The sequence below is a fragment of the Fundulus heteroclitus genome, unplaced genomic scaffold, assembly GCF_011125445.2.
Source record: "Fundulus heteroclitus isolate FHET01 unplaced genomic scaffold, MU-UCD_Fhet_4.1 scaffold_332, whole genome shotgun sequence".
NCBI classification, from domain to species: domain Eukaryota; kingdom Metazoa; phylum Chordata; class Actinopteri; order Cyprinodontiformes; family Fundulidae; genus Fundulus; species Fundulus heteroclitus.
This window is the reverse complement of record NW_023396742.1, coordinates 69866-141954: the sequence shown is the minus strand read 5'-3', so window position 1 is coordinate 141954 and position 72089 is coordinate 69866. Positions and strand designations below refer to the sequence as shown.

Here is a 72089-nt window from a genome sequence, read left to right as displayed (position 1 = left end):
AAGGTAAAAAACAAAGCAACTGGACTTGTTTTCCGTAGTTGAAGACGTTTCGCTTCCTCTCCAGGAAGCTTTCTCAATTCAAAAAGTCTGGAATAATGTGGAGTAACAAGCTTTATACTACTGCCCAAACAAAGGCCTTGTAATGGGTTAGATAACATTCAAATTCAACAGAAACAGGTCCACCCCTTAGTAATGGGCGGTCGTTGAAGCCATTAAGACAGCAGATTGGACCGAAACTGGTCCACTCCTCTGTAACGAGGAGTCGTCAGGGTCGTTATTGGCCTGGCTTAAAGAAACAATGTTTTGATCACCCATATGAGGGTGAGAGTTGAGGTGATGATTGGCCGGAATTAATCCTATAGCTGTGTTGTAAGTTTTTGAGAGTTGAAACCTAAGGCCTCCTCCTCTGTTCAAAGTTGTTTTTTCTCTCTTAAAGTAGATGGCTTCCTTCAGACCCCTTTCAAACCATCTGTCTTCTTTGTCCAAAATGTGAACATTTTGGTCCTCAAAAGAGTGTCCTTTGTCCTTAAGGTGTAGGTGGACAGCAGAGTCTTGTCCTGAGGAGGTAGCTCTCCTGTGTTGAGCCATGTGTCTATGGAGAGGTTGTTTGGTTTCTCCAATATAAAGATCAGAACATTCCTCACTGACTGAACTGCATACACCACTCCGCTCATCTTAGGTTTGGGGGTTTTGTCCTTGGGATGCACCAGCCTCTGTCTGAGGGTCCTGTTTGGTTTGAAATGTACTGGGATTTTGTGTTTGGAGAAAATCCTCTTGAGTTTTTCAGAGACTCCAGCAACATATGGGATGATGATGTTTTTGCGTTTATTCTTCTCACCATTATGTTCTGCAGCGGGTCTTTTGGATTTTCTTGCTGATTTGACAAAAGTCCAGTTAGGTGATTGTCAAATCAGCAAGAAAATCCAAAAGATCCTGGTCCTGTTTTGGTTGAATTTGCATGTTATCTAAGCCATTACAAGGCCTTTGTTTGCCAATTGTATAAAGCTTGCTACTCCACATTACTCCAGACTTTTTGAATTGAGAAAGCTTCCTGGAGAGGAAGCGAAACGTCTTCAACTTCGGAAAACAAGTCCAGTTGCTTTGTTTTTTACCTTTTTTTGGAATGACCATGACCTGGATGACTGAGAATCTTCACCAGCATATGTACACCCATGCTGTTGTGCAAAAAGTTAAGTGAAAGATCAAACCCAATTAAATTTATTTATAAAGCACATTTAAAAGCACACAACAAATGGTTGAACCACAGTGTTGTACACTAAAAGAATAAAATTGTAAAAATCACATAGCAAAATGCTGTTTTATGAATAATTTTGAAGAACTGATCATCAGTAAGTGAGAGAGGGGCTCTCACTTGTGGGATTTACAGCAGTTTACTGAATTCCCACAGTATTTGTGCATTCACAAAGATTTAATCTTGCCCAACTCCCATCTCAATCATCGGGACCAAACCGACAACAGTTAGGCCCAATCAGGTTGCAGTATTATAGTTTAAGGTGGGACATACAGCTGTGAGGAAAGCAACATAAATATGGCGGCGCAGGAGGACGCATATGTAGCTGCTTCTATCACATCTGTTTGGTCAGAATCCACAATTTCTTCTTTCAAAGAGGAACAGGAAGATGTGCCTTGACCAGCGTAAACTTGTGGTTTCTCATTGCAGCTGCTGCTTACGGTCCCGTTTGATTCCATTTGCTCAGGCTACCATTGATCCAGAAAGCCTCTTCTGTGGCATCAGTAAAGTGATATTAGATGTTGTTTAATAGGTCAGGCAAAATATTTTTACCTAAAACAAGTGGTATACAAGCAGCTTCAATCTAGATACATCTGATAAGTTTGACTGTTTTCCAGATAATCAGTCTGGAAATACCACCACTGGGCAGTGGGGTCCTCTAGTGGAGACAACCATAAAATACTAACAGTGTATATGTAATGTACTTTCATCAAATAAATAGTTAAATAATGTTTCTTGAATAAAACTGAAGTTGTGTTCAACATATCTGAAAATTCTATAGTAAAGATCATGTCTAATATGTTCTTCTATACTTTATTGTTAATTATGCAAGACTACCGTGGCATAAATATCGTTGAAGTTCTGTGGCTTCACGCTTTGAGAAGAAAATGGCTGCTAAATGTTTCAACATCAGACATGCTGAAGTTTAAAAAGAACCCAACCAACTGACCAAAACTCAGTCCTGCTCACATTTCCACAGATAAACCAGCTCTGATAAAGACAGAAACCAGCACCTTGCCAACATCAAAACATACTGTATCATCTTTAATGTCAAATTTATTCTAATGGAACCTTGCCTGTGTGATTTATGTATTATTATTGGCCTAATCCTGCTTTGCTACTAAAGGCCCATTTTTACCCCGGTTTAAGATTTGACAATAAATGAGGAATCATTGATCAGAGGTAGAACGGTTTAAATACATATTTAATTCATAGAAATTAAATATGGAGACAGAGTTACGTTACCAATCGAGATCTTTCACCACGCGGTCGAGAAGTCTGTCTGTCTGTCTGAAGTAAGTTTTACCAACACATTCCTTTTATCAACTTTAAACTCCTCCTGCATGGCTCAGTGGGAGGATGACTGACCCCCTCTCCTTCTGACCACCCCCTCAGGACAATAAAACTCCATGTTTATCTTACGCTGGAGCAGGAAGCGACAGACCCCACTCTGCTTTACTCAGTAACCCCAACTAAGATATATTTTTAATTCTCAACAACCCCTCTGTTTTGATCCCTCAAAGATCAAACCAATAACTAGGCTAAACTAAGTCTATGTCTTGAAACCCTTAAACAAATTGTAAATAGTAAGATGTAATATTGTAACCCACTGTCCCCTCTGTTGGCGACTTATGAAATCAAATGAAGTTCAAATGTTCCCCTTAAATGTAAAATAACCCAAGTATAAGCTAAAAAGCTACTAAACCTATCTGAATCTCTAACCTACTAGAATTAAGAAAAGTAAGCACCTTTATCCGAGAGGTGCAAGGCTAAGGTAAATGTGCAACTACCAGAGACTATTATATGATCTAAATATGACTTTAAGAGTCCTAACCTAGATTAACAAATTGCTTCTTAGAAATAAAGATAACCCATGAAAGCACTACACTCAGATCAAACCATAGAATAAAAAACAGATTTTCATGCAATGCAAAACCAAGATTCTAACGATACTAATATTGAACACCTTATGAATATGGAACTTATAAGACATATGCAGTGATTACAAAAACTCTCAATTTCGTTTCTCTCTTTTACACAATGCATTCAATTGTGGTCATGATGTCTTGCATCTCGGAGATGTCTTCTTCTCGCCTTTAAAGAAGATGGTGTAAAGAGCCAGTGTTCCAACCGCGGTCTCCACACAACTGTATGTTAATCTTTATTAAAAATAAAAAACGAAAACAAAATAAAATTCCAGCTGCCCCTTCTGTGGGTGGCTCTGCGAGATAAGTTGTTCCGGTGATCTGTCCTTGAACTTCTGTTTGGCTGGTACACACGGCTCTGGAATCAGATTGGCCCCTGACCTCTGGCCCACCACATCAGTCTGTGACTCCTTCGAGGTTGGGGTTGGTGTACTCCCTCAAGATATCAAATGTTGTGTGCTACCTGTAATTCCGGAGGTTGACTTCGGTCCCGAAAAGCTCCTTTCAGTCATATGGAATCATATCCTGTAATGAAATTAACTGAACACTCCCACAAGAAACACACTTCACATCTCCCATTGTTTCATCTCCATCCTATTTTAGAAATGTAATAGTTAATGAGACATTTTATTGCAATTCCTCTTTCCTCGTCCTTACGCTGTCCTGTAAGAAAATGCAACGACCACACAAATACGTTAATCTCTGGTGAAGATTCCCCTGTCTGTAAAATAAAAAATTAGTTAATGCAGTTGTGAAATCAAAGTATAGTAACGAGACACATGTAGGGCCCGTTTGTGTTGGACCAACCTTTTGTCTAAGTTTCCTTGAGACAATGAGTCTGCTGCCTAACCTTTGACCGTTAAATTTAATCTAGCTTGGTTCCTGGCTTGTTTCCTGGAAGTTAACTAAAACAATGAAAAGCCTCATGTAAGCATTTTTAACAGCGTTATCTGCTCACAAGACTGTCATATGGCCTCGGTGCATCCTGGGATGTACACATGCCCACTGAAGTGTGAAACCAACCTTTGTTCTACATACATCCTCATCTGTTCCGGTCACTGGGTTAAAGTTAACATCTATATCACTTTAAACTACACTATTATATATAAGTGATTATATTTCCACAACACTGTTATCCTGTAAGAATGTCAGAATGTTCTCTGGATTAAAGATTAAAGATTACCATCCATCACACCACTTCACATAAAACCTTTCAGCACGTCACCACACTGTGCTTCTGTACCCTTTACTCAGATGTCTATGCTGTAAAAAAGTTCCTATTTTTAATCTGAGAGGAAAAGCAAACCCTCATTTTGTTCTCATTTTGTTTTATCCAGTTGTTACAAATCCTGATCCAGTTTACTGCAACAGATATACGTGGCTTTGAAACCTTAACTAACCTACCTGACACACCAATGATTTTAAAGTAAACTAAATATGCATTAAGTTACCCTCTGTTTATCTCTGTTTTATCCAGTTTTTTGTAGTTTATGTAGTTTTTCTGTTTAATTTAACATTCACTTTATTGTCCTGCTTAAACTGTTTAAGCCTTTATCCAAGAACCCCCTCATATAATCTATCTGTAGCAGATACGTGGTGTCTGACACTCCGCCCATTAAATCTAATGTATGGTTCCGGTCTGTTTTGGGAGTCAACTGAACAAACATTCCAGAGAGCCATGGGTAAGGTCTTTTGTGGGGGTTTCTTTTTGTTTAAACAACCGTTATCTGATTTACAATGCAGTTACATACCTCTGTGGTGTCCTCCACAAGAATCCTTCATTCAAACTACTTGTGCCAAGGGTTGATATAAAGTTTAAGATCTGTATAGCTTTACAATATAGTGTTATCATATAAATGTTTATGTCATATCCCTCTGCTTGGAACAAAATTAATTTTGTTACAAAGCATTAACAAAGAATAGTATTAGTCATCACAGGGAATCAATTAACTGCAAATAATTATCCGAATTGAAGTATGAAAAACACTGCCTTATATCCTGGATTCAGATCAAAACTTAATGCAATTTCATAATCCCACAGATCTACAAGAAGTCCTCCAAAAGCTGTGTAAGATCAGTGTACCCATTGAAATAATGATTATTCTAATGTGCTCACAGCATGTTGATGGTATGAGAATGCTGACTGTTCCAAGGTACTTACATACTAATAAAATATTGGGTTTTACCTGAATAAAACACCTGGTAACGGCAAAGTCTGGTGAAAATCTGATAAGTTTTAGCATGCAACAGTTATATTGTACAATAGAAAAATCTCAATACTTGAGAGCTATTTAAGAAATAACCTAACAGATCTGTTTAACCTATGTTGTTTAAAAACAGAATGTCCCAAGCAGGACACATCTGTGCTTACCGAGAGGCCCATGTAATAAACCTGTCCCCTCAGGACGTTGCAACCCCCCTTGTGGAATCTTATGACATGCAGTTGTTAACCAGAACTCACAGAAACCTAAGTAGAAGTGGAGCACGTGAAAGTATTCCCACCCCTGTGGATTGTCTGCCCATAGAAGATATGGTAACATACACCAGCTGCTGTTAATCATGAGCAATACGGTGCTGGACATAATAGAATTAAAACTCATGTTTAAAAAGGAACATATCAGTTATATAGTAAAAAGTTTAAGAGACAGTAGTATATTTTTCAAAACCGCAAACCTGTAGTGTTCGTATCTGCCCAATCGGCTGCCTTAAGAAGTTATTACCTGCACCAATCCATTTGCCTAGAAGCTCAAGAGTTGGAGACACAGATAAAATATTAGAAATCACATTCCATTAAATTTGGTCAGAAGAATATTGGTAGAAATAACAGTCTGAATTACCTTAACAAAAAGTCTGTTATCAGTCTGTGGTCCTTGAGATGGACTGGACTGACATGTACAGCAGATCAGGCAGAAAAGAGATTGGAGTTTAGACGTCGCCCTCACAGCTTCCATGTATGGAACTCCACATTTCGTCCCCCACGTGTTGCAGTGATTCGCTGTCGATGCACCTCAGTGACAAAGTTCTGGTCCACGACTCGGAAACTGGATGAGACATTCAACTCCAGTGTATGCAGACAGTCATTTTTCCTTGACAGCTTAGGATCTGTGCTGTTCATAGGCGTTGGCCATTGTTCCAGGGTGAGGAAACATTGTTCATGGGAGCGTTATCCCCTTGCTGGGGCACTGACCTTCTTGAAGGTGAGGTGGTATTAGGACTTCTTGCCAGGATTTAGTGATGTGAAACAGTCCCTGGCCCAGTGTCCAGCGTAAGCAACTGTCCCAGATGTGATGGGTGCCCCACGACACACATATTTGCTGTAAATGCTCAGTTTCATTCTTCCAACCCCAAATCGGCACCGATCTGCGTCTCATGTCAGATGTGTCCATACTCCAGAACGAACAGACCTGTAACAAAATTAAGATAGAAAAAGAAAAACAGGGGGGAGGGAGCTCCCCCACCTTAAATTAAAATAGAGACAGTTCTCGATGGAATCAGCTGCTTACTGTCACTCCTTCCTATATTGTTTTCCAATAACTGTAATTTTATCAACTTTTAGTAATTAACAAACTCAAACATTGTGTATCACCCTTCCCTTGAGTCACAGGCAAATGGTGTATCAAATATTGTCTCAGCGAGCGTATCAAGATTGAAATTCATCAGCTGAGATATTGAAGAGGGCACGTTGTTTTTGTTGTTGTAACACTATTACTCTAAATAATTCCCCTAAATTGGACTGATTTAGTTAGGATCCACACCTGTGTGTTAGATCCAGTCTACTGATTTTTTCAGAAGATATCAAGAGTCCCAGTCAAACTCAGGAACCTTCTGCTAAAGTGTATAAAGAAAATGCTGTGTAACTCCATCTATCAAGGAAAAAAAATATAAAAAACACCAAAGGTACATTTTAAAACAGCTCTAAAATCAGTTATGCGCCTGTTTAGTAAATTTTGAAGTCAAATTCTGCCGGCCACAAACAATCACCAGCAACTGATGTTGAAAAGTTTATTCACCAGAATTTGCACATTACCAAATGAACAAAGAAAAAAGATTCCTCGGGCTCTAAATTACTGTATAACAAGGGCATCTGCATTTTGTGGGACCATGAAAATGTGATTACATATAATGAATAATTTGGGGACCGTCCTGTGATGATCCCGTAATATTTTCTATTTCTAGGTTTTGGCGCTCTGCAATATCAGTATCTATAATAAAATGATACACGCCATTAACATTTGTCACAGATTCCTCAATTTTAGCTGCTTCATTTGAGGATAACTTCAAAACTGACTCATGACTAAATGCAGTGTTAACAAAATCTGTCAAATTACCGCAATATTTGTTTGCACACACTATTAAGGTACAGTTTAACCCAACTTGTAACTCTGTTTAGTCCTGCTTAATGTGGTTTTCCCAGGCCTGCAAGCGAGCAAAAGTTTATAGGGTGGCCATTTTCTGCTCCCTATTAATCAGCTAGATTTAAGTCTGATGAATTATATCTATTTATTTATTTATTATAACTAGGGCTATCAAACAATGAAAACCTTTTAATCACTATTTTATCGCAAATAATATTTTATGTCTTAAAGTATATACATTCATTAGGCATTTTAAAACGCTATTTTGCAATAGATAATGCTAGTTAAAATTACACTCTAACAGAAAGCATTTTCCCTTTTTTGTTTCTTCCCAATTTATAATGCCTCAAACAGATGTTCAATGTTCTGTCAAATTTTTAACAACTGTTCCAAACTTCTAACCACTTTCTAACTTTTAGGCTACAGTTCAAAATAAAAAATTTTCTCCAAAACTCACCAAACTGCAGGCCGTGGTCTCTCTCCAATGCAACTCACCCAATCAGCTTGCTGCTAATACCTCAAATGCTTTACTGCATTGAAACTTGTCCTGCACTTCAACAAACATCATTAATACATCCAGCTTTTTTTTATATATATTTTCCAAATTCCCCTTTAGTTTTTATTTTCACCCATATTTTTACTTATCACTTTTACTTAACAAAATTAAACTGCTCCCCAGTCACTGCTCTTATCTTCAGGCCCATGCACGCGGAGAAATTCACACCCTCATGAAGACACACACACACACATACACACCCCCACTCTCCGCTGAGTTGCAGGGTCCAACCAATCTCTCCTTCTCTCAAAACCATGGATCCCATATTACCGAGACATTCAAAACATCAGACAAGACATAACAAATATAACATTTAAGACAGACAGCCTTGCGCGCGCAGAGGGTCTCCTTTTAATACCCTTCCACTCGACGAAACCAACTATTCATTTTAATACCACCTCGGTCTAATCGTCGTGCAATCAGAATCCCCGTTCTGATGCTAGAGAACAATGTAAATGTTCCCATGGGGCCCCTTTTTTGAATCTCTTATCTTCTATAACAGCTCACTCTTAAGGTCTTGCTGCTCTTAGCCTCACCTTAAAGATGTTACGTATTCTCTGCCGTCCTATCCCTGTGCTGCATTAGGGTGTCCCCTTCCCCAAAGAAAGCACTCCATCTTACTCCTAAATTCACCAGTTTGTCAGAATCCCCGTTCTGATGCTAGAGAACAATGTAAATGTTCCCATGGGGCCCCTTTTTTGAATCTCTTATCTTCTATAACAGCTCACTCTTAAGGTCTTGCTGCTCTTAGCCTCACCTTAAAGATGTTACGTATTCTCTGCCGTCCTATCCCTGTGCTGCATTAGGGTGTCCCCTTCCCCAAAGAAAGCACTCCATCTTAGTCCTAAATTCACCAGTTTGTCAGTCTGGTGCAGAGGTGACCAAATCTCGGGACTCTTTTTATTCTTTGTATTTTATCTTTTTTATTTGATTTTAAATATTTTTTTGCAATCTCAACATTTAAGTTTCTCAATTGTTATTCTTATGTTATTTTATTTATTTTTGTAAAGTCTCAACAGTTAAGTTTCTTGGCTGTTATTTCTAATTTCCTTCTCATACAGCCTCACCATCTAAGATTACTTGCCATTTAATTTTCTATCTAATTTTACGTTTTTCTGACGCAAACAAACACATAAATCCCATTCAATCATTTCTCGGTTTCAACATAAATTCCATTCAAACCTAGTTATACTGTTCAGCCTCTGATATTTTGAGAAGAAAGCTTCTCATTTACAGCAACACTTGATTTAGCCTACATCTAATCTTTAGCCAATAGGAGAATCAAAATCTCCTTACTTTTTTTCGGGTCGACCCTGTTTTGCTGTAAGTGATTACTTCTTCGTGCCCAAATTCAAAATGTTCCTCCACTTTAATGTCAAATCCGGGTCACGGCTGACCAAATTGTGATTTATGTATTATTATTGGCCTAATCCTGCTTTGCTACTAAAGGCCCATTTTTACCCCGGTTTAAGATTTGACAATAAATGAGGAATCATTGATCAGAGGTAGAACGGTTTAAATACATATTTAATTCATAGAAATTAAATTTGGAGACAGAGTTACGTTACCAATCGAGATCTTTCACTGCGCGGTCGAGAAGTCTGTCTGTCTGTCTGAAGTAAGTTTTACCAAGACATTCCTTTTATCAACTTTAAACTCCTCCTGCATGGCTCAGTGGGAGGATGACTGACCCCCTCTCCTTCTGACCACCCCCTAAGGACAATAAAACTCCATGTTTATCTTACGCTGGAGCAGGAAGCGACAGACCCCACTCTGCTTTACTCAGTAACCCCAACTAAGATATATTTTTAATTCTCAACACCTGCAAACTGAATTCTTGCGATATTTGTTCAGTCACAAACACATAAGAATCCATCTTGTCCCGCTCCAGTCCCAACTGTTCCGGCCAATCACGTTAAGGCAGGACATACTGCTGTAACGAATGCAAGAGCTGCTAAGCCCACAGCCAAACCGACGTAAACATGGCAGCAGAGCAAGACGCACATGTAGATGCTGCTATCATGTTTTGCCAGCATGCACAATTTCTTATTTGAAATAAGGACAGCAAAAAGTGCCTTGACCAGCATAACTTGTTCTTCATTGCACCTGCTGCTTCCAACATTTTCATTTGATACCATAATTGGCTAAATCCAAATTTGGGAGTTGCTTCGCCCAATCAGCTCGGAATATTCAACTGAATGTCGCTCCTTTCCCTGAACGGATTTGATGGGAGCAGACCCAGTTTGTATTATAATGTGCAGAACATAGAGTACTACACATCAGTGGTGTCAAAAGTACACACATTTGTTACTTAAGTAGAAGTATAGATACTGCAGTTTAAAAACACTCTGGTAAAAGTTGAAGTATCAACTTGACCTCTTTACTCAAGTAAAAGTGAAAAAGTATGTGCTCCAAAAACTACTTAAAGTATAAAAGTATAAAGCAACCTTTAAAAAAATGCCACTATATGAATTGAAAGCTTAATTTAAACACTGATTAGTTCTAGATGTGGCCCAAGACACAACATCATCATTAACCCATTAGTCAAAGACAAAGTCACTCAAGGAGCATGTTCTCTCTCAAACTTTATTGGAATTCAATTCCAAACAGAGGTAGTATTCAAGCCTGCAGAACTGCCAGAACATAAATGTGTGAGTTCCATCAAATACCTAAGGTAAACTATACCCTTTGGTGCAAAAACATTCTATGTAGTTTGTGTGTGGAGAGAGAGAGAGAGAGAGAGAGAGAGAGAGAGAGAGAGAGAGAGAGAGAATAGCTAAAAAATGAGTGTTTGCGTTATATGACTCATCCAATTACACTAAATATTTATAAATTTTAAACTGAAGCCAAGAGTAACGAGTAACGTTTGTTTTAAAAATGTAAGGAATAGAAAGTACAGATACTTGTGTGGAAATGTAATGAGTAGAAGTAAGAAGTGAGATTAAAGGAGCAGCAGAATGACCTGTCTTTGTATGATCGTCAACCTTGTTGGTAGAAACAAGCCCTTTGTGTTCATGCTGACGTTTTTTATGGAGCTGACCTTTGTACTTTTGTCCCCCTCAGATTAAAGTTGTTTTACCAATCCTGGATTTCTCCCACAAACTCCACAGTGAGTGACTTCTCCTGTAATTTCCTATACTCCACCATCTTTCCACTCAGACTTCCTGCAGCCTGCTCGCTCTCCAGCTCTGTCTACTCACTGCTGAAACTCTGAGAACTCACCTGCTCTGTTCTCCACTGAACTTTCCTGGAACACAACCTCCTCCATCAAGTCCCCTTCATAAACAACCACTGGTGTCTCCACTCCTCCCTCAACATCTTAATGTGATCCTGAAAGTGTAATCCCAGCTCTTTACTCACCATTATTAATATACGCTTCCTGCTGAACTTTTTCACCTGCTTTTATTGCTTCTCTCCCTTCCAGACACCACAGAACCCGGGGCTCCCAGTTGTGCATAATTTGTCATTTACCTTCTAAGTAAACTCCTTTTTATAATGCTCCAAATCAATCTGAAAACCCTAAAATTTACCCAGACACAATGTTTCGTTTTAATGGGTGTATAAAAAAAATTCTAAATCAAGGCGAGCTGCACAGTGGGTAGTACTGTCGTTTGTCCTGGTTGTCTCTGTGTTGCCCTGCATTAGACTGGCGACCTGCCCAGGTTGTACCCTGCCTCTCACCCATTTACAGCTGGAGATAGACACCAGCACCCTTGGCAACCCCACAAGGGATAGACGTGTTAGAAAATGGATGGATGGATAAATCAAGCCCTGACAGACAGGCAGGCAAAACTTTTGTTCAAGTCAGGACTGAGGCTTGGGGTGACTGTGGCTTAATGGGTCAGCCTCCCCCTGCATAAGCATAAACCTTCTGCTGTTAGACTAGTATTTACAGAAAAGTAAATATGGATAATGTTTAACTAATTAAATGCTGATAGGTCAACAAAACCTACATTTTGACCTTCTCTGCTCAATGGCTTAAAAGAAGAAACCACTAAAGTAACAGCTTCTATGTAAAGCTTTGGCTGCTGGATGAAAGTAACAGCTCACTGACGACAGATATAAAAACTGTTGAGTCATAAAGCTGTTCTTAGAGACATTAATTTGTACACAAAAGCAGAAAACTAGAATACAAAAGTAGTTGCATGGAGAGTTTTAATGTGATGACAACAGTTATTAGGCACCCGCCTATGCATTGAAAATGCATGGCGGAGACCTTATACTATGCACCCAATAAGGGGTTTCTTTATTAGGCCCGCCTATGCATTGAAAATGCATGGACAAGGCCTTATACTATGCATCTAATAACGGATTTCTTTATTCCTTTTTAATCATCCGTCACCGTTAATACAGCCCGAACCGTAGGGTCTACCCCCCAAAAACTATATATCAAAACGTGCGTCTTGACACCGTGTCTCCATGCCTGGAGTTCATTGTCTTGAGCTCATTTGTAAGTTTGCTTTTTGCTTCTATATTAAATCCTTCTTTCCATCATGTAACTTACAAAGTCCTGTCTTCATTTGGTCTTACTAAAACCTCACAGTTCGTGACCCAGACCTCTTTATCCTTGTGGTTTGACACATTTAGTGTGAAATGATGCCTGACTGTTTTCACTTCAGTTTAACACGTTGAAGCTTTAATTTTAGATAAAAAAAAAAAAAAATCCAGAACTTTTTACTTCCTTTCCAACCTTTTTCTAAGCTGAGATGCTGACAACCCACATGGGTCACTGCCAGTGTTGTAGTCAAGTCACTATGTCTCGAGTCCGAGTCCAGGTTCGAGTCGCCAGTGTTCAAGTCCGAGTCAAGTCCAAGTCATTAAAAAAAAAAAAAATCTGAGTCGAGTCACTATTGACGTGTGATGTATGACATGAAGCAGTAACATTCCATTGCACTAATAATGGCGTTCCGCGAGCGATCTATTTTTAGAACGTGACGTCATATCACGTGGTACATGTAGGGCAAATATGCGTTTTCCTCCACTCTTTCGCTGTAGTTACCCTTGGTTTTACTCGGTAAAACGACTGCTTTTTCCAAGTCTTAGACGTCTCCTAACCATGGTTTTTAAACATTGTTGTTATGGAATGTGCAACAGCGACTCGAGGTACGCTGATAGGCCGCGATTCCTGGACGGTGACTACAAACAGAAAAAAAAAAACGGCCGATGACGCCGTGAACGCCGGGCAGGAGAAAAACAACGACTTACCTTCCTATCAACTCGGTCCATTTTTCAGTCTAAGCCCTCGACACTCGTTTGAGCTGAAGGTTGGTATGTTGTTCCACAGTTCTACCAGTAAAATGGGTGCCTGGACATCCTCTTGTGAAAGTTTAACAGCAGAAAAGTCGGTCATATAGTTGTATCTGTTGCACGTGTAATGGCTGGTTGCTACGTGCGCTCTCACACTGTTTGCCCAACCTTAGCGGCAAGGGGCGTTGCTCATAAGATGGTGACGTCACGTGCACGGTACAACATTTAGATATTAAAATCATACACCAAATAATATTCTACTGACATATTAAAATTATAGCCTAATGATATAAAAAAAGTCCAGTCTTTCTCAATTTCCGAGTCAGAATGATCTGAATGTAGGAGTCCGAGTCCAAGTTCGAGTCAGTGCTCAAGTCCAAGTCAAGTCACGAGTCTCTAAATTTAGCTAATGACTCGGACTCGAACTCGCAGAAGAAAGACAGCAGACTGAGCTTCGATACAGCTGGCAGTTCTCCGAACCCAGTCAGGTCCTCTGCTCTGCAGTGGGTGATGGGGGTGTGCTCCCCAATGCTGTTCCAATGAAACAGCGTGTAAATTGTCTGTGGGCAGGAAAGCTTTATTCAGTAATCCCCTGCTGTGAGAGGCAGTCCCTGTGTGAACGCAATGGTGTCATGTTTCATGTTGTTTACAACTCAGTCTGATTTTTCCTCATGGCATGATGGCACAACACCATTCACAAATTGACACCTTTGTTGATGGTATAATTTTGTCGTTGCGTTCTGCATTAGACGATGTAGCCTCCTTGAAAAGCAAGGTGATTATTTACAGGAAGCCGGCTCTTTGGATTAATTTAGAGCTGTGTTCTTTAAAGCACAATGTTAGGAAATTGGAGAGAAAATGGCACGCTACACATCTACCTAATCTGAAAAAACAGTGTACTGATGTATAAAAAGACCCTTTGCAGAGTTAGAACAGCATATTTTTCATCATTAATACAGGAGAATAAAAATAATCCTAGATTTCTCTTCAGTACAGTTGCTAAACTTACCCAGAGTCATAGCTCTGTTGATCTATCCATCCCCTCAGCTCTCAACAGTAATGACTTTATAGGATTCTTCATAAATAAAATTGATTCCATTAAAAATAGAATCATTGGCATCCTCAGTACATGAGGCAGCATTAGACGAATCTTTAGAACCTGATCTGTGTTCGAACTGTAGACGCAGTAGAGCTTTAAAGAGCTCTAACATTTTTGCATCATCTAAACCTTCTACTTGTACTTTATACCCAATCCAAACCAAGTTTTTCCCTTTGATAAATGCCCCTATTTTAAACGTGATTAATCTATCCTTAGTAAATAGATATGTACTACAGGTTGTTAAAGTAGCTGTTATTAAACCTTTACTTAACACTTATGAAAGCATTACTTGATGATCAAGATAAGATAATTTCCTATCTAAAATTGAGAAAGTAGTTACTAATCAACTTTGTGAACATTTACAAAGTAATGACCTACTTCAGAAGTTTCAGTCAGGCTTCAGAGCTCATAGCACTGAAACAGCTCTGGTGAAAGTCACTAATGACATACATACAAATTGTGACAAGACAGAAGTTGTAATCTTTGGACCAGAGTCCTCAAAAATAAACTTAGTCACTTAATCTGGATGGCATTAAATTGGCCTCTGGTAAAGTAAAAAATCTTGGTATTGACCAAGACACATCATTTAAATCCCATATTAAACAGGTTTCCTTTTTTCACCTCTGGAATATCGCCAAAATTAGAAATATTCTGTCCAGGGGTGATGCTGAAAAACTAGTCCATGCATTTGTTACTTCAAAGCTAGACTATTGTAATTCTCTATCAAGTCATCCACAAAATGCAATTTAAAGCCTTCAGCTGATCCAAAATGCTCCAAGTTCTGATGAAAAACAAGATTCTCCAATTTTAGCTTCCCTTCATGTCACAGATTACCCTGCATGTTCCTAACAGAGCACTTTGCTTTCAGACTGCATGTCTGCTGGTGGTTCCCAGATTCTATAAAAGAATGGGAGGCAGATCCTTCAGACTCTCCTGTGGAACCAACTCCCACTTTTGGTCTATGAGGCAGACACCGCGTCTACTTTTAAGACTAATCTTAAAACTTTTGACAAAGCTTACAGTTAGAGTGGCTTAGGTTACCCTGAGCTATCTATAGTTATACTGCTATAGGCCATCATGGTCTTTCCCCTCCCTCTGCCGAGTTCTACTTGCATTGCTTGTTATTCCAGTTCTTGTTTATAGTAGGCACATCTGGTCTGGCGCTCTGTTAGTTAAAACACCATCCAGGGGGCAGATCAGCCACTGTTACCCGCTAACATATAAAGGATTCCTAGATCAGTGTGAGCACATCAGCTTTAACCCCCAGTCGGTTGGGGCATGATCATTCACAGAGCCTGGTTCTGCTGGAGGTTTTTCTCCATTGTCACTTGCATGCTTTGTATTGTCAATGGCTTTGCAGCATTCCCTCATACTGACGATTTTCCACTGTTGCGCGACATCCCTTCATGAGTGAAGGCTACTTGTCAAGACAATCTGCTGCATTTCCTTAGATGGGAAACTGTCTAGAGGATTTGACTTTGTAAAACGCTTTAAGATACATGTAAATTTGCACTATATAAATAAAATTGAAGCCCATACTGCATCCATTGTAAAACAGTCAGTCATGGTTCAATAAGGCTTTTACCTTTTCTGCAGAGATGGCTCTCAGACATCTGCTCAAATGAAGACTCACTCAAAAGGTCTAGTTTGAAGACATTTATTAAGTTTAGCAGTGGTAGAGGGCTTTTAGTTTCTTGATGTCCAGACTGCTCAGATGGGTCCTCTGTCCAATGTCCTTGGGGGTATTGGTCACAATAGTTGGACTTCCATCAACACTGAAGTAAGCCCTGTACACACAAACCAAGGGGAAGCTTTAAGGCAAAGCAGAACGGGTAGCACGCATTTCATATCAGTTAACGAGAAGGAGTTACTTACGGTCCATAGTGCATGATGGATTCATAGTCATAGGGCTGGTTTAGTGTGTTCCCACGTTTTACCTTGAAGTTCTCTTTCTTGTCTTCATGGGGGGAAAGAAAAAAAAATGACTCCAAGCGTTTTGATTAAGGTGCAGAAAGTGAATTCTAGATTTAAATAAGTGTTGTGGATTTTGTGCTTCCCCACCCACATTGACCTTTATTGCTGATGGAGCTTAAATGTTACCTAGGTCAAACACTATGCAGTTGACTGTTGACGAGGGGCAACCTGCTTAGATTTGCCAGAACCAATTTCAGGTTGAATCCTTAAGCACTTCCTGTAGCCTGCTATCAAAATGTTCCATTTTAGTTTAATCCATGTTAAGATCCAAGTATCACAGCACCAGCAAGGCAATTCCTAGAGAGCCATTTCTACAGACAAACTTGGGAACATACCGAAGCGTGCATAGTAGCTATAGTCTAAAATTAAATACTGGAAATAGGCCTCTTTGAACAGTAGAAAAAAAAAATCTTTGAATCACTTTACATCTTCAGAATAACCCTCTGGAGAAGTTTGAGCAATGAAATTGATTGAAACTTCAGTCAGTAGATAGGCATTTACCTGGAACAACACTTGGCCAGTTGATCGTGATGTATTGGTCTCTGTCGTCACGCGTGTGCTCATGATACAACCCCAAGGCGTGGATGAGCTCATGCACCAGGTTCCCCACGGAGCAGGACTGTGCAAAGTAGATCGACTGGCTTCCCCCACTCACGCCGACAGGGGATGCACAGCTGGAGTCAAGAAAGCAAGGACATTTTAGACCTGAAAATCCAGTGGCATCTTTATCTGAATTTAGACTGCAGTTACTGAATGTCCGACACAAGTACTGATTAATAGGGCCATTTTATCCACTGGGAACGCCTTGGGATTCCTCCTGAGGAGCTGGCCCAAGTGGCTGGGGAGAGGGACGTCTGGGCCTCCCTACTGAAGCTGCTACCCCCACGACCCGACCCCGGATAAGCGGAAGACAACGGACGGACGGACATTTTATCCACCAGACACCTCACCCTTTGCCATCTCTAATACTGATGTAGTTCAGCTCATTTGTGTGTTCAACAAAGCGAATACAAGTAGGTGCCGAGATCATCTTGAAGGCTTCCTGGATTTCAGCCACTCGAGAACCTGTTAGAACAAAATCATCTTAAGTTGGCTTTGACTTTAAATATGCAGTTTAGCTTAAGCTACAGCAACCTACCAACATTTGGATTGATTTCATAAGGGACAATCGCATTGGACCACACCACGTTAACAGCATTCCGGTCTTCCTAAAAGTTTGAGGACAAGTTAAAGGAATTGCTGCTTTTTCAAGCAGGATGTTTTTAATGGCTCAAACTGAATGTTAAACCTGTAAATGTCTGATTTGTAAAAGATAAGCTATTCAAGTCAGCTGCCCCAGGGGAAATTGCAGTTCTGCTATACCTTAACAGGTTTTGAAGTGTCAACCCAGGGGTCACAAAAAGTTATACTCACCCTCGCAATGATGTCTCCTTCCTCAATCAGGTTCTCCTCCTCGTCTAAATCACAAGGAGATGGAAGTCAATTTTTTCACCTTAATGACAAAACTTCCTGCGTTTAAACTGTTCTATGTTTTACCTTCCAAAGTCTCCGCTGAGGGTGTAGAGCTGGTCCAGTGTTGGGACCAGCTCTACACCCTCAGCAGGATTCTTGAGGGGGCATGGGAGTTTGCCCAACCAGTCTACATGTGCTTTGTGGATCTGGAGAAGGCATTCGACCGTGTCCCCCGGGGGATCCTGTGGGGGGTACTCCGGGAGTATGGAGTACCGGACCCTTTAATAAGGGCTGTCAGGTCTCTGTACGACCGGTGTCAGAGTCTGGTCCGCATTGCCGGCAGTAAGTCGGACTCGTTTCCGGTGAGAGTTGGACTCCGCCAAGGCTGCCCTTTGTCACCGATTCTGTTCATAACTTTTATGGACAGAATTTCTAGGCGCAGCCAAGGTGTTGAGGGGATCCGCTTTGGTGGCCTTAGGATTGCGTCTCTGCTATTCGCGGATGACGTGGTCCTATTGGCTTCATCAGGGCGTGATCTACAGCTCTCACTGGAGCGGTTCGCAGCCGAGTGCGAAGCGGCCGGGATGAGGATCAGTGCCTCCAAGTCCGAGACCATGGTCTTGAACCGGAAAAGGGTAGAGTGCCTTCTCCGGGTTGGGGAGGATGTCCTGCCCCTAGTGGAGGAGTTCAAGTATCTTGGGGTCTTGTTCACGAATGAGGGGAAGATGGAGCGGGAGATCGACAGGCGGATTGGTGCAGCGTCTGCTGTGAAGCGGGCGCTGTACCGATCCGTTGTGGTGAAGAGAGAGCTGAGCCAAAAGGCGAAGCTCTCGATTTACCGGTCGATCTACGTTCCTACCCTCATCTATGGTCACGAGCTTTGGGTCGTGACCGAAAGAACGAGATCCCGGATACAAGCGGCTGAAATGAGTTTTCTCCGTAGTGTGTCTGGGCTCTCCCTTAGAGATAGGGTGAGGAGCTCAGTCATCCGGGGAGGACTCAGAGTAGAGCCGCTGCTCCTCCACGTCGAGAGGAGCCAGTTGAGGTGGCTCGGGCATCTGGTCAGGATGCCTCCTGGACGCCTCCCTGGAGAGGTGTTCCGGGCACGTCCCACCGGGAGGAGACCCAGGGGAAGACCCAGGACACGCTGGAGAGACTATGTCTCCCGGCTGGCCTGGGAACGCCTTGGGATTCCTCCTGAGGAGCTGGCCCAAGTGGCTGGGGAGAGGGACGTCTGGGCCTCCCTGCTGAAGCTGCTACCCCCGCGACCCGACCCCGGATAAGCGGAAGACAACGGACGGACGGACGGACGGAGTCTCCGCACTTGCATTGGCGCTCACGTTGTGCGATGGCACGTGGTCCCAGGCCTCGCCGCTCACGTTGTGCGACGGCACGTGGTCCCAGGCCTCGCCGCTCACGTTGTGCGACGGCACGTGGTCCCAGGCCTCGCCGCTCACGTTGTGCGACGGCACGTGGTCCCAGGCCTCGCCGCTCACGTTGTGCGACGGCACGTGGTCCCAGGCCTCGCCGCTCACGTTGTGAGACGGCACGTGGTCCCAGGCCTCGCCGCTCACGTTGTGAGACGGCACGTGGTCCCAGGCCTCGCCGCTCACGTTGTGAGACGGCACGTGGTCCCAGGCCTCGCCGCTCACGTTGTGCGGAGGGAGCAGAGCTGAAGCTGCTACAACAGAAAGTTGCACATGTCAAGTCAAATCTTCCAAAATTACACATCAAGAACCATCACAAAAAGTTGAACAGCAGTATTGTTAAAACTCTAAAGCTACAATCTGTTTGACTTGAGGCAGGGTGAGTCACATTTCCATAAAGAAACAATGCACTCACTAGAAAAACAGAAGTTGACTTTATTAGCATAATAAAGCTTTAAAGTATATACCTGTTGACCAGCAGCCGAGCTCCAGCAGCACTATCAACCAAGGAATCTGCTTCATTTTGTGACAGAGAAGACAACCTGTGCTCCTGCTGCCTCTGCTGCTCTGACTTAAATATTAAAACCTAGTTTGCCTCAATCAACTCACCTGGGATCAGCTCAGCTGGGATCACTTCCACTGATTATCATTCCTAAACCAAACGTCAGGGGCGCTGTGTTATTTCTACTTGGAGGCAAAGTGATGGGTAGTATTTACAAGATGTGCAGTGATCTTCTAGATCATTTTTCTCCTATCTGATTCTGCATATTTCACCACATATATTTGGGTTTTTATGCACAAGAACAGCTTTGTGTCTTACATTGTTTATTTGTTTCTTTTCTCACTTTAAAAAGGCAAATACGGCTTATAGTTCAGATGAAATGATTTAGGGATTCTTTAAGGGATGTTTAGACTAATCATTATCAGACATAAAAACACAACATGAGACAATAATATGCAGATATAATTGTAGCATTATCATTTTGGTCAGGTTTTTTTTTTCTCCCGAAGTACAAGATGACCGCTAGGTGGCGCCAGATGACTCAAACAGTTCTGGACTAGGGCTGGGTATCATCTAGGATGAGCCGATTCGATACGATTCTCGATACATAGCTCACGATACGATACGATTCTCGATACATAGCTCAGCTTGATTTGATTCCAATATCGATATTTATTACTTTGAATTAATGCTCAGTGATTCAATCACCAAAATCAGCCAAATATTATGTTTATGTTCTATTTATTGATCACAGACATATTAACAGGAAAATAAAGTGCATTTGCTTCAATGCATTTAACGTGTCACAGAAACCAAAAATGTGCCCAAACATCTGATTTTAGGGTCAAAGGAGCTTCTAAAATCCTGTCGGCCGTTCCACAAATTCGTCTCACTCGCTCTCCTTCGCTGTGAACTGTAATGGTTGCGCTGTAATAACGCCCCCTAGGGTCTTCGGTTCTCCACAATCACTATCAAGCTATTTCTGGATAATGTTCACCTAAACTAGTGCACTTTCACATCTCCCACAGGTGCTGGGTCCCAGGTATTAAGTGTTCACTTATATTCAGTAATCTTGTAATTTATTTATTTATTTATTTATGTTCTTTCACTTTCTTTTTTCAAATATCACATTACACATGTCAGCTTACATAATAATATATATGATTTAGCAATGGCATCTAGGTGTTATTCGAGTGTATCTGTTGCTTTATGTCTGTTGGTTGTGCTGTTTTTTTTGTGTCTCTTTCCAGGTGATGGAGCAGACAAAGAAGGTTTTATCATTCTCTCCCTTTTATCTCCTCTTTCTTTCACCTCTACTCTTTTTTTTCTTTTCTTTCACTTTTTGTTCTTCCTTTACTCTCCCATTGTCATGTCCATATAATTTGAAATTCTCCTTGCAGGAATCATAATAAAGCTATTTACAAGCATAAATCAAGTGGAGCACTATGGCGAAAGCCGTTTGCTCCACTTGTAAAAGCAAAATCTGTCGAGCTCTATCTGGCATTGAGACATCAATTCCTATTGCCATATTGCTAGACAGGACACTGGGAAAAAAAAAAAAAAAAAAAAAAAAAAAAAAAAAAAAAAAAAAACGCCCCCTAGAGGTTGGGAGGTATATCGATATTGAAAGCCAGAATATCGATATTAAATCGTTTTTAAAAATATCGATATTAATCTTTATATCGATTTTTATGCACAGCCCTATTCTGGACATCCCAGACTGTTTATTTATCAGAAGTCCAGCAGTTATGATTATAATTCCTCTAAAATCAACAAACTCTGTTCTAGTCTCAGTCATGCTGCGTTCAGGAACTACAGGCAATGGCAAAGACAAACCATGTGATAAATTGACTAAATCTGAGCTTTTTATACATTTCCTTTCATTCAATTTTAATGTCAACCGACTTCAAAGTTACCCTCTGATTTCTAACATGCTTTCTACGGAGAAGCCCGAACAGTTTAGAACATATTCAGTTTCCAGAAGTCATTCTTCTGCGGTGCATTCATTTGGTTAAAGGAATTTTTTCATTTTGTAACAAAATAAATCTATATACAACCACAGTAAGTAGAAAGTCCTTTCTCAGTTACAGAGTTTTACTTCTAAAGAGAAGATTGTCAATAACTATGTACACCCATTCCAAAAAAAGGTAAAAAACAAAGCAACTGGACTTGTTTTCCGTAGTTGAAGACATTTCGCTTCCTCTCCAGGAAGCTTTCTCAATTCAAAAAGTGTGGAATAATGTGGAGTAACAAGCTTTATACTACTGCCCAAACAAAGGCCTTGTAATGGGTTAGATAACATTCAAATTCAACAGAAACAGGTCCACCCCTTAGTAATGGGCGGTCGTTGAAGCCATTAAGACAGCAGATTGGACCGAAACTGGTCCACTCCTCTGTAACGAGGAGTCGTCAGGGTCGTTATTGGCTTGGCTTAAAGAAACAATGTTTTGATCACCCATATGAGGGTGAGAGTTAAGGTGATGGTTGGCCGGAATTAATCATAGCTGTGTTGTAAGTTTTTGAGAGTTGAAACCTAAGGCCTCCTCCTCTGTTCAAAGTTGTTTTTTCTCTCTTAAAGTAGATGGCTTCCTTCAGACCCCTTTCAAACCATCTGTCTTCTTTGTCCAAAATGTGAACATTTTGGTCCTCAAAAGAGTGTCCTTTGTCCTTAAGGTGTAGGTGGACAGCAGAGTCTTGTCCTGAGGAGGTAGCTCTCCTGTGTTGAGCCATGTGTCTATGGAGAGGTTGTTTGGTTTCTCCAATATAAAGATCAGAACATTCCTCACTGACTGAACTGCATACACCACTCCGCTCATCTTAGGTCTGGGGGTTTTGTCCTTGGGATGCACCAGCCTCTGTCTGAGGGTCCTGTTTGGTTTGAAATGTACTGGGATTTTGTGTTTGGAGAAAATCCTCTTGAGTTTTTCAGAGACTCCAGCAACATATGGGATGATGATGTTTTTGCGTTTATTCTTCTCACCATTATGTTCTGCAGCGGGTCTTTTGGATTTTCTTGCTGATTTGACAAAAGTCCAGTTAGGTGATTGTCAAATCAGCAAGAAAATCCAAAAGATCCTGGTCCTGTTTTGGTTGAATTTGCATGTTATCTAAGCCATTACAAGGCCTTTGTTTGCCAATTGTATAAAGCTTGCTACTCCACATTACTCCAGACTTTTTGAATTGAGAAAGCTTCCTGGAGAGGAAGCGAAACGTCTTTAACTTCGGAAAACAAGTCCAGTTGCTTTGTTTTTTACCGTATTTTGGAATGACCATGACCTGGATGACTGAGAATCTTCACCAGCATATGTACACCCATGCTGTTGTGCAAAAAGTTAAGTGAAAGATCAAACCCAATTCAATTTATTTATAAAGCACATTTAAAAGCACACAACAAATGGTTGAACCATAGTGTTGTACACTAAAAGAATAAAATTGTAAAAATCACATAGCAAAATGCTGTTTTATGAATAATTTTGAAGAACTGATCAGTGAGTGAGAGAGGGGCTCTCACTTGTGGGATTTACAGCAGTTTACTGAATTCCCACAGTATTTGTGCATTCACAAAGATTTAATCTTGCCCAACTCCCATCTCAATCATCGGGACCAAACCGACAACAGTTAGGCCCAATCAGGTTGCAGTATTATAGTTTAAGGTGGGACATACAGCTGTGAGGAAAGCAACATAAATATGGCGGCGCAGGAGGAAGCATATGTAGCTGCTGCTATCACATCTGTTTGGTCAGAATCCACAATTTCTTCTTTCAAAGAGGAACAGGAAGATGTGCCTTGACCAGAGTAAACTTGTGGTTTCCCATTGCAGCTGCTGCTTACGGTCCCGTTTGATTCCATTTGCTCAGGCTACCATTGATCCAGAAAGCCTCCTCTGTGGCATCAGTAAAGTGATATTAGATGTTGTTTAATAGGTCAGGCAAAATATTTTTACCTAAAACAAGCGGTATACAAGCAGCTTCAATCTAGATACATCTGATAAGTTTGACTGTTTTCCAGATAATCAGTCTGGAAATACCACCACTGGGCAGTGGGGTCCTCTAGTGGAGACAACCATAAAATACTAACAGTGTATATGTAATGTACTTTCATCAAATAAATAGTTAAATAATGTTTCTTGAATAAAACTGAAGTTGTGTTCAACATATCTGAAAATTCTATAGTAAAGATCATGTCTAATATGTTCTTCTATACTTTATTGTTAATTATGCAAGACTACCGTGGCATAAATATCGTTGAAGTTCTGTGGCTTCACGCTTTGAGAAGAAAATGGCTGCTAAATGTTTCAACATCAGACATGCTGAAGTTTAAAAAGAACCCAACCAACTGACCAAAACTCAGTCCTCCTCACATTTCCACAGATAAACCAGCTCTGATAAAGACAGAAACCAGCACCTTGCCAACATCAAAACATACTGTATCATCTTTAATGTCAAATTTATTCTAATGGAACCTTGCCTGCAAGCTGAACTCTTGCGATATTTGTACACTCACAAACACATAAGAATCCATCTTGTCCCGCTCCAGTCCCAACTGTTCCGGCCAATCATGTTAAGGCAGGACATACTGCTGTGACGAATGCAAGAGCTGCTAAGCCCACAGCCAAACCGACGTAAACATGGCAGCAGAGCAAGACGCACATGTAGATGCTGCTATCATGTTTTGCCAGCATGCACAATTTCTTATTTGAAATAAGGACAGCAAAAAGTGCCTTGACCAGCATAACTTGTTCTTCATTGCACCTGCTGCTTCCAACATTTTCATTTGATACCATAATTGGCTAAATCCAAATTTGGGAGTTGCTTCGCCCAATCAGCTCGGAATATTCAACTGAATGTCGCTCCTTTCCCTGAACGGATTTGATGGGAGCAGACCCAGTTTGTATTATAATGTGCAGAACATAGAGTGCTACACATCAGTGGTGTCAAAAGTACACACATTTGTTACTTAAGTAGAAGTATAGATACTGCAGTTTAAAAACACTCTGGTAAAAGTTGAAGTATCAACTTGACCTCTTTACTCAAGTAAAAGTGAAAAAGTATGTGCTCCAAAAACTACTTAAAGTATAAAAGTATAAAGTAACCTTTAAAAAAATGCCACTATATGAATTGAAAGCTTAATTTAAACACTGATTAGTTCTAGATGTGGCCCAAGACACAACATCATCATTAACCCATTAGTCAAAGACAAAGTCACTCAAGGAGCATGTTCTCTCTCAAACTTTATTGGAATTCAATTCCAAACAGAGGTAGTATTCAAGCCTGCAGAACTGCCAGAACATAAATGTGTGAGTTCCATCAAATACCTAAGGTAAACTATACCCTTTGGTGCAAAAACATTCTATGTAGTTTGTGTGTGGAGAGAGAGAGAGAGAGAGAGAGAATAGCTAAAAAATGAGTGTTTGCGTTATATGACTCATCCAATTACACTAAATATTTATAAATTTTAAACTGAAGCCAAGAGTAACGAGTAACGTTTGTTTTAAAAATGTAAGGAATAGAAAGTACAGATGCTTGTGTGGAAATGTAATGAGTAGAAGTAAGAAGTGAGATTAAAGGAGCAGCAGAATGACCTGTGTTTGTATGATCGTCAACCTTGTTGGTAGAAACAAGCCCTTTGTTTTCATGCTGACGTTTTTTATGGAGCTGACCTTTGTACTTTTGTCCCCCTCAGATTAAAGTTGTTTTACCAATCCTGGATTTCTCCCACAAACTCCACAGTGAGTGACTTCTCCTGTAATTTCCTATACTCCTCCATCTTTCCACTCAGACTTCCTGCAGCCTGCTCGCTCGCCAGCTCTCTGTCTACTCACTGCTGAAACTCTGAGAACTCACCTGCTCTGTTCTCCACTGAACTTTCCTGGAACACAACCTCCTCCATCAAGTCCCCTTCATAAACAACCACTGGTGTCTCCACTCCTCCCTCAACATCTTAATGTGATCCTGAAAGTGTAATCCCAGCTCTTTACTCACCATTATTAATATACGCTTCCTGCTGAACTTTTTCACCTGCTTTTATTGCTTCTCTCCCTTCCAGACACCACAGAACCCGGGGCTCCCAGTTGTGCATAATTTGTCATTTACCTTCTAAGTAAACTCCTTTTTATAATGCTCCAAATCAATCTGAAAACCCTAAAATTTACCCAGACACAATGTTTCGTTTTAATGGGTATATAAAAAAAAATCTAAATCAAGGCGAGCTGCACATAGGCACAGTGGGTAGTACTGTTGTTTGTCCTGGTTGTCTCTGTGTTGCCCTGCATTAGACTGGCGACCTGCCCAGGTTGTACCCTGCCTCTCACCCATTTACAGCTGGAGATAGACACCAGCACCCTTGGCGACCCCACAAGGGATAGACGTGTTAGAAAATGGATGGATGGATAAATCAAGCCCTGACAGACAGGCAGGCAAAACTTTTGTTCAAGTCAGGACTAAGGCTTGGGGTGACTGTGGCTTAATGGGTCAGCCTCCCCCTGCATAAGCATAAACCTTCTGCTGTTAGACTAGTATTTACAGAAAAGTAAATATGGATAATGTTTAACTAATTAAATGCTGATAGGTCAACAAAACCTACATTTTGACCTTCTCTGCTCAATGGCTTAAAAGAAGAAACCACTAAAGTAACAGCTTCTATGTAAAGCTTTGGCTGCTGGATGAAAGTAACAGCTCACTGACGACAGATATAAAAACTGTTGAGTCATAAAGCTGTTCTTAGAGACATTAATTTGTACACAAAAGCAGAAAACTAGAATACAAAAGTAGTTGCATGGAGAGTTTTAATGTGATGACAACAGTTATTAGGCACCCGCCTATGCATTGAAAATGCATGGCGGAGACCTTATACTATGCACCCAATAAGGGGTTTCTTTATTAGGCCCGCCTATGCATTGAAAATGCATGAACAAGGCCTTATACTATGCATCTAATAACGGATTTCTTTATTCCTTTTTAATCATCCGTCACCGTTAATACAGCCCGAACCGTAGGGTCTACCCCCCAAAAACTATATATCCAAACGTGCGTCTTGACACCGTGTCTCCATGCCTGGAGTTCATTGTCTTGAGCTCATTTGTAAGTTTGCTTTTTGCTTCTATATTAAATCCTTCTTTCCATCATGTAACTTACAAAGTCCTGTCTTCATTTGGTCTTACTAAAACCTCACAGTTCGTGACCCAGACCTCTTTATCCTTGTGGTTTGACACATTTAGTGTGAAATGATGCCTGACTGTTTTCACTTCAGTTTAACACGTTGAAGCTTTAATTTTAGATAAAAAAAAAATCCAGTTTTTTACTTCCTTTCCAACCTTTTTCTAAGCTGAGATGCTGACAACCCACATGGGTCACTGCCAGTGTTGTAGTCAAGTCACTATGCCTCGAGTCCGAGTCCAGGTTCGAGTCTCCAGTGTTCAAGTCCGAGTCAAGTCCAAGTCATTAAAAAAAAAAATCCGAGTCGAGTCACTATTGACGTGTGATGTATGACATGAAGCAGTAACATTCCATTGCACTAATAATGGCGTTCCGCGAGCGATCTATTTTTAGAACGTGACGTCATATCACGTGGTACATGTAGGGCAAATATGCGTTTTCCTCCACTCTTTCGCTTTAGTTACCCTTGGTTTTACTCGGTAAAACGACTGCTTTTTCCAAGTCTTAGACGTCTCCTAACCATGGTTTTTAAACATTGTTGTTATGGAACGTGCAACAGCGACTCGAGGTACGCTGATAGGCCGCATATGAAGGACAAGCAAGCGGTGTCGATCGGCCCTCGCAGCCAAGCGTACTCCGGCCTATTGGCCAGATCGGTCGATGCAGCGAGGAGATACAGCCGTTGGATAATGATAATGCATTTGGCCACCGGACCGGACGAAATTGTTCGGCGGGCCGGAAAATTTATACCGATTCCTGGACGGTGACTACAAACAGAAAAAAAACGGCCGATGACGCCGTGAACGCCGGGCAGGAGAAAAACGACTTACCTTCCTATCAACTCGGTCCATTTTTCAGTCTTTCTAAGCCCTCGACACTCAAGCCATCGTTTGAGCTGAAGGTTGGTATGTTGTTCCACAGTTCTACCAGTAAAATGGGTGCCTGGACATCCTCTTGTGAAAGTTTAACAGCTGTAAAGTCGGTCATATAGTTGTATCTGTTGCACGTGTAATGGCTGGTTGCTACGTGCGCTCTCACACCGTTTGCCCAACCTTAGCGGCAAGGGGCGTTGCTCATAAGATGGTGACGTCACGTGCACGGTACAACATTTAGATATTAAAATCATACACCAAATAATATTCTAATGACATTAAAATTATAGCCTAATGATATAAAAAAAGTTGAGTCTTTTTCTCAATTTCCGAGTCAGAATGATCTGAATGTAGGAGTCCGAGTCCAAGTTCGAGTCATCAGTGCTCAAGTCCAAGTCAAGTCACGAGTCTCTAAATTTAGCTAATGACTCGGACTCGAGTTTGAGTCTCGGACTCGAACTCGCAGAAGAAAGACAGCAGACTGAGCTTCGATACAGCTGGCAGTTCTCCAAACCCAGTCAGGTCCTCTGCTCTGCAGTGGGTGATGGGGGTGTGCTCCCCAATGCTGTTCCAATGAAACAGCGTGTAAATTGTCTGTGGGCAGGAAAGCTTTATTCAGTAATCCCCTGCTGTGAGAGGCAGTCCCTGTGTGAATGCAATGGTGTCATGTTTCATGTTGTTTACAACTCAGTCTGATTTTTCCTCATGGCATGATGGCACAACACCATTCACAAATTGACACCTTTGTTGATGGTATAATTTTCTCGTTGCGTTCTGCATTAGACGATGTAGCCTCCTTGAAAAGCAAGGTGATTATTTACAGGAAGCCGGCTCTTTGGATTAATTTAGAACTGTTCTTTAAAGCACAATGTTAGGAAATTGGAGAGAAAATGGCACGCTACACATCTACCTAATCTGAAAAAACAGTGTACTGATGTATAAAAAGACCCTTTGCAGAGTTAGAACAGCATATTTTTCATCATTAATACAGGAGAATAAAAATAATCCTAGATTTCTCTTCAGTACAGTTGCTAAACTTACCCAGAGTCATAGCTCTGTTGATCTATCCATCCCCTCAGCTCTCAACAGTAATGACTATAGGATTCTTCATAAATAAAATTGATTCCATTAAAAATAGAATTGGCATCCTCAGTACATGAGGCAGCATTAGATGAATCTTTAGAACCTGATCTGTGTTCGAACTGTAGACGCAGTAGAGCTTTAAAATTTTTGCATCATCTAAACCTTCTACTTGTACGTTATACCCAATCCAAACCAAGTTTTTCCCTTTGATAAATGCCCCCATTTTAAACGTGATTAATCTTTCCTTAGTAAATAGATATGTACTACAGGTTGTTAAAGTAGCTGTTATTAAACCTTTACTTAAGAAACACTTATGAAAGCATTACTTGATCAAGATAAGATAATCATTTCATATCTAAAATTGAGAAAGTAGTTACTAATCAACTTTGTGAACATTTACAAAGTAATGACCTACTTCAGGAGTTTCAGTCAGGCTTCAGAGCTCATAGCACTGAAACAGCTCTGGTGAAAGTCACTAATGATATTCTCATGGCCTCAGGTAATGGACTTCTTCTAGAAAGACTTGAACATACTGTAGGGATTAAGGGGAAAGCATTACGCAGGTTTAAATCTTATGTCTGACAGATTCTAGTTTGTTCATGTTAAATCTTCCTCAAACTCTAGGGTCACTTGTGGATTACCACAGGGTTCACATACATACGATTGGCAAAATGATCAGACAGCATGGGATTAATTTCCACTGTTATGCTGATGACACTCAGCTATATTTATCCATAAATCCAGAGGAATCCAATCAATTACTTTGACTACAGTCATGTCTTGATATCAAAAGTAGGATGACTTTAAATATCCTGCTTTTAAATTGTGACAAGACAGAAGTTGTAATCTTTGGACCAGAGTCCTCAAAAATAAACTTAGTCACTTAATCTGGATGGCATTAAATTGGCCTCTGGTAAAGTAAAAAAATCTTAGTATTGACCAAGACACGTCATTTAAATCCCATATTAAACAGGTTTCCTTTTTTCACCTCTGGAATATCGCCAAAATTAGAAATATTCTGTCCAGGGGTTATGCTGAAAAACTAGTCCATGCATTTGTTACTTCAAAGCTAGACTATTGTAATTCTCTATCAAGTCATCCACAAAATGCAATGTAAAGCCTTCAGCTGATCCAAAATGCTCCAAGTTCTGATGAAAAACAAGATTCTCTAATTTTAGCTTCCCTTCATATCACAGATTACCCTGCATGTTCCTAACAGAGCACTTTGCTCTCAGACTGCATGTCTGCTGGTGGTTCCCAGATTCTATAAAAGAATGGGAGGCAGATCCTTCAGACTCTCCTGTGGAACCAACTCCCACTTTTGGTCTATGAGGCAGACACCGCGTCTACTTTTAAGACTAATCTTAAAACTTTTGACAAAGCTTACAGTTAGAGTGGCTTAGGTTACCCTGAGCTATCTATAGTTATACTGCTATAGGCCATCATGGTCTTTCCCCTCCCTCTGCCGAGTTCTACTTGCATTGCTTGTTATTCTAGTTCTTGTTTATAGTAGGCACATCTGGTCTGGCGCTCTGTTAGTTAAAACACCATCCAGGGGGCAGATCAGCCACTGTTACCCGCTAACATATAAAGGATTCCTAGATTAGTGTGAGCACATCAGCTTTAACCCCCAGTCGGTTGGGGCATGATCATTCACAGAGCCTGGTTCTGCTGGAGGTTTTTCTCCATTGTCACTTGCATGCTTTGTATTGTCAATGGCTTTGCAGCAATCCCTCATACCGACGATTTTCCACTGTTGCGTGACATCCCTTCATGAGTGAAGACTACTTGTCAAGACAATCTGCTGCATTTCCTTAGATGGGAAACCGTCTAGAGGATTTGACTTTGTAAAACGCTTTAAGATGCATGTAAATTTGCACTATATAAATAAAATTGAAGCCCATACTGCATCCATTGTAAAACAGTCAGTCATGGTTCAATAAGGCTTTTACCTTTTCTGCAGAGATGGCTCTCAGACATCTGCTCAAATGAAGACTCACTCAAAAGGTCTAGTTTGAAGACATTTATTAAGTTTAGCAGTGGTAGAGGGCTTTTAGTTTCTTGATGTCCAGACTGCTCAGATGGGTCCTCTGTCCAATGTCCTTGGGGGTATTGGTCACAATAGTTGGACTTCCATCAACACTGAAGTAAGCCCTGTACACACAAACCAAGGGGAAGCTTTAAGGCAAAGCAGAACGGGTAGCACACATTTTATATCAGTTAACCAGAAGGAGTTACTTACGGTCCATAGTGCATGATGGATTCATAGTCGTAGGGCTGGTTTAGTGTGTTCCCACGTTTTACCTTGAAGTTTCCTTTCTTGTCTTCATGGGGGGAAAGAAAAAAAAATGACTCCAAGCATTTTGATTAAGGTGCAGAAAGTGAATTCTAGATTTAAATAAGTGTTGTGGATTTTGTGCTTCCCCACCCACATTGACCTTTATTGCTGATGGAGCTTAAATGTTACCTAGATCAAACACTATGAAGTTGACTGTTGGCAAGGGGCAACCTGCTTAGATTTGCCAGAACCAATTTCAGGTTGAATCCTTAAGCACTTCCTGTAGCCTGCTATCAAAATGTTCCATTTTAGTTTAATCCATGTTAAGATCCAAGTATCACAGCACCAGCAAGGCAATTCCTAGAGAGCCATTTCTACAGACAAACTTGGGAACATACCAAAGCGTGCATAGCAGCTATAGTCTAAAATTAAATACTGGAAATAGGCCTCTTTGAACAGTAGAAAAAAAAATCTTTGTGAATCACTTTACATCTTCAGAATAACCCTCTGGAGAAGTTTGAGCAATGAAATTGATTGAAACTTCAGTCAGTAGATAGGCATTTACCTGGAACAACACTTGGCCAGTTGATCGTGATGTATTGGTCTCTGTCGTCACGCGTGTGCTCATGATACAGCCCCAAGGCGTGGATGAGCTCATGCACCAGGTTCCCCACAGAGCAGGACTGTGCAAAGTAGATCGACTGGCTTCCCCCACTCACGCCGACAGGGGATGCACAGCTGGAGTAAAGACAAACAGCAAGGACATTTTAGACCTGAAAATCCAGTGGCATCTTTATCTGAATTTAGACTGGAGTTACTGAATGTCCGACACAAGTACTGATTAATAGGGCCATTTTATCCACCAGACACCTCACCCTTTGCCATCTCTAATACTGATGTAGTTCAGCTCATTTGTGTGTTCAACAAAGCGAATACAAGTAGGTGCCGAGATCATCCTGAAGGCTTCCTGGATTTCAGCCACTCGAGAACCTGTTAGAACAAAATCATCTTAAGTTGGCTTTGACTTTAAATATGCAGTTTAGCTTAAGCTACAGCAACCTACCAACATTTGGATTGATTTCATAAGGGACAATCGCATTGGACCACACCACGTTAACAGCATTCCGGTCTTCCTAAAAGTTTGAGGACAAGTTAAAGGAATTGCTGCTTTTTCAAGCAGGATGTTTCTAATGGCTCAAACTGAATGTTAAACCTGTAAATGTCTGATTTGTAAAAGATAAGCTATTCAAGTCAGCTGCCCCAGGGGAAATTGTAATTCTGCTATACCTTAAGAGGTTTTGAAGTGTCAACCCAGGGGTCACAAAAAGTTCAACTCACCCTCGCAATGATGTCTCCTTCCTCAATCAGGTTCTCCTCCTCATCTAAATCACAAGGAGATGGAAGTCAATTTTTTCACCTTAATGACAAGACTTCCTGCGTTTAAACTGTTCTATGTTTTACCTTCCAAAGTCTCCGCACTTGCATTGCCGCTCACGTTGTGCGACGTCACGTGGTCCCAGGCCTCGCCGCTCACGTTGTGCGACGTCACGTGGTCCCAGGCCTCGCCGCTCACGTTGTGAGACGGCACGTGGTCCCAGGCCTCGCCGCTCACGTTGTGAGACGGCACGTGGTCCCAGGCCTCGCCGCTCACGTTGTGAGACGGCACGTGGTCCCAGGCCTCGCCGCTCACGTTGTGAGACGGCACGTGGTCCCAGGCCTCGCCGCTCACGTTGTGCGACGCCACGTGGTCCCAGGCCTCGCCGCTCACGTTGTGAGACGCCACGTGGTCCCAGGCCTCGCCGCTCACGTTGTGAGACGCCACGTGGTCCCAGGCCTCGCCGCTCACGTTGTGAGACACCACGTGGTCCCAGGCCTCGCCGCTCACGTTGTGTGGAGGGAGCAGAGCTGAAGCTGCTACAACAGAAAGTTGCACATGTCAAGTCAAATCTTCCAAAATTACACATCAAGAAACATTACAAAAAGTTGAACAGCAGTATTGTTAAAACTCTAAAGCTACAATCTGTTTGACTTGAGGCAGGGTGAGTCACATTTCCATAAAGAAACAATGCACTCACTAGAAAAATAGAAGTTTACTTTATTAGCATTATAAAGGTTTAAAGTATATACCTGTTGACCAGCAGCCAAGCCCCAGCAGCACTATCAACCAAAGAATCTGCTTCATTTTGTGACAGAGAAGACAACCTGTGCTCCCACTGCCTCTGCTGCTCTGACTTAAATATGAAAACCTAGTTTGCCTCAATCAACTCACCTGGGATCAGCTCAGCTGGGATCACTTCTCCTGATTATCATTCCTAAACCAAACGTCAGGGGCGCTGTGTTATTTCTACTTTGAGGCAAAGTGATGGGTAGTATTTACAAGATGTGCAGTGATCTTCTAGATCATTTTTCTCCTTTTTGATTCTGCATATTTCACCACATATATTTGGGTTTTTATGCACAAGAACAGCTTTGTGTCCTACATTGTTTATTTGTTTCTTTTCTCACTTTAAAAAGGCAAATACGGCTTATAGTTCAGATGAAATGATTTAGGGATTCTTTAAGGGATGTTTAGACTAATCATTATCAGACATAAAAACACAACATGAGACAATAATATGCAGATATAATTGTAGCATTATCATTTTTAAATGGTTAAAATTAAATAAAGCAATGTTGTTCCATTCCACAATCCACATCTGTTCTAGTCTCAGTCATGCTGCGTTCAGGAACTACAGGCAATGGCAAAGACAAACCATGTGATAAATTGACTATAAATAAATCGACTTTTTATACATTTCCTTTCATTCAATTTTAATGTCAACCAACTTCAAAGTTACCCTCTGATTTCTAACATGCTTTCTACGTAGAAGTCCGAACAGTTTAGAACATATTCAGTTTCCAGAAGTCATTCTTCTGCGGTGGATTAATTTGGTTAAAGGAATTTTGTCATTTTGTAACAAAATAAATCTATATTTAGCCACAGTAAGTAGAAAGTCCTTTCTCAGTTAAAATCTTATATGGAAACATGCCATATAAGATTAGTCCATATACCATTTAAGGACGGTTTAGAGCTGACAGACAAACAGATTTAAAGGGCTTGACAAGGTTCGTGATCATTTTGTATAGCAGCAGGCTATACAAAGTCACTTTTACTGAACCATATAAGAAATATTCAACTGAAATGTGTGTTACATAATCTTTAAAATCAAAATAATGTGATTTGTGTATTTAGGGTGATGGTTTGGGTCTTTCTTATGTAAATAACCTTTAAATGACATTTAGGAATTGTTGCAATTGTTGTTGTTGCACAGTGTTGCTCGAAAATTTGAAAGAATATTATTTACCTCTTGTGAAATGATAGTGAACAATATAAATGAATATGTAAAGCGATAGAAAAGGAACATATTTGCAAAATATTGATTGGTCACTTCCAAACATCACAGTGAGAATCAGACCCCAGTAAAAGGACGAATGTATCTAAACCAAAATAATTTAAACTCTGTGGAAAACAGAAAAATAAAATGGATTAACAAGACAGACGGAGGATGTTTATCCATCCATCCATCTATTTTCCAACACGATTATCCCTTGTGGGATTGCGAGGGGTGCTGGTGCCTATCTCCAGCTGTCAATGGGCGAGAGGCGGGGTACACCCTAGACAGGTCGCCAGTGATGTTTATTCAGTTAAATTAAAATATCTTTACGCTAGATTTTGTGGGTTTTTTAATAATATTTAGTGTAATTACTTTATAAGGGTTCCTAACTCCTGTGGAATTAATTCTTAACACTCCATTGTGGATCAATGTACAGGGAAATGTTTGGTCATATTTAAGTCACACATGCAAAACATTACATGTGTTTCCTCTATGGAAGCAATTTTATATAGCAAGTAGAGGAAGCCAAGCTCTTTTAAAGGAGCTGAAACGAGTGGGACTCTGATTGGTTGACCATGTGTAGATGTTCAAAGTAATGTTCAAATAACCTAAACTTAGTATATAGCCACATGGCATGCTTGCTTTATTTCTCATTACTGATAAGTAACAGATAACACAATTATTTATGTAAAAGATTCCTTTTTTCTGTTACATCTCTGGAAGGATAATGTGATAGGCCAATTTGGATTGAGAAGGCGGGGTGTTAAAATGTGTATATAGGTGGATTTCAGGGTTTAGACAGGTTAGATGGATGGGTTGCCATTTTGGAAGATGCTACTTTGTGTAACAACTACACTGTATTCCCCAACAGTGCTATAAACTCAATACAATTGCAGAGCTGTCCAAACAGTTGGTGGCGGTAATGCACCAAGTTGGTATGCCAACTGCCATTAAATTTAAAGAAGAAGAAGAACATCAGCCTGCAAACCGTTCCGTAGCCTCAGACTCTGCACAAAAGGTAAGAACGCGCTTGTAGGCTACTTTGTTTATTTATTTGTTTATTGTCTTCCAGCGGCCAGACCTCAGCTAAAGCGTAAGCTATGTGACAGAGACCTTTTGCGGGATATGTTTTTGCGAGTTAACTAAAGTTCGTTGTCTCAGCTGTCAGCCAGCTAGCCTTTTGCGCTACTTTAGTGCAAAACAGGACAGACAAATCGTATGGTTTTAGCACTACCAAATATCTTTTATCGTCCGTTTCTGGCGTTAAGTCTACTACTATGGCCGCGAAAGTTATAGCCAGCCAGACACCGAAGCAATGTTTTATAACTTGGGCCTATGATAGGAAGCCAAGTTGTATCCAAACTTGCTGACAATAGCCTAGCCTAGCATGATCACTGTCAATGTCTGACTCTGATAGGCATGCCTATGGAAGAGTCTGACTTTAAAGGGAAATAATAGTGATCATAATAATTCCCCACTTAGGACCAGATGGCTCTGTGACATGGTTTCAGTTCTGTGCAAGGAACCCCTATCACGCCGTGGTAAGTGATACTTTACTTGTCCTCCATTATAGTGTCACAATGTGTAGCCTAGCCCATATTAATATAATTTATAGTGATCTTTTGTAACCATTTATTTACCAATGAGAATAGCCTACAATATAGCCTAATCATACCCCTTTGCATCTCTCCACAGGAATATACAAGGCTAGGGTTGAGTGATGTTTTTATTTCAAATAAGGGATGACACTTTAGACTTAGTTTATGTGGCATTTTCAAAATGGGTTGGCTATGCAGATTATGTGACGCCTCTTCCAAGACACAGGCTCAGTTACTTTGCCATTATCGGTTACATCACAGTCAGTTTTCGAGCGTCAGCCCATTACCATGCATACACCACTCCTGCATTTGCACATTCCAGTGTATTAATGCACTGAAAATTCATCTCTCACGATTTTATAGAAAGACAGAGCAGGAGGTTGCATATCAGGAGCGTGAAGGAGTTAATCTTGTGTTTACATGTCGCCTATGTAATTTAAAAAAAACTTTTTCAGAGAGAACATTATTTGCCCATTTAAGAGGCCATTTGAGAACCAATGAAATGGTAACATGTCCTTACAAAGGCTGTGGTTATAGGACTAATGTGTATTCTTCATTCAATGCACACAAGAGTAGAGCACATTGGCATGAGGTTAATGTACAGTTTGATGATGTGGCCCATGCAGATGATGAGAGTTCTCAGGGTCAACATGGTGCAGAGCCAGTTGATGAGGGCCCTTCCCAATCTGATTTGGATGTTGACGATAGTCAGTGTGATAGTAGACAGTTGAAAGATCAGCTGCATAATAATTTAACCACTGTATTTTTGAAAATGCAAGCTATACTGCATGTGTCAGAGATGGCCACACAGGAAATAGTGGACCAATTTCGGAGAGATTTTTTTCTTATCCAGACCTCTTCTCAGGCAGGTAATTGGAGATGTACTGCAAAGACATAGCAGTAATGTAAGTGATTCTGCTCTTGAAGAAGTAGTGAAGGTTGTCATGGACAATAATGTGTTTGTCAGTGCTTCAGCTAAAGGAGCACAATTGTCTTCTTCTAAGCGGAGGAAAAGTTGTTTTGAGAATAACTACCCCGTTGTTATGCCTCAACAGTATATCATACAACCTGATCATACAGCTGTGTATGTTCCTGTGCTTCATATGATGCAGGCTCTGTTTAAACACACTGATGTTCTGGACAAAATTCAAGAAGCAAATAGCTCTAGCTGTGATCATTACAGCAGCCATAGAGATGGGTCTTACTTTCAAGAGAACACCTTTCTATCAATGCCAGGGGACCTTAAAATACCTGTCTTGCTATACATTGATGACTTAGAAATCGCCAACCCACTAGGTACTTCTAGGAAAATTCACAAACTTTGTGCAGTTTACTGGGTTTTTGCCGATCTACCAGCCAAATATCGATCAGCTCTACATGTGATACAGCTTGCAGTCCTGTGCAAAGTATCTGATGTCGAGAGTTATGGCTATGATCGAGTACTTGGTCCGCTAATTAAAGATATTTGGATATTAGAAGAGGATGGTGTGTTCATAGAGGCTCTTGGGAAATGTGTTAAAGGCACTGTTCTCTGTGTTGCTGCTGATAACCTGGCTGCACATGCACTTGCAGGCTTTGTCAAGTCCTTCAAAGCGGGGCATGTATGTAGGTGGTGTGTGGCCACAACAAATCTGATTCAGAGTCATGAGGTGGCAGATGGGACTTTCAATATAAGAACCATGACTAGCCATGACTTGAATGTCCAAAATGTGTTGTGTGGTGACGGCACACCTGAGTGTGGGGTGAAGGCAGATTGTGTCTTTCGACAAAGACTTAGACATTTTCACCCCATCACAGGTTTCCCACCAGACATTCTTCATGACCTCCTTGAGGGCATTGTGCCAGTGGAGTTGGCATTATGCTTGCAGGAGATGATTCGCCTCAAGTATTTTACACTTGACTTTTTAAACACAAAAATACGCACATTCCCGTACAAAGGCACTGACAAGTCTGACAAACCAAAACCGATACCAAAGACTTTCATGGCAAAAAAGACTATCGGTGGCAATGCACATGAAAATGCTGCTTTGATTCGCCTTCTGCCCTTCCTTATTGGAAGTCTAGTACCAGAGGGTGATTATGCCTGGGAGGTGTTAATGGATTTGAAAGACATTGTAGAATTGTCCCTGTCCCCTACATTCACAGAAGGAACTATTTGCTACTTACAGAGCAAAATCACTGATCACAGACAGGTTCTCAGTGAGGTCTTTCCACAGTTTACTCTCAAGCCCAAGCACCATTACATTGAACACTATCCTGAACTCATCAGACGTTTCGGACCACTTGTCAACCTGTGGACAATGAGATTTGAGGGAAAACATCGCTTTTTTAAGCGGGTTGTTCATGATGCTCAAAACTTTAAAAATGTTCTCTTGACACTCGCAAGGAGACATCAGTACATGATGGCCTACCACCTCAGTTCTCCATCCTTTTTCAAACCATATCAACACACTTCAGTCTTTTCCACTGTATTGGTTTCTCAATTACCTGAAGTTGCCAAGCAGTTTGTGACTGAAAGGACTGACAGGCCTACAGTTGACAGCACACAACAGATCATAATTGATGGCACTGCTTTCTGCACTGGGTCATATGTTTCAGTTGGCTTTGAAGCAGGACTGCCTCAGTTTTGTAAGATTGACACAATTATTTTGATCCACAGTGATGTTGTCTTCATTTGCAGGCAGCAGAAGTCAGATTATGTTGAACACTTAAGGGCATATGAGTTATGGCCAGGTAACATCTCTGTGCACACTGTCAATGATTTCAATGACTCACATACTCTTTCTGCATACAATATTTCAGGAAGATTGTTCTTGACACCGAGGAGATTTATCTTGCGTTGACAGACACGCCTAAGCACACCTAAGCAAGAGCAAAGGTACTGCATTTTGCACATAACATAATACTCATGTTTTGGTAATTGAGAATTACAAATTAATTTTACTTTTTATTTTATTTTTTTAGATGGCACAACCCCCTGGTTTGTTGCTAAGGGTCTATATTAATGCAGACACAGCTCACAAGGTCATCTTACCAACCAGACCATCCACATTAGATGAACTGATATCATTTATGCAAGAGAGGTTTCACTTAGAAGGCCATTTTACTCTTCAATATGAAGACCCTGACTTTGATGGAGAACTCTGCGTCTTGACAGAGATGTCAGAGTTGCCCTCAAAGGCCGTGGTCAGGATAATAAGACCAGACTCAAATTCAAATGACTCCCCTCCCACAGAATTCACTACCCAGACCCAGGAACGCACTCAGAGACGGCCCAATGAGTTCCCAGTTCCAACATTTTCTTATGATGTGGAACACATACTTGAGGCAGGTAACACTGCATATAATGCCACACAAACACCCATAAAACTCACAAAAGGGCAGAAACATAATGTTTTAGAAAAAATGGCTGAGGTCATTTTTAGTTTCAATGCCTATGCCGGTGAACACGAATTGGCAAAAGCTGCAGAGGCATTAGTGCGCAAACACCCTTGCCTAAAACAGCGTGGGAGTGATTGTGGTTGGTTGGCTTGGCAGACCAGCTTATTTTTTAAAATGGGTAACTACCGTCACAAGTTGAGTAGAGCTGGGTGTCTAGAGGTAGCAGTTAACTCAGGCAAAAGAAGCCAGTCTAACCCTGATGGAGCAGCATCCCATGCAAACATAAAAAAAGCTTGCAGAGCTGAGCTAAATTACTTGCCAAACTTCCCCAAAGGAGAAAATGCCACTAGTTCTGAACAGTTCAGACTGCAGCTTCTTGAAGAAATTTCAAGGGCCGAGACAGATCCAGTTTTAATTGATAGGCTTATGAACACTACCTTTGCACTGCGCAGAAAGCACATTATTGTGGACAACCCGTCACAACCTGTGAGTGAAGTCCTGGAAAATTGGCCTTCTCTTCGAATGGAGTCACAAGTAATTTGAAGTTATTTACATATTATATGTGGTTTGCTTAATTGGGGGCCTAGCAGCAAAGCTGGGAATACACTCACTGTGTTTTTATGTATTCTACTTCTTATTATTATTCATCTCTTCACTGCACTTGAAGTCTGTGGTAATTCATATGACCATATAGTTAGACAACCGTAAGTTGCACTCTAATGGGGAGCTACCTTAACTATCACATTTTCACCAATCATATGACTGACCCCACTGATGGGTCAGTCATATGATTAATTTCACCAAATTGCCTTTTTGCCACTGAAGGGCTTTAGTGCCCCAATAGGTAAAATTTGGCTTTTCACCCATGCGCTATCTTTTTAACCGAGTATCAAATCTTAACGGTTGTATCAGCGATTGCAGGCCCAAAAAATAATCACATTTATCTAATCTTCCTCACGATCCGCTAGCTGCCCCATAAGCAAGCCATCAAAAAAACGCTTCTCTATAGGCAGCCTAGGCTCCCAGATCTGTACGCAAAAACAATTGGTGCTACCAACCGCTCAAAACCCAAATAAATAGTGTTCCAACCAATCACCGAAAGGGAGTGGGTGTTGTGTGGTTTAGCGCTCATATGCATGGCTGCACGCAAAGTCTGAACTGAAGGAGGGCAGCGTTTTTTCATGATGCACGAAACACGTAAAAGAGGGAAGAGCTAGCTTGGTTTGTTTGCAATCTCGCTTCAAACACCCAACAGAAGTGACTTCACCCACAATCGCTGATACAACCTTTAAAAAACGAGACACTGTTGGGATTATTGACCCCCTATTTTTGCCATAATGGATTGAAAGTGAAACAAATGTTTCAGCATTTGCATAATGTTTCTGTTGTTAAAGCAACACTAAAGAGTTTTTTGTAACTTAAAATAATGTTTCCAAAATAATTTCAGTGGTTCATCAACTCATAACAGGGTGAACGGCACTTCTGCATTTGCTTTGCGGCCCTCTATCGGCTATAACCGCACTATGTAAATTTACCAGATTGGGTAGATCTGTAGTTCGAGGGAATGAGCTATAAGAAACTACTAATTTGATTATTTGCTTCGATGTCACAATACATCATACTTTCATAAAATCATGTAACATACTCTACCCTATCTGTGGACATTGTTATTTGCAAAGTAGGTGCTGGATAAACAAATAAAAGTGCTTTAATGTTGCTTTAAAGAAACAGACTTATCCTCACTAAAGATACCTGTAGCAGTTTCCGTCATCAAAATCGGACATGCTCTACAGCCAATAATATTTAGCAGTGTAGTCACCCCTCAGGAAGTGGTCTAACACACACCCAGTTGTGAGGAAGTACAACGATTTTAGCATAATTTGACCTATGGGTAATGATGCCATGCTGCAGCAATATATAACTTAATGTCATTGTGACCAATTCTTTTTTGCATTTTCAGATTTGTGCAGAATTCCATCGAATAACAAATATAAATTTAAAGAGTACATTTTATTCTGCATTTGATAAGTACATGCCACGGCTAATGACGATGTACCGTGAGAAAGCGGCCCGCACTGGCAAAACTTCTGAATTGCTAAGAAACATCTTCAAGACCTATGATCTCCTCGTCTGTAACATTTCCTACCTCATGACAATTTGTACTATAGTATTATTTAATATATGCATATGATTAATATTCTGCTTATTCTGCAATTTTGTCTTCCCATTACCCACAATCCCTCTGTCTTCTAGGAAGACGTCGATGTTAACAGCAGACGCACAATTGCACTGCAGGCACTTCCCATCTTCCTGCGTGAAGATGCTGCTGGATTTTTTAAGACCTGGAATGTAAGTTTATGATTCAACTGTGTGTACTCTTTTACTCTTTCTTGTTCTTACTTTGTGTTCTCTATATTTTATTTCATATCTCTCTTTTTCTATTTAACTCTCTCTTACTTTGTGTTCTCTATATATCTCTCTTTTTCTATTTAACTCTCTCTTACTTTGTGTTCTCTATATATCTCTCTTTTTCTATTTAACCCTCTGTCTGAAAAGACAACAACCACAACCATCTTCCTAGCCACCAGAAAAGCTATTAAATCATACTGTACTACAGTAATTCTCCAAGAATGTCATATTTGGGAATTTTACCTGAACTTTTCATTCACTGGTATTTCATATTAAATACACATGTAGTGTTTTTCATTGACTGCTCTACTCATTAACTAATTACTGTCATGTTCTTCAGGCAGAAGACATTGACCTGCCAGACCTCTCGGATACAACTCTAGGTGTTCTCACTGTCTCGAATGATACAGTCTCCCTTGTGAAGTTTGGTCCTGCAATACATTCTATAGTTCTTGAGGGAGATATTGTGGTACGTGATATAGCACAGTTGACAGAGGCATTCATTTTGCTTTTTGGCTTGATTTATGCACTACATCTACAGTATCCAAAGAAATTGACATATACATTCAATTTTATTCAGAAAGTTGTAATGAGTTTGGATGACCTGAAGCGGTTACCTCCAAGACTGCTTAGCCTTAAAAATGATCTGATGATGGATGAGTAAGCAGTGTGCTTAAAATATGTCGTTGTTACTACCAGCATGGTGATACTCAAGCAACCATTTTGTTTTTGTTTTTTGTTTTTGCTTTTTTATTTATGTTGGCCTATTATTGTTGGCCTATTATTTTTGGATCGGCCTATTATGTTGGCCTGTTTTTTGTTTTTGAGTATTAATACCTTTATTGAAAATGTGGTTGTTATTTATTTTATTTTCTGTATTAACCCCATTGCTGGGGACATTGTTCTGAATTCTAATGGAATTCATAAATAAATGGAATCTGCAGTAAAATTGTCTTTTGAATAGTTTTTTATTTGAATCATACAAATAAAATATATTTGATTTTGAGAAAAATAGCTAACATACAGTCAATAAAATGTGTTTCAATACAGTTAAATCAACTTAAAAATATAAGAGGCTGAATTGACAATGTTTAGGTCTGAGAAACTGAATGAGTCATGGTGATAACATGAATATACTAGAAACGTTCAACTTCTGAAGAAGTTGAAGAAGGCGCCCGCCTGGTGGTGCACGTAACCGTCAAAGGCAAAGCTTCCGAGTTCCTTGGTCGTAGGCTTTTATCACTTGGGGATGTTAAATCAAATCTTATGAGTGTGAAAAGGATTTGTCTTCGTCAAAACCAGCCGACAGGGGAAGGTCTGCATCCAAGCAGCATGGAAAATTAGTGTTATTAAAACATGATTAAATACTTCAGTGTAGCATGAAAAAATGAAATATGTGAATAAAAATGTTAAAGGCATTACAAACTACTAAAGGAAGTACAAACTCTGTGAAGCAGAAGTTGGTGAGACCTTCCTAGAGCTACTTCCGGTTAGCAACATGCTAAGCGTTAGCCGCTAACATGGTTGTGTCCAGTATCACCGGGTGATTGTACTCTGTTAGTTTGGTCCAAATCCTGTACTGGGAAGTTCCTCAAAAAGGGTGCCAATACTTAATGTCACCAAAGCTCACTAAAGGCCATGTGTCAGATCGGCCTCCTTTAGCAACTAAGCCTCACCAAATCTGGGCCCAGAACTCAACATTTGACAAAAATGGTGTGTAGTGCCATTTCCCACAGGTGGGTGGTGCTGTATTGGCCGGGGGGTAGTTCTTGCTGTTGCAATTTTTTCATCATTCATTCATTTATATCAGTTGTTCACATTGTTTATTTGTTACTTGTAAAAAATAAATAAAAAATATTGGGTACCCCTAGCGGGTTGCGAACCTGCGACCTTTGGTGCGCCAGTCCAACACCTAAACCACTGTACCAAAAAAAAGTGCCATGCTGAGGTCTGCATTTTTGCGAGGTCAACTGTGTCTAGGAAGTGGTTTTGAGAAGTGGTTTTTGGTTAATTTTGTCACCACGGTAACTTTAAATGGCGTCAAGTACAAAAAGCCCGCTTCACGGCGTCAAGACGAACGTTTTGATGTATAGTATATGGGGGTAGACCCTACGGTTCGGCCTGTATTAACGGTGATGGACCCTTATTAGGTGCATAACATAATAATTAGGGGTGATGATAACTTAAAAAAATCAACTCTGTTTCCAGTGTCAATTTTTTTAGTTTTAACATTAGTTTCAAAATGATCAGGTTCATTAAACTTATTAAAAATTTAAGTAGTGATTACTTAAAATGTTTGTTTGTAAAATTATTATGTTTCAGTTCATCAACTTCCTCAAAATAAATGAGTGTGAATAACTTTTCTAGTTTAGAGTAGTAATTACTTAAAATGTTTGTTTGTTGAAATTATTTGTTTTAATATTGTTCATTTGCTCAAAGATTTTAAGTGTAAAGAGCTTGTCTAACTAATGTAGTAATTACTTAAAATATCTTTTTCTCACATTATTCTTTTTAATTTTATCCTTGTCCTCAAAGATTTTGAGCACTAACAAAAGTCTCATTTTAAGTAGAAATTACTTAAAATATTCTTTAACATAGCTAAATATTTTGAGGTAATCAGTTTCATCAAATATTTTGAGTTCATTGAACCTGTTGGGGTTTACAGTGTAGAAGAAAATAGACCTTTTTTCTCAGTCCAGTCAGAGTGGTGTCTCCACTATTCCAAACCACACCTCTATGTAAAATGTAGCCCTGCCAGATACAAGCTAAAGATGGTGTTCAGAAAATCCAAACTCTGATCTGTAGCTGCTAAGAGAAATTAGACATAATTATTAATGTTGGACATCCAATGCTTGTATAGGATTAGACCTGTGCTAATGGGGTGTTTGCTTAGTCTCTGAAGTGTTCAAGGTACTGTATCTAGAAGACATTAAAACATATACTTATTTGTGTGCTCTTCTACTTAAATGTTTTTGTTTTGTTTTTTGCAAGGGGGGCTAATAAAACAAATGTATAAAGGTTTTTTCAACTGTCCTTGTTTCCTTTTAATCTTTTTAAACTGCTGAGAAATAGCTGCATCAGCAAATCAATGATAGATGGGGAAAACCAAAAACTTTTCTAACAACCAGCCCAGTGTTAGCGGTGCAATGCTGTGGTAACGTTCAGTTTTGGTTATTCCTAAGAATTTCTATCAAATTGACAGTAAACCTTTTGCTCTTATACTAGTGTTTAAAAAAAAGTAAATATGGACAATGTTTAACTAATTAAATGCTGATAGGTCAACCAAACCTACAGAAGAAAATCACAAATGTGTTGTTTCATATCACATTTTGACCTTCTCTGCTCAAATGATTAGAAGAAAAAACCATCAGAGCAACAGCTTCTATCCAAATCTTTGACTGCTGGATGAAACTAACAGCTCACTGACTACAGATATAAAAACTGTTGAGTCATAAAGTTGTTCTTAGAGACATTAAATTAATTTGTACGCAAAAGCAGAAAACTAGAAAACAAAAGTAGTTGCATGGATAGTTTTAATGTAATGACAGCAGTTACTTTTTAATGTTTTTTTTTTTTTTTTGGGACAGAGAGTGAAGTCATGATGAGGAGGTAACACCTCTCAAACCACACAGCCCCTCATATATTCATCTGTTTCCTCTTTAGACTCTGAATCATTTGTGAACTTGTCAGCCAGAGAGACGGAGAGGAACAATGATCACTGCTAGAAAGAGACAAACATCTTTATTTCTGATACTGATGTTTCACCTAACAGGTAAGAACATTCTAACAATTTTAGCAAAGATGAGAAGCTATTTCTTTATTAGCTGAAACTAAATGTGTTTCCTCATCAGAAAGTCCTGTTTATAGTGACTTGAGGGCAGTTGCTTAGACACAAATATGCAATGCTTTTAAAAGATTTAATTCGGTTTATTTATTAAGATGAGATAAGACTTTATTAATCTCACAATGGAGAAATTCATCCATTACATCAGCTCATGTAACACATAGTTAGGAAACAGAGAAAAACACAAAAACTAAGTTAAAAACTAACTGAAACTAAATGTTTTCTTGATACAGTCATGTTTCTTGTGACTTGACAGCAGGTGAATTTTTAAAATGATCATCACACTAAGTGAACAGAGAAGTCAATATAGTTATTTTAATTTGTCTTTCCTCTTTCTTTCTCTCAGCACCAGTAGCTGGAATAAATCTGTACTTGACAGTCAGAGTTGGTGATGAAGTCACGTTGCCTTGTGGAAATGTGAATTATACCAGGAATAACAGTGACAGCATCACATGGATGTTCAGTTATAACAGCAGAGTAGCAGCTTCAACACTGTTTGAAACTGGACAGATTCACAAAGATGCAGCAGCTAAATCAGACAGACTGAGTGTTACAGCAGACTGTTCTCTGGTTATAAAGAAGGTCTCAGTGGAGGATGCTGGTCATTACATCTGCAAACAGTTTATAAACGGACAACATCAAGGACCAGGCTCTTACATGTATCTGTCTGTTGTTAACAGTGAGTATTTATATCATCACACTGGTCAGAACCAACCATATAACAGTAAACTGAGAAATGATCAGAAACATAAAAACAATATAACTAACTATCTTTTCCTGCTTTTGTCTCATATCTCCATCTTCATCAGTGATTAAACAAAACCAGAAAGATAAAATCCTCTTAATCTGCTCTGTGATGGAACTTGGCTACTGTAGACACACAGTGGAGTGGCTGAAGGAGGGAACAGAGGAAAAGTTTTCAGACCAGGAGAAATCAGGACAGTCCTGCTCTGCTACTGTGACGTTTCCAGCATCTGTCCATAACTCAGAGTCAAACCTTCCTCCAGTCCTAAAGTGTAAAGTGACACATAGTTACACTAATGAAGTTCAGATGTTTGACTTCAGGCTTCAGTCCTCTGGTGGGAGAACAGGTGAGAACATTTTCATGAACTCTCACTATAACACCAGTCTGTTTCCTTTTCTAATGCTAAACAGTTGAGAAACATGTTGACTGTTTTATTTTTGTTTTAATTTCTCTAAGATTCAACAGCTAAACAGGCGACAACAAAGATCGTCACCACTACACAACCATCAACAACAGCAGAACCATCAATCAAATGGACCTCCATGAGAATAAATCCATCTATAAACGTTAACAACTTATCAAAATTGTATGGTGAGGCTTTTATCTCTTGAAGCTCACAGCCTTAATAATAGACTCTCTATTGGAGGTTTGGTTTGGCTTTTTTTTAATTAATGATTGTGTGCACTTAATATTTCTTCTCTCAGGTTGGTTTTGGTCGTTCATCATTCGTCCCGTTTGTTTGGCAGTGATGATAATAACTGTTCTGGTGATCAGCAGATGCAAGAAAACAAAAGGTGAAATCATCTTTTCTTCAGTGTAAATTTGTCTTACTGGTGAAATATTTTAAGTTAAAGATTATGATTAAGAAAACAATTACATGAATCAGTGTGTTAAGACAGTTATATATACAAATGTCTACACTGGTCATTATTCCTGTAATTTATGATCATTAGAAAACAGACAGAAATGAAGTTTTTAAAGCATAAAAAATGAACTTTAATCTACTGCTTTTTTTCAGGAACTAAATTAACAGTAGAAGAAGAAAGTCAAGTGAGTGGATCGCTGAATCATTACATGGTTATTTCAATAAAAACAATCTGAGTATAGTTAATAAAGTGTAAGATAAGTCCCTGAAAATAAAGGTTTGTGTTTGAGAGAAAGCCCTATTATCTATTAATGTAAGTTTTATAGTCATCTACTCTTCCTGGCACCCTTGGTACAGACCTGTAAAAAAATGTCAAAAAGAATCTATTGCTGTAGGACCCTAAACTCTGATGATGTTAGAAAATTCCAGCTTTAATGAGTGAACATTTATTCAGTAAGTAAACAACTCCATCCGTTTTCTATAACTGCCTATCCTTGCAGGGTCATGGGGGGCTGGCGTCTATCTCCAGGGGTCAATGTGAGAGAGGCGGGACCACTGTGGACAGGTCAGCAGTCCATCAATTCAATTCAATTCAATTTTATTTACATAGCGCCAGTTCATGAAACATGTCATCTCAAGGCACTTTACAAAGTCAAATTCAATCATATTATACAGATTGGCCAAAAATGTCCTATATAAGGGAACCACTTGATTGCATCATAGTCCCGACAAGCAGCATTCACTCCTTAAGAAGCGTAGAGCCACAGGAAGAGTCGTCTGCATTGTCCATGGCTTTGCAGCAATCCTTCATGCTGAGCACGCATAAAGCGACATCACAGGGCAACACTGAGACATACAGGACAAACAAGCATGCATGCACACACCTGAGGGCAATTTAGAGCAACCAGTTAACAAGTGAAAAAAATCCACTTTTAGAAGTAATTATTTTCAGTAATACTATAGATGATGCAAATAGTGAAGCTCTAACATTTCTTATGAAATAAATCCAGCAGATCAGCAAACAGGCTTAAATGGAGGCAACCGGCCTTTCATGCAGTTCTTCCTCAAGACGTTTCTACACCTATTCAGGAGTCATTGTCGATTCTGGCAGCTCACACTGAGCAACCAGCAGGTGGAGCGCTGCTGTTTTTAAGGACATGGAGGCTCATCCTCCTAGGCACATTCTAAGTCAGATGTAGATCTATGACCAACCAGTCACTGTTCTTGGTCATTAGAAGCTATTGCTTAGTGTGGGTTGGAGACCTGAGTGAAGTTGGCCCCCCCACCCTCTTCAAATCAGACGGAATTGGTGTCAAACGTTTGTGCTACGTTTGTGCTGGTTTGTGCAGCAAAAATTTTCGTTTGTGCCGCTATCATTTTAAAGATATAAACAAATGTTTTTAGAGGTCATCAAAGGTCAACCAGCCCCCCCACCTTCTTCAAATCAGACGAAATGGGTGTCAATTAACTCGACTCCATTTGTGCTGGTTTGTACAGCAAAATTTTTTGTTTGTGCCGCTTTCATTTTAAAGGAGAAGTCTGGTCAACGAGGAAAAATCAGGGGATCATTAGCTATACCTAAAATTAAACGTTTGTGGTGATTTAATGAATTTAGGGTTAATCAATAAGAAAATAAAAGCATAAATTGTCGTCTCAATCACTGTATATGGGCAATAATGGCGGAGTGATACGACACACTCTGAAAGGATGCTCACTGTTGTGAAGCCCTCTTATTTTATGTGACTTTGGTCTAATTTTTTTACAGTCGCTTGTAAATTTCATGAGTCGCGGGTGACAGGTTTTTTTGGGCCTGTTTCTGAAAATGAAGTTGCTTGTTTTGGCTCTAAACTAAGTGACGTTGAAATATCCCTCCGCCTCATAACACGCTGCAGCTCATCCTGACAGGAGCAGAGTGAACTCAGAAGGAGCCGATCTGGCCGTATTTTCTGCAGTTTACGGTTGCAATAACTGATGATAACTGCTGAAAGTAGATTAGGTGGTGCAGATCACCATTTTGAGCAGAGATTGGTTCTAAAGATGAGTTTTTACTCCCTGATAACATTGCAGAACCCAACCCGTAAACCGTATTTAATGCTTATTTGTTGTCTTTTTATGTCTTTAAAATGTAAATTTAGTATTAATTTAAATTGAAATGCTTAATATGTCTATCTTTATATAAGGGGTTAAAAAATAGTTTGGCATGAAAATGGATATTTACTTACAAGGGGACAGATAGGGCATTGGGACTTGCTCTACAGCCGATACCGCGACCTGACGTCACAAACTGGGAGGAGGAAGTACTGTTCTTCACCAAGGTGGCTGCCCCCATAAAAGGACCGTAAAATGAAAATGACTCTTAATTAAAAAGCTTATCATTTATTGAACAGTATGTAATATTCTTATATTTACAGTACTTTCAGCAGTTTGAATTCTGATTTTGACCGGCGGGGAAGAGCAGACCAAGGGGGGTTTAAGTAGAGGTGTTGGCAGGTGTACTGAGTCCTGGATAATTAGAAACGGCAGGTGGAACTAACGAGGAGGTGGAGTGAGAGCTGGGCTGCATGAGAGGGGAAAGTTCTAAAAAGTTCATGGGGAGACAAGGAGGTCATAAACTGCCTCATGTCAAGTACTCAGCACTATTATCATTTTAATGATATTAATAAGTTGTAGAGGTCATCAAAGGTCAGTAAACATCTGTTCATGCTGAAAATGTGAATTTCATACAAATTATAAGTTGCTAACCTATGAATAACAATCATTTAATTTTAACCTGGAAAAAAACGATAGCGGCACAAACGAAAATTTTTGCTGTACAAACCAGCACAAATGGAGTCGAGTTAATTGACACCCATTTCGTCTGATTTGCAGAAGGTGGGGGGGCTGGTTGACCTTTTGACCTTTACCTTTTCATTATTATCTTCAAAACGAAAGCAGCACAAACGAAACATTTTGCTGCACAAACCAGCACAAACGGAGTCGAGTTGATTGACATCAATTTCGTCTAATTTGAAGAAGGTGGGGGGGCTGGTTGACCTTTGATGACCTCTAAAAACATTTGTTTATATCTTTAAAATGATAGCGGCACAAACAAAAATTTTTGCTGCACAAACCAGCACAAACGTTTGACACCAATTTCGTCTGATTTGAAGAGGGTGGGGGGGCCAACTTCACTCAGGTGTAAAACACTGTGGAGCTGGACTCCCCAGTGTTTACACTTGGTCCTGACAATACTGTGTGAATCCGTGATTAGGAATATATGGAGCAATCAGATCTCTGATGTATGGTTAACTTAATTACTAAAGGCTTGATATGTAAGGAGGAGGTAAAAAAAACTGACCTTTTACATTTTTAAGCATTGAATTATAGCAGTATTTCAGTTTATTGAACTAACAGTACAGTTGCAAAGAATGTTTATCTGAGACAGTATGTTTCAGAATTCTGACAAACAGTGACTTTTATTTTAAAGATAATGAAACTTTTTTGTTTCTTTCAATGTCTCTTTTTAGGTCCCCGACACTGTGACATACAACACAGTGAAGAATGCAGCTTCAGCTCAGGCTACCTTTGATCCAAACAGCTTCTACTGAAGCATCAGTAAATAAGTGACATTAAATGTTTTATAAGTCAGGTGAATTATTTGCATCTAAATCAAGCAGTATAAAAATGGCTTTAATGTAGATAAATCTGACAGGTTACAGATTATTTTCCAGAGAATCAGTCTGGAAATAACCCCACTGAGGAGTGGGGCCTTTAGCATAAAGCATAAATACAGACCCTGTACGTATGTGCTGTACTTTCATTAAATAAAGTTTTTCCTAAATATATTTATTAAATATTTGGATCACTGCTTTTTAAATAAAGTTTAATGTTTTGCACAATATTTAAAAATTTATTTTAACAAATAATGTCCAATGTCTATGTTCTTCTATGGTTTATTGTTAATTCTGGATGTCCAGAAGGTAATAAATATCTTTGAACTTTTGTGGTTTCACACATTGAGAACAAAACGGCTACTGAGTTTTTCCACAACGTCAGACATGTTGAAGTTCAAAAGTTAAAATAGAAATGAACCAACAGACCAAAACCCAGAGCTGCTCATGTTCCCACAGTTAAACCAGCTCTGATATAGACAGAAACTATCACCTCGCCAACCACAGAACCTGCTTCATCTCATGATCTTCAATGTTAAATTTATCCTAATGTTCATGCGGCAAACAAAACCTGTCAGTTGTGTATAGTCACACAGGGAGTTTTCTATACTCTACAGACATGTTTCCTTTATTCCTTTATTTTCTTTACATATATTGACATAGGATTAACTAAACAGATGTGGTATTAAACTGTTTTTGTAACCTGTAGTAAAAAGCTTGTCAGATTAAAAAAAGAACAAAGGGTAGACTGATAAAATAACAGATTTGAGAGACATTATAGCTCCAGTTGTCATGATCCTGGTGTGTTGGCTTGGTTTTAGTGCCTGAAGTCTGAAGGATCCCTGCTGGAGGGCGTGGCCGACCTGCAGCAGACAACACATTTATATCTGATGATAGTTTTGGCCTCTTTCCCTTGTAAAGGGCCTTGGAATTAAATTTTTTGGTCATTGTTGATAAATACGTTTTATAGTATATATAGGTGGATAAAATCCAAACTTTTATCTTTAGCTGTTTAGAGAAAGCATGAATGCTGGATGTTCCTTAATTTTTTTAGATAGCTGTGCTAATAAGGTGTTTGCTTAATCTCTGCAGCCTATTGTATGATTCAGAACAAAGCTGGTGTCCTGCAGGTTTTAGATTTTCTCCGTCTCCAGAATGACCACCTCAGTTTGCCATCTAGTTCTGCAGATGGATTTTTTTTATTATTATTTATTGCCACTAGGATTGGAAGCTGTCAAAAGGAAATGAAGAGATGCTGCTTTGAACTTTCCGCTGTTTCTAGAAATGGAAGCTGTCTGGCTGCACTCGTATAAAAATCAAAGGATATATAAAATATATATATAAAATATATATGCTCATGTTTTCTGTGAAGATGTGTTTGCCAATAACTAGTTTACAGTACTTTAGATAAGGCATCAAGCATAAACATATAACTCTTATAGGTTTCGTCATAGGGGATTTTCTTCTTTTTGTTGGTTTACATTATATCTTATAGTAAATATATAAAATAAATTTTTTACCATATACTTATTTGTACATTCTTTTCATTACATGTTTTGTTTTAAACAGTTTAAAACCGTTTAACTTTCACTGTGATTCTTCTCTTTTAATCTTGTTAATCTGCGAAGAAAAAGCTGCATCAGTGAAGAAATGACAAAACAAACCCTTTTCCAAAAACTAGCCTAGTCTTAGTGGTACCATGCTGTGGTAATGTTCATTTTTGTGTGTTTTTTTTTTTTGAGAAGTTTGTCACATCAAAAGTAAACTTTCTGCTGTTATACTAGTGCTTAAAGAAAAGTAATGAGGGATAAGCCAGTCAGAAAATGGACGGATGGAAATTTGGATTATGTTGGATTATTACCAATTAAATGCTGAAGGGTCAACAAAATCTCCAGAACAAACAAACAGCTCACTGACCACGGATGTAAAGTTGTTCTTAGAGACATTAAATGTATATGTTTGCAAAAGCAGAAAACTAGAAAACAAAAGTAGTTGAATGGAAAGTCTCAATGTAATGAAAAAAGAAATGGATGTGATACAGAGTGAAGTCGTGATGAGGAGGTAACACCTGTCAAACCACACAGCCCCTCATATATTCATCTGTTTCCTCTTTAGACTCTGAATCATTTGTGAACTTGTCAGCCAGAGAGACGGAGAGGAACAATGATCACTGCTAGAAAGAGACAAACATCTTTATTTCTCATACTGATGTTTCAGCTAACAGGTAAGATCATTCTAACGATTTTAGCAAAGATGTGAAATTGTTTATTTATTAAGATGAGATAAGACTTTATTAATCTCACAATGGAGAAATTCATCCATTGCATCAGCTCATGTAACAAATAGTTAGGAAACAGAGAACAACACAAAATGTTTAAAATGATCAGACAAGTCAATATAGTTATTTTAATTTTTCTTTCCCTTTTCTTTCTCTCAGCAGCAGCAGCTGGAACAAAACTGTACTTGAGAGTCAATGATGGTGATGAAGTCACTTTGTCTTGTGGAAATGTGAAATATACCAGGAATAACTGTGAAAGCATCACCTGGATGTTCATTTATAACAGCCGAGTAGCAGCTTCAACACTGTTTGAAACTGGACAGATTCACAAAGATGCAGCAGCTAAATCAGACAGACTGAGTGTTACAGCAGACTGTTCTCTGGTTATAAAGAAGGTCTCAGTGGAGGATGTTGGTATTTACACCTGCAGACAGTTTATAAACGGACAACAACAAGGATCAGACTCTTACATTTATCTGTCCATTGTTAACAGTGAGTATTTATATCATCACACTGGTCAGAACCAACCATCTAACAATAAACTGAGATATGATCTGAAACATAAAAAACAATATAACTAACTTCTTTCTCCTGCTTTTGTCTCATATCTCCATCTTCATCAGTGGTTCAACAAAACCAGAAAGATAAAATCCTCTTAATCTGCTCTGTGATGGAATATGGTCTACTGTAGACACACAGTGGAGTGGCTGAAGGAGAGAACAGAGGAAAAGTTTTCAGACCAGGAGAAATCAGGACAGTCCTGCTCTGCTACTGTGACGTTTCCAGCATCTGTCCGTAACTCAGAGTCAAACCTTCCTCCAGTCCTAAAGTGTAAAGTGACACATAGTTACACTAACAAAGAGCAGCTGTTTGACTTCAGGCTTCGGTCCTCTGGTGGGAGAACAGGTGAGAAGATTTTCATGAACTGTGGTTGAAAATCTCATACAAACTTAGACGAACACTAGTCTGTTTCCTTATGCTCAACAGTTAACATTGTTTTATTTATTTTTTATTATTATTTTAAATTCAAATATTCAGCAGCAACTGCTAAAGGTGCCACAATAAATACAATCACCACCACACAATCACCTACAACTACAACAACAACAAGGTCGACAACAAAGACAACAACACCACAACCAACAACACAATCAAACAAATGGACCTCCATGAGAATAAATCGATCTACAGACATCAACCATTCCTCAAAATCCCAAGGTAGAGACTGAATCTATCGGTCCTAAAGTTTCGAGCTGTGATCTTGCTGATATGTTCCAGCCTTGCTGTTACTCAGAGATTGTTCATAAATAATATTTCCTCTCTCAGGTTGGTCTTGGTTGTACATCATTGTTTCAGCAGTGATCATAGTGACTGTTGTGGTGATCATTGGATGGAGGAAAGCTAGAGGTGAGGAAACCTATCACAACTTTAAGTAAACTTTAACATTTTAAATTAAGTAAAACAAATGAGCTGAGATGTATACATTTACTGACAGACGTGTAAATTTACACAATCTGTAAATACATGGTGACCATTAGAAAACAGACAGAAATTAAATTGTCTGAAGGTTAAAATGAACCAAACTCCTGTTTTGTTTTTGTTTTTACAGGAAATAAAATAAAAAAGAAAGAAGAAAGTAAAGTGAGTGAACGACGGAATCTATACATTATTTCAACACAGAAGTGGAAATTTTAGAATTATTTATCGTCACGTTTCTAATGTTTGTAGGTGGACCAAAGTACAGTCAAGGGCTTTAAAGCCGCATAGAGAAATAAATGAATTTATTATTAACAAAGTGGCAAGATCTTACAGACAGGGCAGTCGAGAAAAGGACCAGGAAGCAAACCAGAACAGGGGAGCATAATGGAGGATATGCTGGAAGGAAGAAGAGCCAGTGGCTTGAAAATGGAGGGAAGGAACAGAGAGGAAAGCAGGAGAGCAGGTGGAAGCAATTAGGGAGACAACAGGTGATTGAAATGAAGGTGATAAGCTTAAGGAGAGGGAGTGCAATGAAAGAGATGAGGAGGAACCACCTAACAAGAATACAAATAGTAAATGGCTTGTACTTGTATAGCGCTTTATCTAGTCTGATGACTCCAAAGTGCTTTATGCTACAGTCAGTCATTCACGCATTAATGGACACATTCACACAGGTGAAATGTTTTGCCCAAGGGAACAACAACTGAGACGGTCAGAGCGAGGGATCGAACCGGCAACCGGTTACAGGACAAACTCCCTAACTCCTGTGCCACTGTCGCTCAAAAACCACAAAAAATAAACTGACTCTAAAAATTAACTACTAACTGAAGTAATGACGGGCAGGAAAACAAAAACACGAACAAAAACAGGAATAAAATAATGAAATCCATAATGAACGGGATACTATCTAACCCCTAAAATATACAAACACCTGGGGATTGTGGTATTTATTAACAATAAAACACATTCCTGAAAAACAAAAGGAACTGTTTCTTCGGGTCAAAACCTAGTTTTTGAAGAAATGCATTTTGAAAATATAAATTAAAGGGAATGGCAGTCTCCTCTACCATTACTGGTGAACCTGGTAGGAAAAGACAAAAACGATAAAGAAAACGATAAATATCTAAAAAGTTTTAATAGCAATATCTTGGAAATTTAGTTTAAAAAATTCCACCTTGAGTGTAAGTAAATGAATGCATTAATTTATTTATTGTCATTGCACAACTATATATCAACATTAAATTTGTTTATTAAGTAAGTAAAATAAATTCACTTCAGGAAACTATTCAGTGGTTGGCACACTTACAATTTTAATAAAATGCATTTAACGGAAGCATTTATTTTTATTTATACTTGTTGCTTAATAGCTATAAGAAAATAACTTCTCATCTAAATTTTGTATAAAGTCATGGCAATAAATTAAAAGAATACAAAAACTGGAACTGTGACAGACCAGTCCAGAGGAGCACCAACTCAGAGTTAACTTAGGTCTTAGGACTTTTTCCAGGTCTGCCTTCAGACCTGGAAAAAGTCATATTGCTACAGAGAGTTATATCATCCCAAAAAGCTGCAAGGAAACCGTATATATATATATATATATATATATATATATATATATATATATATATATATATATATATATATATATATATATATATACAGTCTAAAGTCACATACATTTAAGAAAAAGGTTGGGACGAACTAGAATAATTGTTGCACGTAATGTCCTGTAGGTAAAGAAGTGAGCTTCACAAAGTAAATCTAGAGCTAAACTAAATTAAATGCATGTGTAGGATGGTGGGTATCAGCCCAAGTATGTTAGAGCAGTTATTTTTGTTGTATTCTGTGTGCAGACTGACCCTGAGGACGAGGTCCCCTATACCTCCATCAGCCACACCAAACAGGCCAGAAAGACCAAGAAAAAACCCAGAGTGAGTTTACTAATCTTCTATGTTGGTTATGTTAAAAAAAAATTGCCTTTAAATTTCATGTTAATATGTGTTATAGAGTAGCATGCAATAGTTTATGCAATAATGACAATTATTTACTAAAATATGTAAACATTAAAGTGGAATAAAGCTAAAGGTTAAACCTGTAATTTATATAAAATATTCATTTTGTGAAAAACAAATGTTAAAAAGACCTTGCTATGAGACAGGATGTGTTAAAATTCTGGCAAATATTGAATCTTATATTAAACATAAAGCATCTGTATTTTTGTTGTTTCTTTTTTAGGTCCCTGACACTGTGACATACAGCACTGTGAATACAGCTTCTGCTCAGGCTACCTTTGATCCAGACAGCCTCTACTGTACCATCAATAAATAAGTGACCTTAGATGTTGTTTAATAGTCAGGTTAAATAATTTCAGCTTGATTAAGCAGTACAAAATGGCTCCAGTGGACAAAACCATGAAATAAAGACCCTGTAAATATGTGACATTCTGTTTCATTAAATTGTTTTTTAATAATCTTTTTTACATAAAATTGAAGGCCTGTGAACCAAAAATGGTTTACTAGAGATAGTGTCCAATATCTGTCCTTCAATGTTTTATTGTTAATTATGCATAACCACAATGGTATAAATATCTTTAAACCTTTGTGGTTTCACACTTTGAGAAGAGAACGGCTGCTGAATATTTCCATAACGTCAGACATGTTGAAGTTTAAATCTTTAAAAAGAACCCAACCAACAGACCAAAAACCCACTGTTCTTCACGTTCCCACAGTTAAACCAGCTCTAATTCAGACAGGAAGCACCTCACCAACCACAGAACGTGCTGCATCTCATGATCTAATGTTCATGTGAAAAACAAAACCTGCCAGTAATGTACAATCACATGGATCTCTATACCCACCAACCCTCACCACCTTTTCTGCCCCATTTTCCATTTGTTTTCTATATTTCTAAATGTTTTGTTCCAAAATACCTTGCTGAAAAGTTAATGACTTGATGCAGTTGGTTGGGCTTCCTTAGGCGATTCTACCAGTTGGCTTTACCCAAAGTATTTTATTGTATTGTTCTATAACCAGGATTGAACTGGAATGTATGTAAGCAAATTTGTCTATAAAATCTCTTTCTATAATATGTCTTTCTCATCGTTATTTTAAGTTGATGGGTAATAGTATAAATAAATTTAATTAACAAGAAGAAAGAGCCTGAATGTTTGTTTTCAGATTAATTCAATATTTGCACCTGGTGCTGATTTTTATTTAGCCGTGTCAGATCCATGCAACAAACTTGTGTTCAGAACGTTTTACTGCTGATCTGCAGCTGCTCAGAGAAATTATGATTATACTTGATGATAAATGTTGGGACGTCCCTAATTTTATGCGATAAGAGTCCAGTGCGGAGGAGGGGATTGTTTGGTCTCTGAAGGCTTGAACACTTCCTGATTTAACATCTCAATCCAAAGCACCGGTCGATTCATCAAAATGGAAACTCATTATCAACTTGATGACTGAAAGAAAAACCATTTAATTTGCATTAAGTTAAGCGGTAATAACACGATGGTTACTTTGTCACTAAACAGCGTGCTTGATATGCTACAGTAAAAAAAAAAAACGTTGACTAAATGGGCTTGTAATGCTATAGCTTTGTCAAATGCTCAAACATGATTCAGAGGCGTAATAAACGGTGTCCTTAAAAAGGTATGAAGCAAACATAGCTGTTCTTAGTATAGATCACACACACACACACACACACACACACACACACACACACACACACACACACACACACACACACACACACACACACACACCCTGTGACTACAGGAAGAGTGGGAGAGAGACACCTCTGCAGGACGAAACAGGAAGCTTGAATAAAGCAGCACAAATTATGTTAACTTCTGTGTCTGAGGATTTTTGACAACAAAACAATAAAATAAAATTAAAACCAGTATCTGGAAAGCAGTGGGTATGGATGTCCATCTCCAATTTGTCCTAATTTAAAAAATTATGTTTTTCTTTGCAGTTAAATATGCTTATCTATTTCTTTCAAGCAATTATAGCTCTGTTCTGTTTTAATTTTACAAAAGGCACAGCTGGACCATCATAACCAGCAGCAGACGACCAAGTGGCAAAATTGGAAAAAAACATTTAAATACAGATGGCCATATGGTGCTATTTAATGTATATGTACATTTTTATAGTCACCCCGACATACTTATTCATGTGTTTTCATCTGCCACTTTGTCTTAATGCACTGTAGGCCGTAAATAGACTTCCTGTCTGTTCTCTCTTCCACCATCTTCTTGGATTCAGGGTGCAGAAAGTTCAAGTTAGCCCTTGAATGATCCATGACACCCCCACATGTAATAACTGGAGCTGAGGACCTAGAATTCAGCCAGACAAGATTGGATATAGTTAAGAAAATAGTTTGAGATGAAAAACTGCTGCAGGTCAAGGGTAAATCACATGTGTCTAAGAGAGAAACAACTACTACTCAATCCAGAGACCAACAGGGAGAGTGAGTGTAGACTAATGCAGGCAGGAGATGTCGGTGGTGAAGCCCAAGGTGATTCAGAGTCCGATCAGAGCAGCTTTCAGGGTTTTACTCCTGGGACTGGCAGGATGTTGGTGGTCCAGAAACTAGCACATGGTCAGAACCATGATGGCAGAGTCAGACAGGATGATCAGGGGGAATAATCAGAGTCCGTAATCAGAAATCCAGAGACAGTCCAAAGCAGAATCCGAGGTCAGAATCGGGGCACAAAAACAGGTCAGAAACCCAGACAGCACAATAATCAGTTCTGCTGGGCTTGGCAGACTCAGAAGGCAGAAACAGGTCAGGAAACAGTCTGGCACTAGTGACTGGTCTGAGAGCTGGTTATATAGTCAGAGGTCCAGGTGGATCTGGTGAAGGCTAATGAGAACGGGGCGGAGCTGCAGAGGTGTGTCAGATGGAGAATCAGACCAGCACTAGTGCCAAGATCATAACACTACATGGATAGCCACTCACATCCTTAGACTCCCTATATCTCACCTCGCATGGTATCAGGTGTAATTGAAGAACCTGGATCTGGGAAGCCTCTGTTCGCCAGACAGAGAACTGACCTCTGAACTTGTGCTTCCTTTCCACTGCAACATTTTGTGCATTCTTGTGAATCTTGTCTTTCACCACTGAAACCTCCAACAGAAAGCTGATGTTAGAGGCTTCTTTAAAATTTCCACATGTTGGAATGAATAACCATTATAATTAAACTTATTCCTTTTTTTCTTTTGCATCTCTCGATGAAGGATATGATATGGCTTTGGAGGCGGGGTCTTTAAAGGAGCTATAAGATATTTATTGTAAAATGTACCTAAATCACTCTCATGTGTCACTTGGGTAGAAAGTAACACTCCCTATAAACAATCGATCCTCTCCATCAACAATGTCTGAGTCACGTTTTTCTCCTTTCAAACCGTCGTAAAGTTGTTCTTAGAGACGTTAAATCAATTTGAATACAAAACTAGCTGCATGTCGAATTTCAATGGGATGATGTTATGTTTGTCGTGTTTTTGAACAAATAATAAATGGCAGATGAGATACAGAGTGAAGTCATGATGAGGAGGTAACACCTCTCAAACCACACAGCCCCTCATATATTCATCTGTTTCCTCTTTAGACTCTGAATCATTTGTGAACTTGTCAGCCAGAGAGACGAAGAGGAACAATGATCCCTGCTAGAAAGAGACAAACATCTTTATTTCTGATACTGATGTTTCACCTAACAGGTAAGATCATTCTAACGATTTTAGCAAAGATGTGATGTTCTTTAATTATTAACTAAGACTAAATATATTTTCTTATCTGAGACAGTCATGTTTCTAGAGACTGCAAGTCTAAATTGATGCTCACACCAAGTAAACAGAGAAGTCATTATTTTATTTATTTTTTATATTTTTCTGTCCTCTTTCTCTCAGCAGCAGCAGCTTGGCAAAATCTGCACTTGACAGTCAGAGTTAATGATGAAGTCACTTTGTCTTGTGGAAATGTGATTTATACCAGGAATTACTGTGAAAGCATCGGCTGGGTGTTCAGTTCTAACAGCCGACCAATAACACTGTTTGAAACTGGACAGATTCACAAAGATGCAGCAGCTAAATCAGACAGACTGAGTGTTACAGCAGACTGTTCTCTGGTTATAAAGAACGTCTCAGTGGAGGATATTGGTACTTACAGCTGCAGACAGTTTATAAACGGACAACAAGAATCAGACTCTTACATTTATTTGTCTGTTGTTAACAGTGAGTATTTATATCATCACACTGGTCAGAACCATCCATCCAACAATAAACTGAGACATGATCAGAAACATAAAAACAATATAACTAATTTTCTTTTTCTGCTTTTGTCTCATATCTCGATCTTCATCAGTGGTTAAACAAAACCAGAAAGATAAAATCCTCTTAATCTGCTTTGTGATGGAATATGATCACTGTAAACACACAGTGGAGTGGCTGAAGGAGGGAACAGAGGAAAAGTTTTCAGACCAGGAGAAATCAGGACAGTCCTGCTCTGCTACTGTGACGTTTCCAGCATCTGTCCGTAACTGGAAGTCAGTCCTAAAGTGTAAAGTGACAAATCGTTACACTAACAGAGTGCAGATGTTTGACTTCAGGCTTCAGTCCTCTGGTGGGAGAAAAGGTGAGAAAAAATTTTTATGAACTCTTTCTAAAACACCAGTTTTTAAAAACTGGTGTTAAAACATCATTTTATTTTTTGTTTTGTTGAATTCTCTCAAATATTCAGTAATAACAGCTAAACCAGCTACTATAAAGACAATCATCATCACAGAACGACCTACGACTAAATCAACAAGAAGGTCAAAAATAAAACAAACAACACAACCAGCATCAACTGCAACAACAACAGCAGCAGAACCATCAAACAAATGGACCTCTGTGGAAATAAATCCATCTACAAATATCAACAACTTATCAGAATTTCATGGTGAGGCCGTTATGTCTTGAAGCTTGAGCCTTAATATTAAATTATTCATTGCTGGTTTGGTTTGGCCTTTTTGTTGATCAATGATTGTGTGGATCTAATAAGTATTTTTCTATCAGGTTGGTGTTGGTCGTTCATCATTCGTCCCGTTTGTTTGGCAGTGATGATAATAACTGTTCTGGTGATCAGCAGATGGAAGAAAACACAAGGTGAAAAAATGTTTTGTTCACTGTAAATTCATCTTGCTGATGTAATTTTTTTAATTTTAAGATTATACAAAAAACAAGGAATTATTATATTAAGACAATTAACGTACACACACCAACACAGATCATTAATCTTGTGAATGATGATCATTAGAAAACAGACAGGAATTAAGTTTTCACAGCATAAAACTGAGCCTAAATCTGCTTATTTTTCAGGAAATAAATCAACAGAGGAAGAATAAAGTCAAGTGAGTGGATCCCTGAATAAGTATATAGTTGTTTCAACTGGAAAGTCAGAGTTGAGTTGATATTGTTTTTTTTTTTCACTGGCGTAAACTTTGAAGTCACGTGATCTGGTTGCAAGCCAATGTAACTTAATCAGTCGAATAAAACGTGGGACTGTGTTTTGGGAAATAATGATAACTGATTCCCCAGTTACTTATTAAATAAAATTAAACGGTGAATTGATCAAGTTCCCTCATCTGCCCTGACTCTCACTCTGATTCTGACTGACTCCCAGCTATCGCACCTTGCTAAACCAGGCTGCAGTTTAGCCATGAGTCTTAACAAAAAAAACAACTCACAGTGAAAACATTTCCAATTCTGCACAGTAAATATGCAAACAATGACCCAGAAGAAGGAGGCATCTAGGGGAGACTGGAGCAGATGAGCAGACCTTTGTGTCTCTGCTCACACACCCTAGGTGAGAAGTGACTTCTAGGAGCCAAGCTGTATTTTTCCTAACCTGACCCTAGCCAGCTGAATTTCGTTCTGCCTAGCTCCACTCACATCCATCTGGGACATCTCCCATTGAAAGTGATTTCTTCAACCAATTTTATTGTCTAGCCAATCAGGACGCAGGGCTGGAGTTTCATAAATGTGACGTAGTGGAGAAGCGACAGTGACGTGAGACTGTTTTGATTTAGACAACAATGGCGGCTCGCATCGAGGAAGCAAGCGTTAACATTGATGCTGCTATTACTTCCGTGTTGTCCAATCTACCTAATATTGCTTCATTAAAAGAACATCAGAGAACGCCTCTGAAGGCTTTGTTGGTGGAAACCATGTTTTTGTCCTTCTCCCGACTGGATTTGGCAAGTTTTGTTGTCCGGGGCGCGCCGTGGCGGAGGGGTTAGCGCAAACCATATTAGGAGGCCTTTGGTCCTCGACGCGGTCGGCCCGTGATCGACTCCGACCCGCGGCGCTTTACCGCCTGTCTTCCCCCCTCTTCCTGTCAGCTCACTGTCAATAAAACCATGCCACTAGAGCCGCAAACACATTTAAAAAAAAAATAGCACTTCAAAAAAGATGACAGACAAGTGGCTTATCCAATCATATGCAAGGATTTTTGATAAGGCCCAGCCTTCTGAAACGCCATTACTATGGATCTGTCCCAGATGGATGAGTGGAGCTAGGCGGAACGAAATTCCGCTGGCTAGGGTCAGGTTATATTTTTCCATCTACAGACTGAAACATATTAAGGAGCTAAATTGTGACAGTACTACATTTACCCCTGTGGACCACCATGGATATTACACGTTTTTCACTCCTGCATGATCATATAGCAACTTTGGATTCTGACTTGCATCGTGTCGTTGACTCTGCAGCAATCCCTGATACCAAACATGCATGTAGCAACAGTGGAGAGAAAAACTGCCCTTTAAAATGAAGAAACCTCCAACAGAACCACAGCCAGGCTCAGTGTGAAAGCCCTCTGCCACAACCCACTGGGAGGTTGAGAGGAAAGATCAGACACACAATAAAAACACAACAAATAGCTGTTTGCGAGAGAAACTGAGCTTAACACTGAAAGACAGGGGGCAACTGTATCATCTATAGGAGTACATGAAGTAATCCAACTGATTACTCCCTCCAGGATGTAGCAACAATGAGGAGAAAAAAGAAACAAAACAGAAAGTTAAAACTGAAATGACAGCAAATAACACAAAACTGGAGCTTCTTAGGAGAAGACAACCGTGTGAGGAAACGTGGTCTTGATGTCCTCCAGCAGCCTAAACCTATAGCAGTATAACTATAGAGATAGCTCTGGATTACTTAAGCCACTTTAACTATAAACTTTAAGATAAAGGAAAGTTTTGAGCTTAGTCTTAAAAATAGACAGGGTGTCTGCCCCACGGACCAAAACTGGGAGTTGGTTCCACAGGAGAGGAGCCTGATAGCTAAAGGATCTGCCTCCCATTCTACTTTTAGAGACTCTAGGAACCACCAGCAGACCTGCAGTCTGAGAGCGAAGTGCTCTGTTAGGAACATACGGGGTAATCAGAGCTCTGATATATGATGGAGCTTGATTATTATACATAGAACATAAAAATAAAAATTAAAGCACTGAATTATGAGAAGTTCAGTTCATGAACTAACAGTAAATTTGCAAAGAATCTTTATATGAGACAGGATGTGTTGAAACTCTGACAAATATTGACTCTTATTTTGCAAATAATGTTTTTTTTTTTTTTTTTTTTGTCTAATGTTTCTTTTTAGGTCTCCGAACTGTGACATACAGCATTGTGAATAAAGCTTCTACTCAGGCTACCTCTGATCCAGACAGCCTCTACTGAAGCATCAGTAAATAAGTCACATTAGATGTTTTGTGAGTCAGGTGAATTATTTTCATTGTAAACCAGCAGTATGAAAAGGTCTTTAATCTAGATTAATCTGACTAGTTACAGATTGTTTTCCAGAGAATCAGTCTGGAAATACCACCACGGAGCAGTGAGGCCCTCTAGTGGAGAAAAGCCTAAAATACAGACCCTTTATGTATCTATTTTTTCAATAAATATATATTTTTTACTTATGCTGTTTAAATAAAATTGAAGGCTTCAGCAATATATGTAAAACTGGCTTATTAGGATAATGTCCAATGTCAATGTTCTTCTATGCTTTATTGTACAATATGCATGACAACAATGGTATAATTATCTATAAAGTTTTGTGGTTTCACACTTTAAAATGTCTGCTGAATATATTTCAATAACGTCAGACATGTTGAAGTTTAAATCTTAAAAAAGAAACCGACCAACAGACCAGAACCCAGAGCTGCTCACATTCCCACAGTTAAACCAGCTGTGATATAAACAGAAACCATCACCTCACCAACCACAGACCATGCTGCATCTCATCATCTTTAAGGTTAAAAGGTTCATACTGTTCATGAGAAAAATAAAACCTGAAAGTTGTCTATAGTCTCACGAGGAGATCTCTCTACCCCACCAGATTTAGCCCTTTTTTCCATTATTTTCTCTATATTCTTTTTACATGGAATGAACTAGATAGATGTGATATTGAATTGTTTATGTAACTGGTAATAAAAAGCTTGTCAGATTCAAAAAAGGATAAAGGAGAGACTGATATAATAACAGATATGAGAGACAGTATGAAGCTCCAGTTGTCATGACCCTGCTGTGTTGGTTTGCTTCTGGTTTCTCTATAAAGTCTCTGACCAGAGGATCCCTGCTGGAGGACGTGGCTGACCTGCAGCAGACAACACACCTGTCTGCTATTACTCTGATATGACTGATGGAGATTAGATCATGTAGTTTAGATCATGTTGAAGCATCAAGCATAATTATATAACTATTATAGTTTCCTCGTTAGCTGATTTTCATTCTTCATGAAGACATTTTCTTTACCATATAATTATTTATTCAATCTTTTGATTAAACATTTATTTTTGTTTGCAGGTTTTTGGCTAGGGAGATCAATCAAGCAAATGTTTTAAAACTTTAAATATCCACTGTCATTAATTCTTTTTAAACTCGTTAATCTGAGAAAAGGGTACTTTGGTAAAAAAAACACAAAAAAAACATGACATATCATCTTGTACACCCTTTCTTTGCTGGTTTTGGCAATGAAGGTTTATTAAAAGACCCACTGTCATGTTTCCTTTTAACCTTGTTAATTTGCTGAGTTTAAGCTTCAAAATGACGAATGAAGAAAACCAACCCCTTTTTCAATCTGAAAAACTCACACGGAAAGAAAAAGACAATTAGAAGAATTTTATTTATACAATTATTTTAAGACTGGCGCTCAGACCTCGGCAGGAAACATTAGCGCTGAATTTTACTTGAATATGCATAAGCAGGTGTATGAGAACAGGGATGTTTCCCCCAGGCCTGAAACTGGTGGTGGAGTGCAGATAGACAAAGTTGGTTCAGTCCATAGATGCTGGTTGGCGAGACGATCTGCTTGAGCTGTATTGGTGAGATCCAGTAGACTGCGAGAGCTGATACCAGAGCTTCACTCAGGGACCCAGAAAGATAAATGTCCAGCTTGGATAAACACAGGTTTACATGAACTGTCCATGATGAGCAAGCATGAAGCGACAGTGGAGAGGAAAAACTCCCCTTTGGGAAGAAACATCTGGCAGAACCAGGCTCAACATGGCGGTCTTCTGCCGGACCGATTGAGATGAAACAGGAGATGCAGTAAGAGTCCTGGAGGAATTAGACTGATAGAGATGAGGTTGAAGGAGCACCATGGAAAAGCCAGATGGAGCTTGGCTACAATGGTGGAGAAGGGGATGGAGGTGGGTTGAATCAGAGTCATCTGTGTCCAAATCAGACATTGCACAACCATTGCTTGCTCTTTGACTGGGTAGCAGGCTGAGATGTGGATTTGAAGACCTTTTAAGATGAACTCTAATTAATGAGCACGCACACGGGCGTTATGTGAGCGTGTCAAAATGATTGGCATGTGGGACAACCAATAGATAAAGTGATACCCACAGAACACAAGGGACAGATGGAGGTGAGAGCCGGACCAAAACTCTGACTTTTCCCTACTTTACGGTGAGAAAGGCAGTGATTGGTCAGAGTTTTTACTTGTCTGCAGCTCCCACAAAGATCAATTTAAACCTCCTTTTTCTGAAAACATAGTTTATTGACTACTTTCAGGATGGAAGGACCATTTTATCCAGTATTACAAAAAGTTTTTCTGAACAGGATTACCAACTAGAGCTTTTAATAGATTGAAGGTATCTTCAGTAATGCTTCTTAATTAACAATGAAGCCTTCTACATCTTATCTGAAAAATGGTCATTAGAGATCATGTCAGATGACTAGGCTCTTCTATGCTTTATTGTTAATGATGAATGACCACAATAATTTAAATATCTTTGACCATTTGGGGTTTCACCCTATGATAAGAAAATAGCTGCTGAATAGTTCCACAACGTCAGACATATGGAAATCTAAATCTTAAAAAAGAAATTTATCAACAGACCAAAACCAGGTGCTGCTCAGGTTCTCACAGTTAAACCGGCTCCCATATAGACTCAAACTAGCACCTCGCCAACCGCACAAAATGCTGCATCTCATCATCTTATGTTCATGCGTAAAACAAAACTGCCAGTACTGGATATTCACACAGGGAGATCTCTCTACCCCACAAACACTCCACCAGCTTTTCCCACCTTTTCCATTTTTTTTCCACGCTTTGAAATGTTCCGTTCCAAAAATACCTTTCTTATATTGTGATGTTAAGGTGGCTGAGAAATATATCATATTTAATATAACCTGTAGAAAAAGGCTTATTGGAGAAAGAAAAGACAAATGAAAATATTAAAATATCCAAAGGGAGACACAGAATGAAGATTCAACAATGCAGTGGTATAAGACAACCAATGTTTTCCACTAAAAAATGAGTTTCAACGATGGCATTACATATAAATGTGGTGATTAACCAAGCATGTACTCATTTTCATCCCATCCCATTTTACTGCACTGTATTATAAACAGGATTGCATACAATCATATTGCATGTCTATGTAATTGAGTCTGTCTATAAAGTTTGTCTACATTGATTTGATCATATATTTAGGGTGATAAATTGTGGTTATTTATATTGTCAAGTACCTTGAAATGACATTTTTGGGGAATTAACACTGTAGCCCATAAGGTGGAAGAGCACATTATCATCTCCTCTCATCAAATGATGACGATGATATCGCAAATTTTCATATATACAGTAAATATTTTCACAAACTTGATTCGATTGATCAATCTCTTTTTCACCTTCATCTTAATTTTAATAGTAACTGTAAAAAAAAAAACTACACATAAAGAAAGATGCTGAATGTTTGTTTTCAGATGAATTAGAATATCTTTGCACCTGATGCTTTCAGGGTTATTTCTTTTAAATATGTGTCAGATACACGCTACAACTTGTGTTAAAAAATATTAATGCTGATCTGCCACTGCTCAGAAAAATTATAAGTACACACATGATAAGTGTTGGGATGAATTTTATGCGATCATAGTTCAGTGCTGAGGAGGGGATTGCTTGGTCTCTGAAGGCTTGAACTCCTCCTGATGCAACGTCTTCTTCTTCTTCTTTTTTTTTTGTTTACTGGCAGATTGCAACCTTAGCTTTTAGGTGCATACCGCCACCTACTGTACCGGAGTATGTAGCATGGGCCCTATCAATGTGATAATTACTTTATTAATATCTACATCTACATATATACCTGTATATATCTACATGTCTATATTTATATATATAAATCTATCTATATATACATCTATCTATATTTATATATATCCATACATACACATATCTATATATATATATATATATACATACATACATCTATATATCCATATCTATCCATATACCCCTGATGCAACGTCTCCATCCACTACAGAAAGAAGACTGCTCCAAAATGTGATTGAAGGATGGAGGACAATCCTGTCCTCTTATCTAGCCTTGAATAATCAAAAAGGATATCATCAAAAAGTTAAATTATTTCACAATTAATTTAAATGAGCAAAATTTGTATATATCTATAAACACAGTGATATTTCCAATTATTTATTTTCCTTTTTTATTATTGCTGTAGCTTACAGCTAATGAAGATAAATTTTTGTCAGAAAATTAAATATCAGACAAAATTATTTTTCTAATACACAAATGTTATAATATGGTTTATCCAATCATAGTCACGACTGCTGACATGACAGTTGTCCAGCAGACTCACCATAAGGAGAAATGGCCTCCATGTTCTCTGAGTTTTAACAAGTCTTGAGTGCAGCTGTCTACCAAGACATTTTAGAGCATTTCATACCTCCTTGTGTTGACAAGCCTTGTGGAGATGCAGATTTCATTTTCCAGCAGTTTCTTGTACCTGCTCAAATCGGCACTAGTACCAGTACCTGCTGGTCGTGATATCACCAGCAAACGAGCTTCATTAACGACTTATCTCCAAATACCCTAAATGTTTTGCTGTTTGTGCTGAAAGGGTACCAAATTTTTACACTTATCATTAGGAAGATCCGAGTGATTATTGAACAACAATATTACTATATATTCAAATGAAAACAGGTTTACGAAAAATACTAGACAAAGATAATTCAGTGAAATGATAAGTTAAAAATGTCTTAATTTTCTTTTTGTTTGGACTTCTTCTGGACTGTTTATTCCACCTTGCTCAGTCACCATCCACTGTACTCCACTCCTTCCAGCCATCAGTCACCTAAACTGATTCCACCTGCTACCACCACTAATCAGACTCACCCGGGTCACCTGATACTTACCTGCCTCCATCCAGCCATTCCATGCCAGAGCGTCTCATCTCGTCTACCTGCCAGCATGGTTTGTTCCCCAGTGTCTTCTTGGGGCTTTACCTGTTTATTCCTTGGACTAGTGATGGCCAAATGATGCCACATTAATCAATGAAGCTTTCCAACCCACTGCATTGCCTCCTCATGTTTAAAAATGGTGGTCTGCGTTTTTCTTTACAAAATCTAACATTTTACCGTATAAATTGTAAAATCCCAGAAGTTTCAGCTTTTCCTACGAACCATTGCCTGCATTGCCTGAAGGTTAATTACTATCATATTCCAAACATCAGAAAAAAAAACTGTTTGTCACAAAGTATTTTTGCTATTACCTTTTTAGTTTTTAAAATGAGTCACATCCAAAATAATGCAAATTTGTTGACAGTGGCATTTTTTTTAGTTTATGTTTTTGGCAATGAAGATGGACTGTATGCTTTGTGTTTGTGATTTGTTTCCTGAAAAACCTGAATTCTAATTTCTCTTTTTCTGGACACATAACTGTATTCTGCCAACATGATTCCATGTGTTTCTCCTGTGTGAGACTGGTGTGTCTTTGCTCATCAAACAACTAAATGTAACATTTCTAGTGGATGGGTATTTGGGTGTTAATTATTTTTGTTCAAGAATAGGACTTTAGTCACGGTTTATGGTTTAAGGCGGGCCAAATACAATAATATAATAAACTAAATCAATCAATCAATAAAATTTTATTGTCAATTACAATTTGCATTGCAATCGAAAAATCAGTTCCAGTACAATCGTCCATCACATACACTTAACCAAACAAACATTTGGGGGAACGATTGACTGAGGCCTTGCGTTGCCAAGGAATGCAGCCAGTCGGCCGCTGCTATTTCAGCGCAGCCATCAAGGCCGCATTCCTCCAAACAGCCCCGAACCCCGCCTACACGAAGTTCACGAGGCACTGCCCTTGAATCTGTCGAAGGAAGAGGGGGGGGGGGGGGAAAGAGACAGATGTTTGCCAATTTATGCTCTCACCAACAAAGAGACAAACAACCGACACAAAAAAACCCTCATAGCACGAAAAGCACAAATAACACAAGACAACATGTATGCAGAAGGTAAACATTTGAGACCTGTCGCGTGTACGTAATTCATCAGTTTTATGAGTATCAGCTATGCATGTGTGTTTGGGTGAAAGTGTTATATCTCCGTGAACGCTCTCCAGAGGCCATTGTCCTTGATGTTATCAGCCGGCCGACAGTTCAGAAAAAGCATCAACAGGTGTCAGCGGGGGAGGTGGGTAGCCGGGGGCTTTTCTGAGCAATCTCCGCCATAACAATCCGGGAGTTGAGATAGGGAGGGAATCCAAATATGTTATTTGTTATGAGACAAGCTGCACTGCCTTTCCTGTCAGCTTTTAAGTCTTTTGCTGGCTCCAAATGGTAAATCCAATTTTCCAAATTATTGGGCTTTTTCGCGCTTCACTTCCAGATTTTATCCCATCTCCCCTTGAGTTCAGCCACCAAAGTCAGTCTGCGTTCCATCACAGCCAGCTTTTCAGCTCTGCTCCAGTCACCTTCCAGGTTTGTTCGTTCACAGCCACAGTTAGGATGTCAGCATGACGCGCTGACATTCTTTGGGTCAGCGCGTTATGCAGCTGGCTCCGACATTCGCTGTATTTGCCGATACTTCAAAAATCGACAAAAAACAATAAGTAGAGATCCCAGTATCCTTAATCCAAATGTGAAAGTTTCAAATGTCCAGGAATGACAAGGTCGAAAGACACACCGTTTTCCTCCAGGAATTTAGGGTGTATCTCACAAAATGAGTCAAATCAGGACCGGACAGGTCCCCCTTCCGTTGCCTACCCGTCGAAAAAAATTATCAATAGTATTGAGAGACCAGCTTACCAGATCCATGTTTTTCAGAGTTCGGTTGAAATGAAGAAAGTGCTCAGAAAGACAAGACATAGCAAAGTAGGGGGGGGGGAGGTAAAAGCTCCAGAGAGAGAAAAGACACGACCGACCTCAGAGAGAGACAGAGACAGAAATGTTTCTTAAGGTTAGGACCTTTTATTTGCATAAAACTACTAACCTTGTATTTTAGGAACATTAGAACAAAACATGGATTATAAAAAAATATATATACATATTTGCAAATATCAAAATATCAAAATTCCAGTATAACTGTACTAGTGCTAAATGTCAAAACATGTCTTTCCAACACCAAAACACTTTAGCAGCAACAATAGTATGGCACTAATGAGAAACATGAAGCTGATCTCTCAATATCAGGCTGCAGCTGATTCACTGAGAGGGTGAGGATGTCCTGTAGGTGTTGGTCAGTCAGAGTCCTTCTGAGCCTGGGCTTGTTAAAGTTCATTGTACTAAAGGTCTGTTCACAGATGTAAGTGCTGCCAAAAAAACTTAACCTGTGCCTGTTTCTGAATGCCTGGGTACTTTTCTGCTGAGACGTGTGTGTAGACATTTTTGAGTTGTAGTGACGAAAATTTGTTCTTTAGCTTAAAATCACACTGAAACTCTAATAGCTCAATCAAAATTTCACCATGAACTGAGTATACACTTATGTTGAAGGCTGGGAAAACAGCTCCAT

General features: G+C 39.3%; 2 protein-coding genes across 11 annotated transcripts; one reads left to right on the top strand and one right to left on the bottom strand.

The window, feature by feature from the left end:
* Positions 1–16077: 16077 nt before the first annotated feature.
* LOC105922509 (high choriolytic enzyme 1) lies at positions 16078–33426 on the bottom strand. 4 transcript variants are annotated; one of them, XM_036130309.1, is made up of 10 exons: positions 33304–33373; positions 32816–33087; positions 19183–19500; positions 17945–17960; positions 17822–17865; positions 17547–17616; positions 17359–17473; positions 16910–17082; positions 16310–16391; positions 16078–16221 (listed from the first exon to the last, which is right to left on the bottom strand). In XM_036130309.1, exons 1-10 carry the CDS (start codon positions 33356–33358, stop codon positions 16101–16103), a joined length of 1266 nt encoding a protein of 421 aa, XP_035986202.1. In that variant the 5' UTR covers positions 33359–33373; the 3' UTR covers positions 16078–16100. The 4 variants fall into 4 exon arrangements, with proteins under 4 accessions (XP_035986202.1, XP_035986204.1, XP_035986205.1 ...); XM_036130311.1 differs by lacking the exons at positions 32816–33087; positions 33304–33373 and adding an exon at positions 19755–19877 and having other exon boundaries at positions 19183–19541; XM_036130312.1 differs by lacking the exons at positions 32816–33087; positions 33304–33373 and adding an exon at positions 19755–19833 and having other exon boundaries at positions 19183–19538.
* A 2032-nt stretch (positions 33427–35458) lies between these two features.
* Positions 35459–42892, top strand: LOC118559659. Of its 7 annotated transcripts, XR_004928950.1 has the most exons (7): positions 35459–35568; positions 36033–36091; positions 38951–39026; positions 39113–40063; positions 41490–41657; positions 41783–41878; positions 42279–42892. XR_004928950.1 is itself a non-coding variant. In XM_036130308.1 (6 exons), the coding sequence occupies exons 4-6, from the start codon at positions 39113–39115 to the stop codon at positions 42600–42602; spliced, it is 1371 nt and encodes a 456-aa protein (XP_035986201.1). In that variant the 5' UTR covers positions 35463–35568; positions 36033–36091; positions 38951–39026; the 3' UTR covers positions 42603–42892. The 7 variants fall into 7 exon arrangements, 1 of the variants encoding a protein (XP_035986201.1); XR_004928947.1 differs by having other exon boundaries at positions 39384–40063; positions 41490–41878; XR_004928946.1 differs by having other exon boundaries at positions 41490–41878.
* Positions 42893–72089: the final 29197 nt, after the last annotated feature.

Coding starts and splice junctions, on each gene's coding strand:
- LOC105922509 (XM_036130309.1), bottom strand. CDS start 33,358: ATGAAGCAGATTCTTTGGTTGATAGTGCTGCTGGGGCTTGGCTGCTGG. Junction 17,617..17,821: donor AAGGAGACATCATTGCGAGG/GTGAGTATAACT, acceptor TCAAACTTTTAG/GAAGACCGGAATGCTGTTAA. Junction 16,222..16,309: donor TCCATCATGCACTATGGACC/GTAAGTAACTCC, acceptor TTGTGTGTACAG/GGCTTACTTCAGTGTTGATG.
- LOC118559659 (XM_036130308.1), top strand. CDS start 39,113: ATGGCACAACCCCCTGGTTTGTTGCTAAGGGTCTATATTAATGCAGAC. Junction 40,064..41,782: donor CTCTTCGAATGGAGTCACAA/GTAATTTGAAGT, acceptor TCTGTCTTCTAG/GAAGACGTCGATGTTAACAG. Junction 41,879..42,278: donor GATTTTTTAAGACCTGGAAT/GTAAGTTTATGA, acceptor CATGTTCTTCAG/GCAGAAGACATTGACCTGCC.